Here is a 72,089-nt window from a genome sequence, read left to right on the forward strand (position 1 = left end):
TTTTCCAAGATGTCTGATCTTAATGTTGCAACAAGATTAGGCAGAGATAAGGCAAAAGTTCTTTTTCCCCCTGTCATGGGAAAAATCAAGTGTAGCAAACATTAGAAAACTTCCTAGAAACATTTTGTTTTTAACAGCATGAATAGGCATGAGCATGAATTCCCCCCTGCCCTGGATGAATGTAAGAAAAACAGTGGATATATGTTGAGTGATACAGAGACAACTAAAAGCCATTGAGTACTCATTTCTTAGTGCACTTTTTAAGCATCTGGGCCTTTAAAACCAGCAGAAACATATATTTTCCCTCTTGATGTTTTATTTTGGAATTGGCAAGAGATGAAAACAGTGAAACAGCTGTGGCTCAAGCTAATGAATATTAATTTTCCAATACAATCGCTGGTCCATGCACACACTCATGCTTTTGGTTGCACTGCTCTATGCACTGTTCTAAAATTGCTTGAATAAGACAGTGTCTAAAGCAGTATATGCAGACAGAATGGGAATTATCTCTTGAACCCCAGACTGTAAGACAGAGGACAGAAACACAGCAAGGAAATCAAAGAAAACCTCTCCTTGGGAACCTCTGTTGTGCAGGTACTTGCTAAATACTCACCACACATGGAGGCACTAATGGCACTCCCAGGACAGCAGGGCTGCTCATCAAACACCAGCTCTGCTGCCCCACAGCCCTGCTCTCCTGACACAAAGCAACAGAGCACAACCAAACGTGACAATTCACAAAACTCTGTTTGGGCAGAGAACAGTGTGAGCAAACAGCACTACCCAAAAGGCACTTCTTATCCAAAGGTGTCTGAGGTTACAAACAGTGCAATGGCACCTGGCATTTTGGGAGAATGCACGTGAGGAGGTGTGAGTTCCAGGCCATGTGCTGGGCTTCAAAAATTTGCAGTTAAATTTTGTGGCATTCATATTCTCAGGACAGAGAGACATAATTCTGTCTCTCAGGAGAAGCACAGAGAGAAGAGAAAACAATCTTTCTCTCTGCTCCTTTGTTTTCCCCATGTGGAATGTGGTCTGGAGATTGTTCACCTGCAGTGATGGCTGGGTTGGATTCTGGTGAAGGTTGTTTGGGGTCAGTGACCAATGGGACCCAGCTGTGGCTCGGATCCAGCTGTGTCTCTCTCAGCAGAGAGTCATGGGTTTAGTTAGTTAGGTAAGTAAGAAGTAAGGTTGTAGAATAGGATAGTATATCTTTAAATAGTATCTTAATGTATTATAGTATAGTTTTGATAAAGCTTCCTTCAGCCTTCTGATCTGGAGCCTCAAATCATCATTTCTTCCTGTTGGCGGTCACCTGATTGCCAATAAAGTTTCTCTTTTACACCTACCTACCACCATATAACTACCTCAGATTTAAAAGAATGTATTTACAGGCAGACACTTTGGATAACTAAAAGGAACCTGATTGCAAATGTTGATTTTGACTTAAAGGAAATAAGTATATTAAAAAATATAGTGCCAATTGACATGCATAAATATCACTTATAGCAAAAACAAAATAAATTTAAAAAAGAATGTTCCATGCATCTAACAGTCTTGTAGAAATATTTTTTCATTGCTTATCTTAGTTGTGCAATTTCCCACAACCATTTTAAAATGGGCCAGATCCCTAAAAAGTCTAGTCATTTAGAAGCAATTCCTATTTATTTTTAAGTCAAATCTCTGTAACTGCCCTGTCTTTCAACACTTTAATTAGCGAATCCCAGCTGAGGAGCACGTTTTATTTACATAGGAAATATAATTAATTTAGCTATAAGTCACCATTGTATATGTATGAGGTTTTTATCTTTGCTTGCTTTTATGTGGTCCTCTGTGATAGTCTGTGCACTCACTGAAGGGGTTACATGGAAACCTTTGTGTTTGATGCACTAGTGTGAATAAAATTAGGAACATCTGGTGAAAGAACACCTGACTGAACACATGCAGTAAGAGAGAAATCTTGCCTGAGGAAACTGCTCTGTGAAGAGGGGTTGGCTCCACACTATATCCCTATCAAATAGCATTGATGGAGCCAAACTGTTTTGCAATATTCCTGGTAGTTTTTTAATGGCAGGGTTTTCCTGAATCAAAATATTCTAGTATGGTGAGCCCTCAAACAACTGAATACAGCTGAAATTATGCTGTTGGGTAAAATTTCCACTTTGCTTCTTCTTGCATTTACCCCCGAATACAGAGGATGCCAGTGGTCAAAGAAGCAACGTTGTATTCTGTCCTATAAAAGAGGGAGAAAATCTGGTCTTTCCACCAGTAAGTTCTTGGCATACTTCTCTCTTTTTTTTTTTCCTCCTGGATTTCTTTTTATGTTACCCATTCCCACATTAAGCTGCAATATTTCCCAGATATAAAACTTTCTCAACAGGTCATTGAACTCCATCAGGCTGCTGTTCTACCTCTTTTCCAGTTTATTGATGAAAATATTAACTAATACTGAAGGCATTTAGAGATCATCTGACACCCACTTTCTGGAGCCCGTTTTTCAGATTTTCTTCTGTCAGGAAAAAATATTTCTGCCATGGTAACAGTATCAATAGTTGGAGGTCTTCATTTAGTAGGAATATGCCACAGCATATGTTCAGTTTGATCATCACTGCTTTGACCTTATTATGCTATATCTCATTATTAACTTAAAATGCAGTATCCTTCAGCATATGGTGCACTAGGGCTTGCAGAAGAGAGGGAAAATTCAGGATTATCTCACCTTTATACAGCAGCACATTTGTAATATCTGAAGGCACAGCAAGGAATCATATTCTCTTTCTACAGCAGTGCAATATGGACCTGTCATCAGTGCACAACAATGGGCTTGAATACAGCCATTTCCATTTGGAACCAGCTGCAGGAGTCATGGAAGGGCTGGGAGTTGGTGTGCACTGGTGCAGCTGTTGGGACAGAGGATGGACACCGGGCAGTGCTGAAGGGATAATGCATTTCTTATCTTTAACTAATTTTCTGTCTACTGATGACAATAGGAATAAAGGGGAAAAAAATCCCCTGAAACAAACAAATATCCCCCAACCACCCCTTCCAATCAGCTCTAAAAATAACACATGCAATGAATAGAAGCATTTGTTCATTAACTTCCTTTTCATCTGGTACAATCTTGTCCCTTTGATATTGAAATTTGGATGAATTTATCATTGCTAACATAGTTTTAAAGAACAGAAGAAATAGCAAAAAATATTCTGATGGTTATCCTGATGCAAATACAAAGATGATCACTAAGGTATCACTGATGCCTTTTCACCATTTCATGTTTTAAGAGAAGATCTTCTAGAGCAGAAAGGTAATTCATTTCCAAACTCTATCAGTCCTCACTTTCTTGTCAAATTTCCACAGAGACAATACACTGTGATGCTGGTTTTTATGACATGAATCTCTTCCATTGTAACTATACTGAGAGAAAAAACTTATTTCACACAGGCCATCAATCAGTCTTTAGAGAGCAAAACCTCAGAGTTACTGCTTTGCCAGTTTGGCCTGTAAGTAGTGATTTAAGGAAAAGATGTGGAATAACATTACCAGCTCCCTGGGCCAGCCAAACTTTTGTTCAAAACAAGCAGAAAATATTTCCTATGAAAAAGCATTGAGCAAGGATTCAGCAAAGCTAGTTTTCTCATGTCTGTCAGTTAGCCACACAGTAATCCTTATTTATCTTGTCCATTAACAGGAGCAGTCATTCACACATTTCTATCTGCAACAGCATTACAAGATATAAGTAAACTAAGCCTGACATTTTCCAGAGGATGTGGGAAACAGAAGGTTGTTTACTAGACTTTGGTATCGATAAAGACATATTCCCAATATTCTATTTTACTCTTATGGGATGCTCAACCATCTGTCAAAGCACAAGCTGATGCAACACAAGTGATTAAAAAAAGAAATCCTATTTGCAGCATCAGAAGCTTTAACAATGTTTTGGATCACTGCATTTCCATCACACTGTAAATCCTGTGTTTCTCTAATGAATAAGGCCATTGGCAGGACTGAACTGTACAAATCCATGCAAACAGATGGGGTGCAGCTGAAGGTCCCAAGGAAGCAGACTTTCATAGGCTGTGGTGCTCAGGGACTTCCCTGTGACTGGAGAAAGGCATGTAACCCATTTTTAAGGAAAAGGAGGAAGTTATAGAAAACATCAATCTGTGGGAAAATGATGCAGCAATTCTTCCTCAAAGCCATTTCTAATCACAAGAAGAGAGAAAAGAACAGTGAAGCTGAAGTCCAGCTGGTGGCCAGTTGCTGGTGGGACCTCTCAGAGATTGACACTTCAATACCAGGCCAACATTTCTCAAGTTTTTTTTATTAACACCTTGCATGGTGAGCAAGAGCACACCCAGTTTGCAGATGGTACAGAAATGGGAGTAGTGACTGATATATTGAGGGGTTTTACCTCCTGATTGGTACTTGTGAGACTTCGGCTGGGATATTTTGTCCAGAGCTGAGCTTCTCAGACAGTGACACAATGGAATGAGTGCAGCATAGCCAAGATGACCAAGATGGGGTCTGCAGCACAGATTATGGGTTTGTTTAACCTTAAGAATACATGAGCATAGAAGCACTTGCACCTGGCAGTACTCGTCCCAGTGCTTCAGCTTTCAAAGCGTGTTTTTCTTATTAAACCTGTAGGGTGTTTTCTGGCTCTGAGCTATTTTAGTATCCACAGCAGCATTCTGCCCATCAAGAGAAATGTCACAGAAAGGAGGAAGAGCAGCAGTTACATTCTGAGGGCAAGTACTCACAACAGTAAGAAATGGTCATCTTTATACTAACTGCATAAGAATATACTTCTTACTGAACTAATAATAGAGGCATAACCTCTGAATATGCTATATCTTATAATAAATTAGCAAAATGCTATTCAGTAAATCAAGCATGTTGCATGTCAGTCTTCACAGTTTCCAACAAAAGTGGACATTATCAGGAACACTATTACTTTTTAAGTAGAATTGTGCATAACATTAACATACACAAGATGATGATGATTATAAGTTGGGCAGGCTAAGCTGAATCTCAATTCCTGCTGCTTCTATGCCAATTTCCTTTAGACCTCCTATGCAAGGGCTTTAACAGGAACAACACCACATAATCAGCAAGTGTCCCCTGTGTTATACCCAAAGAGGTCAATGTGCTGGTACTGAAGCACGAAGATGTGGCAAGTGCACATTTCAGCCCTTTCACAGGGGCACAGATGGAACGGGCTCGCTCAGAAGGGACCTCCTGACTGTGCCCAGCATTCCCAACCCCTCTGTGTCCCCAGGCTCTGCAGGGAGCACAGGGACCCCAGCACCCACCCCCTGCCCTCACTGCCTGTCACCAGTTCAAGCTTCTCTCACATTATGAAGATTCTTTATTTCTTTCTAAGAGCACTGCAGATAAAAGCAAAAAGAGCAGGGCTATCAGTGCAAGAGCCTTAAAGGAAGCAGTTCAGAACTAGAGGTGAAACTGTATAACTAGAAGGGACACATCCCTGTAACATACAGGATATTTGCCCACTTCCTCTTATTAGGGACAGAAGCCTAACTAGATAACAAAGACCATTGTATAAAATTAGCTCTTAAGGTATTCTATATTTGAGATTTCTTCTTAAAAATGTACCTTAAAAAAAACCAACTTGGATACTGTCTAAGCTCTAATTTTAAACTTTATATGATCCCAAATTCAGACCACCTCAAAATGTCTTATTACTTAAATTGGGCAGCTGCCATAGTAAGCTTTCCTGTAGATAAAATGGAGAACAGGAAAGATATTTCCCATGTTTAGCAGAAGTTTTTACTCCTCTAAAAATATGTCTTTGCTTCTGAATAATCTCAGAAAATAAATATTCGTAAAATAGAACATATTAATTCTGTAGGAAAATGGAAATCATCCATATCTAACATCTTCATCTGATTTTGGATATTGCAAATCAATTTTTATTTAAAAAGGGAGAAAAAAAGACATTTTGGTCTCATATGATTTTCATCTACATACATTGGTTTCAAATTTGGGAATTGGAAAGAAAGCTCAATACCACACATATTTTTTAACCTGCTATCTGTGGCTCAAAGTACTCTGCCATGATATGCTCACTGGGCACTACACAGACGCATTCATTGTAAATTATGGTTGTATTTTAGGTTTTGGTTAATTTTCCTGTTCTTTTTTATTTTTTTTAATTCAAATGACCACCTTGGAGAAATGAACAGCCTTTATCTTCTGTTGGAAGAGTAGTTCAGTGCAGTCACATACAAACTTGAGGACAATGAAAAGCTTATTCCAATATTTTTGTCCCACCACTTTCAGAAAAGAATAGTTTGCAGTTCCTATTCAGTCTTCCAGACAGAGAATGATTCTTATTGAAATGGCTTTCTCTGGGTTTAAAAATCTTATGTTTTTGTAAGTGTATTTTTGATTTACACTATAACTTTTGCTAATATAAGAAATGAGGAGGCTGATTTTTAATTTCAAGTCTTTAGCTGTATTATCTTAGCTGATCAGTAAGCCTTTGGAAATCTGGATATCTGATTATTCAGTCTGCTCTGTTAAGTGCCTTGTTGCATAATCCTTAGTGGTAATATTGTGTGGTAACTATAACACTACCAAAGCAGATCATATAACTTTGCGAAAACATAATTTTCTAATCACTCTTCACATCACTGTGAAGTCTTAAGATCAAGCCCAGACTGTTAAATATGCAAAACTACAAAAAGAGCACATGACAGGGCAGAGACAGAGAATGAACATCAGGGTGCCCCAGCTCTCTGCCAGGTGCTCCACAAACACCACCCCTGAGCCACCAAGGGCAGCAAGGGCCAGACCCCATTGTCCCTTTCAGGGAGAGCAGCAACAGCACGGGGGGCTCCCTGCTCCTCTGCGCTCTGTGATCCAGGCACAGAGCACAGAAACTGAGGCAACATCCATTACCTCCTCCCATAACAACACAGCAGTTTGCTTTCCACCCCGAGGGTCATAATTCCCAGTTATTGCACACTGAGATTTCTGCTGCAAGTGTTGGAAATATTGCTTGCACATAATGGGGTCTGATACCTTAGTGAGGCTCCTCTGGGACCCCCAACAGTACAGCATGCCCTCCAGAAAATCCCAACAGCTTCCCAGAACTACAGATCCTAACAGCATGCAGGGTTTTATTCTCACCTCCCCTCTGTGTGCCTGAAATCAGTTTGGTGGTGCAGGGGGACCTGGCAGCTCCAACTGAAAGGAGTTATAGAAAACAAGAATCACTGAGGTTGGGAAAAACCTCCAAGATCATCAACCTTCAAACAAATGCCACCATGCCTACTAAGCCATGTTGTCATGTGCCACTGCTACTGGTTTCTTTAAACACTCCCAGGGATGTGGACTCCTGGGCAGCCCATTCCAATTCTTCACTCTCTCACTGAATAAATTTTTCCTAATATCTAAGCTGAACATCCCCTGGTACAAGGTGAGGCCATTTCCTCTTGTCCTGCTTGGTTTCCTGAGAAAAAAGACCAACCTCCAGCTTGCCACAAGCTTTCAGGTAGTTGTAGAGAGGAATAAGGTCTCCCTTGAGCCTTCTTTTCTTGGTACTAAACTGTACCCTCAGCCCTATGCTGCAAGTGACGGAAGATTTACCTGGGGCTTGCTCACACTTGGGGAGGGAGAGCAGAGCTGTTCTCTTGCCAAAGTGCAGTCCCCTCCATGGTGTCACCAGTCCTGGGACACCTGGTCACTTCTGCCCTCAGCTACACTCTGCAGAAGAGCAGGACTGACACTTCTCTTGACTGCCAGTGTGCCTTCAGTCTCCCGGGTATCACCATTTTGCTGGGTTTTGAGCATAGTGGTAATGCCAGCATTACTGCCTGAACTCAAGAGAACTGAAGGGGAAATCCTCTCCTCCATCTTCTAAGGATACACCAGCACTACAGGAGAGAGAAAGATGAGGAGAGAATAGCCCCATGAATTTGATTTCTATTCTGTGTGCAAGATAAGAGCTATGGGAGTTGCAGGGGAGCACAGCAGGGAAGAAAGCAAGCATACCCTGAAATTCAGTTGAAAGACACTGGCACAAAAAAGATAGTATTTATTTTATTGACACTGGAATTTTTCTTTCAGTTTGGGAAATTGCTCTTGCATATTGGAAAGTGAACCTGGTGTGAACATTTTCTTTCTTACCCTCCCAGTACAAGAAGATTTCTTGCATCCCTTCCTTTTTGGAAAACATTTTGAAGCAGGAGTTCTATAGCCATTTCCCAAGAGGCACAGTTCTCTTTTGTTAGAATACATGCTGGGTATTTTTTCCAAGGGTAGTGAATGGAATGTAACCTACAACATCTGCTAATGGCTGGAAACCCACTGTGCCTCTGAATTAGTTTCCTATGACAGACAAGATATGCCTGCCAGGAAAGAGGCTCTTAAAATGGTCCAGCTATTATTTTTTTAATTTACAGAGGTAGCATACACAGTTCTTCTGTTAATTTATTTCTGGAAGGAGGTGAGACAGGAACAGAGAGGATGAAAGCACCGGGAAGGGTGCTCATGACTATTTCAGTATCTACTTTCGCTGTCACACCCTAGCAGGATCTACAAGAATCTGCCTGTACAACAAGACATCTGCTAAAAGGCAGCTCAGTCCCTGGCCTTGGACATTTCTATCTCCTTTGGTGGGCACAGAATACTGAATTTCTCTGCTCAGTCTTCAAGGTTACTCCCAACTTTCAAACCCATTCAATCAGCAAAGTAGAAAAAAATTAAAGTAATTTTGTCCAACAGTTGCTGGGCTTCTAGGAGCCCCCCAGTCTGCTTTGATTTATAGTGCAGGCAGAAGATTGTTTTGCTTTGAAGATTTTTATAGTCCCATTTATATTTTTATGCTGCAAGAATTATATACTAGGGAATTTTTGCAAAAAATCTCCCAGAAAACTTTAATTCTTAACAAAATAGAGCCCATTACATGCACGTTGTACAGTTCATCTTCAAGGAAGGAAGTAGAATTTGATGAGATTTTAAAAAAGCCAAACAAACACCAAAAAACTCCACAGAAACAACATTCTTCCCTGCCCCTCCACAAAAAAATAAGTTCCTAAAGCTTGATACCCACGCCCCATCAACTTCAGTCATAAATAAAACTGAGTGAGGGACAGACACAACCCTTACAGAAAAATTATCTACATTCCAAAAATTTTAGCATAAGGGATCACTAAATGCCCTACACTTTGATATTATGGATTTAAGTCTGATTTCCTAGGAATTTTCTATCTTTAATTTAGAGAAATTCTGAGTCATGTGCTACTTCAAATCTTCCTGATTTTTCAGCTTTATTCCCCCCAGGCTCAATCCTCTCTGGTTGAGATGCTTGTGCCAAGGTGTAGCAATCAGATGTTCTGCAAATACAAAGGGATGAATCCTGTGCTCATTTTTATTCCCAGCTCCCCAGTTTGTACCAACAGAAGTGTGTCTCCAATTTCCAATAGTTCCATTAATTTAGATTTCTATAATAAGCAGAAGATAAGGAATATAAATTAAGTATTTGAAACTATGGGTTCCAAAGTTTGATTTTTTCAGCTGAAGTAAGCATTTCCATGCACAGCTGTTTGGCCTCCAAACATCTTAATTAAAACCTTTTGGGAGGATAATAACATTTGCCATTCAATCAAACATTGGAGAATTTTACAGCTGATACCAAATGTTATATGATAAACTTGGAGCTGAGTTTCAAAGCATCACTGGCAGTAATGACAATTAGAGACAGAGTTGTCTAAAAGTCTCAAGCAATAAGTTTCTCTTGCACTCATTACTGAGGAGGAAATATTTTTAAAAACCAGTGTGGGACTTTTTCTAGTGTCAGTATAAAAGCTAATTCATGTGCAGTCTAGCTGAAATTTAGTGAGACCTGGGCATTAAACTCTGCATGAGCAAATTTATGCACCTGCTATGGTAAACATTTTTTGTTAATTACATTCTGAGATCAATCAAACCCTACTACCTTTAAAACAAACCCAAACCAACCAGACAACACTAACAAATCCCCCTAGCAAACCCAACCAACCAGCAACCAACCCCCAAACCTCCTAAAAACCCCTACCAACCACCCCCACCCACCCCAGAAACAAGAAAAAAAACCCACAAAACCCAAAATAAAGCCATAAATGAGAGGGAAGTTTAAAAAGAAACTCAAGCTGTCTGCTATGCCCAGATAACATAACAATTCAAGGATAAAATCCTCCATTAGGGTGCTTACTTTACAATACACCCTGAAAAAATGAAACAACCTTTTAATCATCTTACAGTTTGCATGACACATATCAAAGCTTTTTAAAACTCAAACAACACCATAAAGTTTAAGAGGTGAACTACTGAAATTAAAACTTTGTTTTCCAAATGTTCTTTGGGAGCCTGCAGGCTCTGGGATATTGGTTATAAAGGGCTGCACTCTCCTCCCAGCACCTCCCAGAGAGGGTCTCACCACCTTCACCCAGCCCCCGTGACAGGGGGAAGTGAAGGATCCCCAAGAAGGACTGACCCCCTGTAAGACAGACCTTAAAAAATAACCTCCTGCTGTTGACAGAAAGATGACTGAATTCCCTGTATGTTTCCTTTCCCTAAATCAAGGCAAAGCTAAAAGCAACATTACAGAGGTTTTTGGATTCTTTGAAATCTCTCTGCACCAGGCTGGTGCTGTAGAACTCTTCTAACACCTGGGGTAGTTTCTCAGTTGTCACCCCACCAGTGAGGGGGTTTATTTGTTTGTTTTGGGGGTTTTCATTTGGGGTTTTTTTTTTGTCCTTTCCATATTTAATTGTTCTGTACTATTATGCTTAGCTGTTTTGTACTCCCTTTTATTTCTGGTGGTAGGTACTTAGTCATCTAACACAAAAGAGAAATTAGCTTTCAATGCAAAGAAGAAAAACTATTTTTGGTTGGTTGGCTTTGTTTTTTGTTTTTTTTTTTTTCTTTAATGATTGCAGATGATTTAAAACCTAGATTAAATTCCTATCTAGTGTAACAGAAAAACAGTTAATGTAAAACTACAGCCGTTAATTATTTCTGTGACTAAATGAATGACTCAATACTTCAAAGTCTTATGAGTAACTTTCCTTTAGCCCAGTTCTTATTGGCAAGAAATAAAGAGAAATAAACAGTTACTGCTTTGGAAAATGAGATCACAAGGAAATTCATTAGATGGACAGAAATCCTGAAGCCCTGGATTCTGCAATTAGATGCAGGACATTGGAGGACTGTGTCTCTGGAAAATCCTGTTACTTTATGAAATAGAGTTTCAATTGACTGCCACAGAATACCAGAATAGCATGGAGGGTCTGCCCTCCATGATGAACAGGCCACATTTGAATCACTATAATTTGCAAAATTTTGTATCCAGTTTAAGTCAAGTAAACAGGTTGTCTTTGAATATTTGCAATAAAGAAGTGTTGGGGAATTTTTAATGAATAGGAAAAATGAAAATGTATGTTCTGCAGTAAGAAGGTTATTTTTCACCTTTTGCATAGTAATTTTTTATTTTTGTAAATGAAAGGTAAAAAGGTGTCCTTTCCTAAAAGAAAAGCAAAACAAAGCACAAACAGCCCTTTATACCTTTTCCTCCTTCTATATAATCCTTCCCAGAGTGAAGCTTCTCAGCCTTACTACTCAGGGTCATGAGTTCAAGGACCACAAGAGAATTTCCATACACTGTAGATATTGAAACCTGTCACGAATCAAAGAGAATCTCAGGCTGGAATGGACCCATAAGGATCATTGGCTCAAAGTCTCTGGTCCCTGCAGGACTACCCAAATCCAAACTGCTAAACCCACTTCCCTGGGGAACAGTGACCAGCCACTCTCTGGGTGAAGAACCTTTTCCTAACATGCATTCTGAGCCTCTCCTGGCACAACCTCTTGCTATTTTCTTGTGTCCTATTATTGGTCACCACAGGAATAGAGCGAGGTCCAGGTAGTGGAAATAATTAACAGTATTTTTTTTTTTTTTTAAGATCTCCTCTTTGCCCATGGTGTAGTCACAGAACTTATTTCAATGCTGAGGAGAGCCTCTGAGTTTCTCAAGGGTGAAAATCTTCCTTCCCCTTTTTAATTTCACATGTTGGAAAGATAAAGGGTGATGTTACTTGCACATTTTAAGGATGCAAGACTGAGGCAAGGAGTGTTAAGTGTTTATTGGCTTTGAAATAATCAATAGCTTGAGCTGCAAAAGATATCTTTGCCAGAAAAAAAAGAGAAAGATGGGCTTTTAATCCTGTTTTTTAGGCAAAGCAGATAGAGCCAGGGTCATCCAGCAAGCAAAAGCTTTGGGGTCTGTCAGCAGCCCTGGTGCAGCAGTGTGCCTGTGCTAAGAGGTCCCTTCTTCAAGGGAGATGCTTTAGCAGGCACAGCACAGTGTTAGTGTGTTCTGAAAATGAGAGTTATAGCCACACACAGAACTGCTTCTAACGATGCCATCTAGCATAAAAAGAAAATCTGCAGAGGAAAGAAAAAGAAAAGAAAAATCTCTATATAATTTTATTATCTTAATCATAGGACTCCCTTTGCTTCCTTTTACAATCCCTACTGCATGCACAATCCATCTTCTACTTTCTGCAAGAGAGATGGCAGATGTTAATATAAAAAAACCCACCCTAAAACCCAAGGCCTCACAGCAAAACAAACTAAGCAAGAAAAAATGCTAGGAGAGGGAAAACCTTGCAAGATTGTTTTGTTGTTTTTGGTTTTTTTGAACAAAGATTAGCTACCTGAAAAATGCAATTAATCTTTCCCTAATTGTTTTGTTTTGACATTCATAGCTGCTCTTTTTTAACTGAAACACAGCATGTATATGTCCTCTATGGAACAACAGGTTGCTTTGCAGGCATTTTCTTAGAAAAACAATACCATCTAGGAAGCTAACATAAAAAAGATTTTTTTTTTATTTTGCACTCTTCCATTTCCCAGACAATTGGAAGGAGATCACAAACACATTAATTGCTGGCTAGGGGAATCAAATATTATTTTTAATTTAAAAGGGAATTATCCTGGACTTTCACAAATCAGCTTCATAAGGAGGTTTAAATTAAAAAAAAAAAGCAAAAAGGAGGCTTCAAACAGCATTTTCTTGAGAAAGAGACTGATGTTGAATTTGAAGAGATTAAATTCAGATGAATATAGGTCCATATGCTAATTATTAAGGTCAGATTAATTATAAAATCCCAAAACAACCAGGTTCTTTATTTGAAAGTCTTGTCCCCTACATTTTCTGATTTAGGTTTTATAAATAAGCTCACCTTCCTAATTCTAGCAAATGAAAAGAGTTTTCTCGGCTGCACTGGAAGAAACTAAGGGATCAGTCAGTGACTGGCAATATCACAGAAACCAACCTTGAAGGGGGCAAAGAAAAAAGGATTAAAAGAAGATTTTGGTCCTTCAGAATCTCATGCATCAAGCCAGAAGGATGCTCTGCTGCCAGGACTCTCAGGCAAAACACAAACCTGCACAAAGAATGCTCCCCTTGAAATCTGATCTAGGGAACCCTACTACTACTTCTGGATTAAGGGGTTCATGTGACTAAAGGTTAATTTCTTCACAGAGGTTAATTTTCCTACTAAAATAATGTTTGAGATAGAGTATTTGTAAAATAAATGTTATTAAATATATGCATAAAATTAAGACATACTGAATTATAGTAAAACAATTAAATTCCATACTTTGCTCACAGTCCTTGAAATCTTGCTTTATTCTAATTAATACAGGGACTTAATTGGAGTCCTATTCATTTAGGACAAACAAGAAACTCCCCTAAATAACAAGAAAGGGGTAAAATAGATTTTTGTTCTTCAAAAGGAAAAGCTGGGCAGTAGAGTGGGTCACTAGAGTACAGCAGGTGAATATATAGTACTTTCAATGCTCAAGGGAATACCCCAGGCAGGAGACCTTGAGAGCAGAATATTTCTACCTGATTTAGATTCCAGAGCAGAGAGTTAAAGCCACTTATCAGCCATCAGGTAAGCTTCTGTCTCTTCAGAAGAGCGCAACCCTCTCTCCCACTATTCTCCAATTACTGGTCATACACAACCTCATGTTTTTTTCCCAAGATTATGATTTACTTAGCCACAAGCTGTTATACTTCCTCCTCTCCTCTATCCATCATATACATTAATTTTAATTACCTCTTTGAGAATTAATTTTTGAGCCTCTGCTTAGTTATGTTCAACTACAAAAGAATACAAACAACTTCCCTCTGTGACAGTACATTTCAGAAGCTGTTAATGAAAGCAGTCAGGTTGACCTTGTGCAGTTCAGTCCCTTCTTGAAATATAAGTTTTCATCTTTATTTTTTCTTGATTTCTGGACATAGTCACAAAACTGTAGAGGTTTCTCTTTCCCCATATAAACTTCTGATAAAATACTGAGTTTTTAAAAAGTTTCTTTCTATAAAAGAGGCATTACAAAAGTCTAGGGGTGCTTTGGAACTTCTGTCACTGAGCATTATTGTGGTTCCAGTTTTATTTTGTCTTCCAGAAACTGGTGTGTTCCCCCTTTCAGTCAGGGATACCCATTGCACATTGGCTTTGCTCTGCAAGCCTAAACTCCTAGTGGAAGAGTGAGTCTAATCAAGTAATCCAGAGTAGCAAAGGAAAGAAATATTCCATAATTTACACAAGTCCTGAACTCTACATTGGGTCACTTCACACGGGAGATCTGGAGTGCCAGAGGGTGTATTTTACAGAGAAAACAAGATAACTAGGAAAATCTCATCTTGTTTCACAAGTAATTTAATTTTAAGATACTCCTAGACTCACTAAAAAAATCCCTTCTTAAAGTACCAGGAAGATTTGATGCTTCCAATAGGGGCCACAATCCAATAAAATTATTGTCTTATTCCCAAACCAGCCATAACAGCTTAAAGATCTGAGCACAGTGATCTGTGCAAGGGTGGGAGGAACATACACACAAACCTTCATGCAGTACTTTAAAGAGGAACTAGTATAGAAAAAACCAAAGAATTTAAACAAGAAATAAATTGGAATACTGAATATAAATAATATTCCACTGTATTGAACTAGTGATCCCACTAGGGGTTGTGGTTTTGCTGCATTGAAGCAGGGCACCATAGCTAACAGTGGTAACTTCGTAATGCTTTGGGAAGAAACTATTGATAGACAATTTAGAATTGCCCTTCTACATTTATTTAGCCACTAAAATATTGTAATTTTTTTTCAGTTTATGGCTATTTAAAAAAATACTTACAGGAGCAAGAAAAAATATATTAGTAGCAGAGATTCACTACAAAATGAAGCATTATATTTAGTCTTTGGATCTTCTTTTGGACCCTTGTTATGAAACACACACACCATCCTCTAATCACACACCAGGGTGGCAAAAATACAAAGCGACAGGAACAGGCTGAAAGAGAATTATTTCTCCAAATAAAAGTAGTGTGAATATATGCAACCATCCTCACTCAGCCTGCAGTGAAATCCTTTTGTGGACCACAAATTGGCTTGTACTAATGTGTGCTTTGAACTGGGACAATAAGTACAATTAGTAACTAACAGATTCCTGCAAATTCCAGGAATTCAGTATTAGTCAGGAAAATGTTGAATAGATTTGGCTTGGTGTTTGTTAACCTGATGTAACAAATGAGTCAAATGCAGAGAAAACATTTCATGAGCTGCAGTTCAGCTTCAGAGGGTGTCATGCCCAGCTGAGCAGCTCGCCCACCTCCTCCTCTCCAAGGCCACAGCTCTCCTTTGCAGCACTTCTGAGGGGAAACCATTTCCCAGACTAAGCCTACAAATTGCTTTCAAGCTGTCTGTCCTCCCTCTGGAGTAATTAACTGCTAATTAATACTTGGTCCATTTATCATCTTGTGTCTTCTTCTTCTTCCAAACAATCTATTTCTTCCAAAAGGCTGTGTCCTGGCACAGGATGGCAAACCCTGCCCCTCAGCCATGCTCCACTTCAGGACCTTAACTAAACTCCACTTCACTACAGCCTTAATGGCTGTAGATGGCCTCAATGTCAGGAGATGTCATTTAATAACAAATACTCTTGAAACTGCAGGAATTTGGATCTACAAATCCAAAAATATGCAGCTCAGGGTAAGGAACAGCCAGCCTCTTCCCAGCATTGCTGCTACAAATTTCAGATTCATCAGCTTGCAGATGGGACCCACAGAGACATCTTTTTAAATAGTTTAACGTAGAATAGAGGGGAATTACTATCAGCGCTCCTTCACAAGTGTAAAAAATAAAATATTAAATTGAACTCTTGACAGAATCTTTTTCTCTGATGTCACAGCAATATTATCAAACAGTAGTTGAAATTATGATACTGAAGAAAAGCCTCTGAAATATGAATAGGGAAAATCCTCCCTGTCCTAAGGTAATGCCATGGGTTAACCCCTGTAGGCAGCTCAGCCTCATGCAGCTGTTCCCTCATTCCCTGCAGTGGGATAGGGAAGAGAACCAGAAGGGTGAAGTGACAAAAATAATAGGTTGAAACAAAGTCAGTTTACAGGTAAAGCAAGAACTTTGTACACAAGCAAAGCAAAACAAGGAATTCCTTCCCCATTTCCTATGAGGGTGCAGTGCTCAGCCATCCTGCAGGAAAGCTGGGCTCCATCCTGCCCAGTGGTGACTTGGGAAATGCCAAACACAGTCACTCCAAATGTTCCCCCTTCAGTCCTTACTGCCCAGGTTTCTTTCTGGCTAAAAATGATCCCACATGGTCTGGGAAGTCCCGTGGGTCACTTGGGGTCAGCTATGTCCCCCTCCCCAGCTGCTTGTGCACCTCCAGCCTCCTCCCCAGTGTGTGGGGTGAGGAGCAGAAAAGGCCTTGGCTCTGGGTAAATGCTGCTCAGATATTACAAAAACATCCCTTTATTATTAAAGTGATTTTCAGCACAAATCCAAAATATATCCCCATACCAGCATTTCTAGCCTGAACTTCTGCAGCAGCAGATGTTAAAGGAAACGAGAAGTACTGCTGTACATTACCAGACAGAAACCCTTTATATCATCCTTACTTTGTCACTCCTCCTCCTTTCTGCACCCTGCCTCTTCCTCACTGTGCAGGTTGAAGACTAAAATGGTGTTCCTTAAAGGCAGAACAGAAAGCTTTTGTCTGGTCTATTATGCTGTACTGTACTTTAATTCAGGCTTTTGAGGCACTGCATGACTGAGAAAGCAGTGTGGGAAAGGCTTTGGAGCCAATGGCTCTGGAGTTATAGTGACAGGGCTGCCAGCAAGGATATCTGTGAATTGATGGCTTCACTCTGGCTGCCCCTAAAGTTAACTAATATTTATTTGAGTGCAGCAAATGAGATACAGCTGTACACAATGCTGACATGCTAGGAAAGCAAATTATTGGGCAATCCAGTTATTAAACTCACTAATCATGTTCATCTGAACCACTTACACATTGAATTTGGAAAGTGCTCCCTAGTCTATCATGTTGCAAGACTGATTCAAGCTACTCCAATTAGTTCCAGAAAGATTTCATATTTTGAAAAAATATTTTCTTAATATATTATACACAAATTAATAATTCTTAATAATATATATTAGTATTAATATATAATATGTATTTCATATAAAATATATAACAAATTAATATAATATTTTCTTCAGTATAGCTGAAATCCCTTCATAGTTTGAACTCTGCCACTCACCACAGGCTTTTCTCTTCAAATAGCTCTTGGAGACCTAGACAAGGCTCCCTAACAGAAGCAGATGTCAGCTTGCAGCTATTAGCAACAAGGGCAGTTTCAAGATGAACATATGTTTGCATATTAAAGATGTTACAGCACACTTTTTATTGGCAGTAAGATTCTGCTTTCTCAAATACCACTGACAGAAGAAACATCTACTGACCCAGTCAGAATCCTATGAACAATATTCCATATGCCAGCAGAATGACATCCAAATTGAGGGAAAATTTACATATTGCCATTAAGGCAAAATTGGTAACAACCAAAGGTTAATGAAATTACACAATCACTTCATTTTGCAGCTTCTCCTTAGAGATAACAAGGTTTTATTTCAGAAGAAAGATAGAAAGAAACATACATGTTTCTCCCTCTGCTTTTCACTGCAAATTTTAGTTAGGAGACATTGAAGAATACTTACATTGATGATGTTTTATACGACATTGTTAGAGAGAACTTGAAGCACTAGTAACAAAATTTATGTCGTTTCTAAATTCTCTTTTTTAAAGTAGAATGATGGGCAAAAAGTGTCATTTGGAGACCTATTTCATTTAGGCTAGCCTCTGCTGAATATTTAGGAGTAAATCTGAATACCTCGAGAAGAGATCTTCATTATTTGTCTGACAGAGCCTAAAGCAAGATCATATCATGCTATGAGCTGGACCATCATAGAGTGAGATAAAAGTGTCTTTGACCAGAGTTTGTTGGCCAAATTTGGGCTATAATCTGGCACATTTTTGGATATTTTAAAAAGGGAAACAGTCTAACTGGTTGCCTACTGGTTGTAATAATGGAACTTCTCTATCACGCCTGGTATTACCCCTAACATCCTCATGCTCTGTAAAGAGTGGGTGAGCCTTCCTTACACAGCACTTAGCTCAAGCTGGTGAGCCAGCTTTGCTGTCCTTTTCCTGAGGCTAGCTGGTGCTCACAGGGACACCAGGCTGTCACGTCACCTTGCTGGCCTTGTTTTTGAACAGAGGTTGTGTAGGTGCTGCTCAATGCATCCTGTGATCCAAGACTCTTGGGGTCTGTGGTGCTGGGATGACCCCAATAATGTAAAAGTCCTCGTTTCCCAGCCCGTGCAGCCAAAGGAGGAGTCTGAATGAGTAGGATCAGCTTCTCAAGGTTGTTTATTTTTCCTTGTCTATGACATTCTTTCTCTGACCTGCTGAGCTCTGTCTAGCAAGGAGGTCATGTCATTCTGCCTGTCACCTCTGGCAGAATTTACATTTTATATCAAGTTACACGTAGTCTGTTTACAATATTGAGCCAATACCTATCATCTATGTTAGACAGTGTGTCTCTACCTCAAACCAATAGAAAAGTGTCACCACCACAGCAAGACATGGAGGGCAAGAAGAAGGAGAAGGTCAGGACATGCCCAAATCCCTTCATCTTGACCCCCTGAACTACATTCTAAAAATCCAAATTTCTACTTTTCCACCCTGTGTTAACTCAACTATCATATTACTCAAACCTTTGTGGCTTTTGATTCGTCATACAGAGTTGGAAGCTTTTTCCACAGACTAAAACCAAAGTCACAGGTGTTTTTGACTTCATGCCAGGGTCTCTGAAACCCCTGCTAGGGTCTGGAGACAGCCAGGGCAGCCAGAGGGATGTGCTGGGCTCCAACACAGTCCAAGTCCCCCTGAGTGCCCCAGCAAGAGGCCAAAGGTGCTGTGCAGCCCCTCCCCTCAGCCCAGGAGTGTAAGGCATCCCCCTGACCTAACCAAGGCATCACCTGTGGTTTCGTTGGCCCCACACTGGGCATCTCCTTGGGGGCTCTATTGACAGGGGAAACCCTCTTGGAGCAGCTTTGTGTTAGGAAAGGGAGATGCACAGGGTTTTATTGGTCTTTAGCTTTTTGTTTTATTGTTATCTTATCAAAACTTCAGCACTCTGTCTGCACCAGACCTTGTATGCAGGAAAACAGCACAAAAACTGCTCACAATCTCGTGTCACAAGGCCTTTTAAGCCTAACCAAAAACTAAGTTGCTTAATTAAGAAGTGACACTTAGTTTCCCTTCTAATGCAATAGCTGACCCCCAAAACTCTTAATGCTGATTTTTCTACCTAATTATAAGATACCACCTAAACCCATGAAGGAGAAGGAAGAAAAAGGAACACAAGACAACACCTTATACCCTCCATCTTGTTCCCATCTACAGAATCCTAAAACCTAAATTTCTCACTGAAGTGACGTACTATACTACTCTCTATAATCTATTTCATACTTTTGTGGTCTCTAATTTATTTTGAGGCTTTGGAAGCCTTCTCCATGAATTAGGGTTAAAGTCAGTGCTTCCCTGGGAGTCAGAACCCCTCAGGGCAGACACAGAAATATTTCCTTAGCACATTCAAGTAGCATCTGCAGAAATTGTTGGTGCCCACTAACTACACAGATAAAACAAAATGCTTTTGGATATATTTCTCTTTTTTTTTTACTCTAAAATTTAAAAAAAAGTTGAATAGTAAATAGCAATACCTATACCACAAAACAAAACGCAAGGACTACTATTTTCATTAGGACTACCTAATATCTGAATCCTCTCCCTTCTGCTAATAAAAGATATTACAACTCACTACATCCAGTGCTAAACTCAATGGCTTTAAGAAGTATTAAAGTCAGCTTTATTATTACTTGCAGTCATTTAAGCTTTAAAAAAATTTAAAAAACCAAATTATTTCAATGGCACCAGAATTTTATAAGGCTATATGCTGCACCACTTGCTAGAAACCGTTCTCCTTCAGTGCTTACAGAAGTCTGATGTGGTCAAGGAAATACTCAGACTGATTAAAAGCAACCTGCTGAAAATGAGCTTCTCACAGATGTCTCCTGCAAATCTGATTGACTTGGATTTGTATGCCAAAATAGAAATTTCTGGCTAGATCCATGTGTAATATTTTTTATTGTCATCCACTTGAAATTTCAGATAGCTATATTTAATATTTTAATAGAAAATAGAGACAGAGCAAAGTTACTAGCCAATGACTGCACATAATATAAGCATTTAAATATTCACCCACTTTTTTCAATCTACAGCAGAAAAAAAGTAAAAAGTAGCATGAACAAAACGGTAAATCCCTAAAAATCTAATCTGAGAAAGGTCAGATTTTTTTTTCCAATTCTGGCCAATATTGAAAAGTGCATCCATTTTTGATATGTTATTAAAGACAGTACTCTACTGCAGGAAAATAGGGATCTCAAAGAGGACTGTTGCACCCTGGGGAGCTGACACTATTTAACAATTGGGAGGCTTCTCAGTCTTTTGCACTTAACCCACCTCATTGTACTAACCTGTACTATATGCCCTTGTAGAGGTACAGCTTCACCTTGATTTCTTTTTAAGACTGGCATTCCTATACCTCAACCTTCAAAAACCATTTTTAGAAACTTCCTCATGAGAAAATCCTTAGGATTTTCAAATTCAAACAAATAGCACCTAAAAGTTTTTTTATTATCCATCAAAACACAATTAAAAAGTTTTGTGATTTTTGACAGGTGCCTTTTTATTTTTGATAGGGTCCCAGTGTTCTGAAGAAGCAGACTTGCAACAAGCTGTAAGAACCATGTTGACAGATGAATATACATTAACAGCTCAGCTAATTGAACTCATTTTCACTAATGGAGTTACAGCAAATAAGGCAGGGGTGTGACACATGTTGCTGATGTCAGGAGCTCACCAGCAATCTGACCACCCTGAAGAACCTGTAACCTCCCTTCTGTGTGAGCTCCTGCATTCTCATCCATCCTGCCCCAGATCAGCAGCACAAAGTCTGCCCCAGAAGAGCAGTTGTGTAAACTCAGCAGAATTGTCAGAGCAAAAGAAGCCTCCCCTGGGGCCCTGTGGCAAGCACATTTCTCTCCCTCTCAGGATTTTTCATAGAGGTTCACAGAGAGAAATGAAAGACAAACCAATTTCTATTTCTGCTCCTTGTTTTTCCTATGTGGAATGTGTTTGGAGAATTGTTTACCTGGAGTGAGTGCTTGGTTGGATTCTGGTGAGGATTGTTTGAGCCTGATGGCCAATCCAACCCACCTGGGGCTGGATTCTCCAGGGAGGGTCACAAGTGGTGAGAGAGTTAGAGAAAGTAGTATGTAGTTTTAGTATCTTCCTTTTTATATAGTATATTAATGTATTTTAGCATAGTTATAATAAAGAAATCGTTCAGCCTCCTGAATTGAGTCAGACATGGCCATTTCTTCCCATTGGGTTCACCTGCATTTACAATAGTGTCCCAGGACACAAACCTCCCTGGAGCATCTCAGGAACCCCTCTTCTCTCAGCCATGCCATAATCATGCTTATGTGGAGGCAGATTCCTACCTCTAGTTTCTTGTCCTGAATTCAGATGGATTTGGTCAGAATTTTTGGGTCTGCCAGCTGCATCCCTGTTGGCTGCTGGCTCTGCTCTGCTGGTCTTGGTGCTGCCCTTGGCTCCTGGCTCATCTTCCTTTGCAGAATCTCTTTTGCTGTTGCCTGACACCTTGTCCATGAAGGAAACATAAATGATTCCTCACTTCCCTAGCCAACAGGATCTCTCATTTCTTTAGAAAGAGTTCATTAAAACCTGAAGAGAAATATACTCCTTTTTTCTAGTTTAAAACTTCCCTCAACATTCTAACAACCCCAGAAACAGGGCAATTGATGAATTAATGTTTTCAAACTGAACTTAGAAGTACAGCAACTTCATTTCACACACAGAAAACTATGATCACAGAATAAATACATCTGATGTTGATGGCAAATAATCCCAGACTTCGTCTCAGAGGCTGGAGATTGTCACTTCGCAGAGCCTCCAGAAGGAGGGACCTCTATCCACTGCTGTGCCATATGGGGCTGGCAGCAGCTTTGCCCATTTCAGTGCATTCTCCACCTGTTCTCAGCCTCTTCTGAGCTGAGATGCACCACCAGGACAGAGGTAAGGGGTTACTAGAGTTTGCAAGTGAAAGAACAACTCTTTTAATTCCAAGCAAAAGATATTTTTGTAGAATTACCTCTAAATGTACTTGAGGTAACATTTTGGTCCTTATTAAAAACAGCCACAGATTTCTGTCACCTTGGATGGAAAGAGAACTTCAACCACAGTAAAATCTATCATAGTTCCTTTAGAACAGATGCTTCAGTAGAAGAAATTTTTAAAACTATGTAATGAGGTCTACTCTCAGTTATATCATCTTCTGGACATTATTGCTCTGAGCAGAGCTCCTCAAATGTAAATAGAGACCATTCTTAAAATGTGATTCTTCGTCAAGGAGTAGCAAAGTATTAAAGCAAATTTGAGTGTTATAAAAGTTATTTAAACCCCAGTATATTTTGCAGAACATTTTCACCCATAATTCAGCATTCAAACCTCATTTTCAATATACATGAATGCAACTGGTGAATTTTTTTTTTAATTCATCATAGCTGCTGGTGTCTGAGGTAGCTCAGTGTTGTGATACTTACATTTGCTGAGCACAGCATGGAACAAATCATGCAGACACAGGTACAATTTGCCTTGTGTTCTGAACAGCTCCACTACATATATGTACTGATTTAAAATAGGATATGATCCCTGTAGAGTTCTTAGGGAGCTCTGCATATTTCTGACTTTTGCTGGCAAGGTATGTGTGTACATAATATTTAAATCTATATATATCCATCTGTTTTTGGGCTCTGGCTCCTTAGCAAGGGCTCCCAAAGTCTGTGGATCACTACCTAATGTGAAATTGTCTTGCACATCAGAACTAAGAGTCTGTTAGATGACAGCCAATGGATTAATGAAAAATCTGCACTGGATGCTCCTCAGATTTCAGAAGGGAATTAAAGAATCTGGAGTATCCCAAGCAGGCTCACTGTATTTAGGAACATATCCAAGTCTCAAAATGGTGAATAAGACTGACTTTTCACTCAAGTGTTGGCCTGGGATTGCAGGAGTACACCATATTTCATTTAAAATAATGAAAATTACTGAACTGCATACCATTTTGATGAAATCTCAACTTCATTAAACTGCTGCTTATGAAGCTGATTTGACCTACTGTGCAGATAAAATTCTAAACCAATGAATATAATCACAATATTGTAGAGAAGACTACAGTTTGCGGTTTGTTTGGGTTTTAAGTTTTCCATTCTCCAAAAAATATTGGACAGTGTTGTTCCACTCCAACAAAACAGTAGAAGACTTATCAAGTGCACAGCCTATTTTGTTAGGACTATTTTAAAAGCAAATTACTCACTATCAGTCACTCCAAATCCATCTAATATCAAGACTTTCTAAAAAAAAATCTGTGAGTAATTTAACAATTGTGTGACATTTTTCAGCTGCTTACTTACCCAGGTGAAAAGATCCAAAACATGTAATCAAAGGCAAGTTATAAAATGCATTCCCATGTGCCTTTTGAGCATAAGATAATTTGAATAACCGAAAGGAAAATGCTTGCCTCATTTATCACTGTTGCTACAGTAGACATGAAGCCATTTAGAAGATTATGTGAGACAAAAACTGTAAACTTCGTGCAATAAAAAAAAATTAATTGAAAAGTCATACATGAGAATGCTTTACCTTGAAAAAGCAGTCTCCTGAGACCTTATTAAGGCTAGAAAACCCAGCTATCTGCATGAAGCCAGTAAGCACATCCTGTTAAAGTGTATCACAATCACACAGCTAAGAGTTACAGCTGAAATTTCATACAACAGCAAAATAAAGAGGTTTGGGTCTTTAAAGGTCCAAGGGACAAATTGAATTATAATTAATTTGGATCATTGTCATAGTATTTTATTCTTTTTCTTGATGGAATGTGTCTTACAGAAATAATGTTCCTAGAATTTCTCTCTCATTTATGTTCCTAAATAATAAAAGAAATTAGTTTTTTAAAGATATTAAAAAAAAGTTTCAGCTCTCCTGGACATTTATCCTCTTCCCAAGTAGTATCTTTACCTTTTGCCCATTCATCACAAAAAAAACCAATATACTAAAACTTGAAATGTGATTAAACAATTGCTGACAGACAGCTTCAACCGTGGAAGTGTGGCTGGCAGCATGTCTTAGATACATTACATTTGTGCAGGAACTTTAGACTTATTTTCTTTTCTCTCTTTTCTCTTTAATATTCACCTGGGAATTGGTAGTCCAAAGTCTAAGGGTGCTCAGGCTCTCAAACAAAGCTGTGGAACCACAATGTGTTTTCCTTACAGAATAGGAGTGGATGGGGCTCAGTGAATGGGAAAGAATATTCATGGTACAATTTGTGTACTCCAGAGCCAGGGCTGATTCTTTCTTCTGAAACATTCAGAGCTCTGCCTGGCTTGAGAAATGGCAGCCAACTTCAAAATGACTTCAAGCAAATGCTTGATCTTTAAAGAACTTTCATTTTTGTTCTTTATCAGGCCTTTTGACCTTGTGGCTACATTGGGTTTAATCTAAGACTTCCTGTATCTCAGGTTAAGAACAATCTCTAGAAGTGGAATTAGGTTCTGAAGTCCCTCCAATCCACAGTCCCTCCAATCTTTTTTTCCCCACAGAAAAGTATTTATGCATAGAATAGCACAAAAAAAAAACCCAAAAAAACACAAAACAAAAAAAAAAAAACCCCAACCAAAAACAAAGCAAAACACCAAAAAACAAAAAGCACCAAGCTCCTAAAAGCAATCACCCCACTTCTCTCAGCTGTGCACATCCAAGTACAAGCAGCTGTCACATTTTCTTTTGTAAGTGTAACTGCATCTCTAGCTGTTTAAATGCTTCTTGGAAATTTGCCCTTAATTGCTATTCCCCTTTTGTTTTCCAAAGTTATTTCTTCTCAACTTTTGTATCACTTGCATCAAATTAAAGTTTCTTGGGACAAAAAGGAAAAAAAAACATATTGCCTCATGAAAGACTTTTTTTCGGTGGGAAATAAAAAGAGAATAACAAATAAACAAGTCCCCGGAGATAATGGCTAAGTTTATTAAAATTAAGAGCTGGACCCTGGAATTGTGTGTGTCTTTCTTGTCATACAGCTCCCTCTGCATACCTGTGTTCAGAACTGCCATAGTTCAGAGGAGGCACTGATGTTCATCTTTGAATGTGGTTATTGTTGGGTCAGTTGTCCCACTTGTAAGTCAGTAGAAAAAAACTATTCAGTGTGAAGAGAGACAAACACCACATTTTGGCTGTTAAAATAGTGGTTTACCTCTACCATGTATTATCAACTTATCTGAAGGAATGGCAACAAAAAAAAGGACAGACTGAAGTGGCAGAAATATCTTGGCCACAAATATTCTACTATGCTTGATGTTTTTTCTAAGCAAAACAAAAACCTACATGGGAGTGGGAACTCCTGTCAGAATGTCCTGCATTAAGTCTATCGACATGAGACATCAGGGGGTTTTTATTAGCAAAATTACTCTTATCTCAAAGATTCACCTTCAGAACAGAGAAGAATATTTTTAGTTCTAATTCTCAGTCAGTGGCTGTCGCTGTCTTATTGTGTCGAGAAGACATTCAGTTTATTCTTCTACTCTTCTGTCTTGCTCCTTGCAAAACTGATAAGCTGTGTAGGAAGCAGAGAAAGAGAAAATGAGGGAAAAAAAGCCTACAACAGAAACCCTCCACAAAAAGCCAAATTCACAAAATCCCCACAAGGTAGGCAACAATTTGGCCTAGACTTAAAATCTTGAGGGGAAGGGAACAGGTCTGCCTTGGTGAAACTCCCTGTGAGATCTTGGTCAAACAAACAAAGCAATTGAATTTCCTATCAAGATTTAATTTAAGCAGAGTCTCTCCAGTTGTTTCATTGGAAGGGAGATAATTCTGCTTGCAAAGGGCAGCCCAATAAAATCTGTGGTTCACACATGAACCTGCTTTCCCAGCTAACAAGGCTCTGCAGCAGTCAGGACTCCTCTTTGCCCCAAACTCATACATAATAGGCAGAACAGAATTTGGTTTCTATTATCCTGCCAGAGCCTTAGGAAATGAAAAAGTTTTTTTTGAAGTGTATTACAACCATTTCAGAGGAACAATAAAAGAAAGGATAAATCTGACTTATCATCAGTTCTGGTGGGGATAGTGCCATTCTCATCTGCAGCACTTGACTCACAGCCTATCACATGCTGTCCATCTCCCGAAGAAGAGGAGCTGATTTTCTTGACAAAGCACTCTTTCATTTCTCTCCACTACCCATGTCCTGAGATCAAAGTGATCAGTCAGGGTAACGGACCATAACCAAAAAATAAGGAGTTCTAAACACAGAAAACAGATTGACAGGCTAATAAATAAAATAACTATATCCTAAACCTCTATCAGCCAGAAGGATATAAAGACCCTTCTTACTTTGGTTTTCCTTGCCCTAAATTATTTAAAAATCTCTCTCAACAGACAAAAAAGTACCAGCATCAACATAACCACAGCAGGAAATCTTTGTGGGGAAACAAAGACAAGGAGATCCCAGACTCTTGCAAGCTCCTTGCTAGTTACTTGCACTGTAACTTTTGCAGTTTTAAATTCCCACAAGTACAATGATATATTTATATCTGTATACTGTTCCTTATGAAGCAGATGCAGAGTGTCTGATGTACCTGGTGCTGTCCCTTCTGTGCCTCAACTGCTCCTTCAGCAGCATAAGAACCACTATGCCTATGACAGGCTCCTTAATGATTGCCTAAACATCATTCAGATGGCAATTCCTTGGGTTTTTTTTTGTTTTTTTTTTTCAATATATCATCCATTTCAGAGTGACTCCTGGTGTGGGAGAGAGTCTGCTTCAATATACAGTTAAACTCTGCACTCCACCTTATAGCATCATTTAATGCTCAACTTGTGTGTCTGTAAATAACACATTATGAGGAGCTCAGAAAGGCAGCCTAGCAACATTAGGAAAAAAAACCAAACAAGCATAATGAAAAGTCTTAAAATTCACTTTCAGAAAAAAAAAAAAGTCTATTTTGGGAAAAGGACAGTAATATTTAAAAAATCAAGATAACACATATTAAAATACATTTCAAAAATTTATTATTAAACTTGCAGCATTTACCAGCAGCTACCACACTGTGGCATCCTATGACAACACAGTATTTGACTGTGTATTCAAAAGAAATTAACATCCAAAAGAACAGAAACACTCCTGATAATCTAATGCAAGATATGTGGATAAATTCTGACATTTTAATAGCCAAAAACCTAAGATGGTAGATTTTACGTCACTCAGAAGGCTGCTTAAATTTTCTTTTACTGAGGAACATTTAATCTGCAACCTTTGCAGTTATCTATAAAATGTTTCAAAGTTGTAAAAAATTAAAAAAAAAAAAAAAACAAAACAAAAAAAAAAAAAAGAAAAAAACAACAGTCCAGGGTATTGACAATAAAAAAATTCCTAGTTAGGAGGAAATGAAAAATTACTATCCATGTAAAGTTCATTTGTACTGAGTTATTCCAGTCTTTCAGTGGTATATTATTCATGCTACTGTCTATAGTTTTATCCTAAAATAATAAGCATTTTGTTTTGTTTTTGTATAAAGAGAGCTTATTTTATAATTAAAGCAGAAATATTACTCCATCTTCTGTGTACAGAAGTCACTATTATTGGCCTAGATACTTTATGGTGGATGTTGAATATTAGAATAAATCGAAAATCTTCCCAAATTATGCAGCACAGCTCCATTAATACATAAAGATTTTATCATGATTAATGGTAGTTTAATGCATACTTAAGGAATGAAAAATAATTTGTCCCACAAAATGGGTTACCACCTTGTCAGTTCAGAAGACTCAGTTTTCCTGTGACCTTCCAATAAATGCAAGTGAGTCAGAGGTTCATTAGCCACATTCCTTGAATCACCTAGAAAAATACAATGGAACTCAAATTTTCAAGTCCATCACTGGTCTATTACAAAACTTTTTGCAATTTCTGGGCTGAATGCAATCATGGAATGAATATATATTGGAACAGGGGACTGATCAGCAAGAACCACCCAGATCAGTCTTCTGGCTTTTCAATCTGATACCAGAACAACAGTTGTTCCAAGTCATTCATTTTGTAGTACATTACCCTTCACAAAGACATAGATATGTACACATCCATTTTTAATGGAATGCTCTTTACTGTAAGCCAGCTGACAAAGTGCTCTATCTGTGATGCTTTCAGAGGAGTTAGGCTGTGTGGAATCCTCTTACACCTCCATACAGCAGGTCTAAAAAAGCCATAACCTAAGTCTTTTGTTACAGCTAAAGGTTTGAAGGCTGGATAATTTGTTCAGGTGGGGGGTATTGTTATCTCAAGAGCTGTAGATGGTTACCACAGACCTACGAATTTGTTATCGCAGCTGGAAGAAAATGACTTTTTGTGAAATGGCTCGTCTGAGCTATCATACCTAATGCAGTGTGGATTCAGACATGGAGGGCTGACTGGGCTGTAGGAGGAGAACAGCTAGATCTGCCACCAAGAGTTTGGAAATGTGACATGACGCATTGTACATGTGCTGCAAAGTGGCACGATGGCAAGTTGGTTGGCCTGGAAAATAGAAGCCTTTTTTCCCTGAGGCCTGCTTGACATCACATCATGAATAGCTATTAAATTGCTTTTAGGTTTATTCAGTGCACTCAGCAGGTATACAACAGAAAGGATAAAAGATTATGTGCCAAATGAGACACAATGATCCTTCTCCCAGTGTGCAAATGATTGCTGAAACTTGCTCTCTGATGAAATGCGAGGTCACTGAAAACTACCCCAGCCAGCTTTGAACATAAAATTAGGTTCAAAACAGTGCCTCTGTAACGATGAGATGCTCTGCCCAGACCAATAAAATACACGTTCCCAGGATCACTTCAGTGCCTTCCATACAGCTGTAGTGATTCACACCTCAGCCTTCAGGGGATGGCAATTTCCTCAGGAATCCTGATTTCAGTACTTCACTTTGATAAGCCAGAGGCAAAACCATACCCAAACACCCCACCCCCAGCCCTCAAAAAAAAAAAAAGAAGTTTGACTATGAGAAAGAACTTTTTGATAAGCACAAAAAGTGCCCCAAAACCCCACTGAGAACTGGGGAAAGTTAACTCAAATATTTGCCTATACCATAAGCTTCTCTGTGATTTTGGGGTTTTTATGCCAACTGGGATAACCAGAGCTATAAAGATGGAGAAACCTGGGAGCAAATCTTGCATTGACAATTTGGACAACTGCTTCAGTATCTTGATCTACACAGATTAATAAAGATCATACAAGCCAAAATCCTTCTTTGTTCTCCATATAGCCAATGAGGTGTCTTGAGGCAGGATATACCCATTGGCCCCTTTGCCTATATATAGAGAAAGAGGCTCCTGGCAAGTGTTTCCCCCTCTGTGAAACGTAAATTTTAAGGAATTTAGAGATTTTAGAGGAGCTAAGATTTTAGAGATAAGCCTTACTAGAGTTGATTAAAATAAATGAGTAGGCTTTGATGAAGTTAAGAGTCAGTAGTTAACTAATAATTGATTGCTTGTCAGCACAATGTTTAGTTAGCTGGGTTTATAATGAAGAATATAGAAAATGACAAATAGCTTTTAGGAACATAAGACAATTGTGGGCCTCCTCTGTTCTGAAACCAATGGAAGACAAGGAATGGGAGGTCTACCAAGAGTTCATTTGTCACATTTGCATTGAAAAGGTAGAAAGGTCAGAACGAGGAAGACTTTATTGACTTCCTCATTTTGGGACCCCTCCCCATGAAAGGGACACCGACCCATTTCAAGGAACAAACTACGCATGCTTAATAGTTTTTGGAGTAATTAGCATACAGAGCAGGGAATGGGATGTACCAAAATGATGAATATGTATTTGTATTTTGGGTATTCAGTACTTGTATGGATAAAAGGGCTCTGTAATCACCTGGAAGCCATGGTGTGGATTTGGGAGCGATCCCACACACAATAAACATACACTTTCTAGATTTATACTGTTAGAGAGTTTTTGTCCGTCACAGTTGGATATCAGTACTAGAGCAATATCCATATTTTTTTAATAAATCACCTTGATTACTGTATTCAATATTCCTCAGTCAGTGAAGGCTGAGTTTTTCAAAGACATTCAGAGATCTATAAAACCTGGGAAGGTTTTTAAAGAAGTCCTCAAAGTGAGGTGTCTTCCCAAACTTGGATCATTTTTCTGTGAGGTGTTCTTTCATCTTCCTTTCCTTCTCTTATTCCTTTAGTTACTTTCTTTATGTTTCAAAAGTTTGTTTCACTTAATAGTTGTATATCCTCTAAATGCAACCCAGAGTCTTTAAATTCAAAAGGAAGAAAAAATAGTCACCCCAAAATTTTACCTTAGAAAAAAACCTCAAAGATCTAAAAAACAAATAAAAAGCTTGAGAGAAGACTTTCTGCAAGGTCACATGGCCCCATTCTCCTACTCATGCCCAGTGAAAACTGCCTTTAAATGGTCTCACTAATTTAAAAAAAAAAAAATCTAAAATACCATAAAGAATAAATGTATTCAGGCAGCAGCAGATGACCCTGAATTCAGACACTTTGCCCCAAACACAAGGCCATTTATTTTTTTTTTTTAACTTGACTGTTGGTTTTGGTTTGTTTTTTGAACAGCAATCATCTTGGTTTATAAGTCTGAATTTTAGTCCATGCATAAAAATATTAAGATAGAGAAACAGGAACTTTACTTCTATGTGCTCCCCATCTATTTATTATATGTTTTTAAAAACCCACAATAGCATGACCACAGATAATATGGTTACACCAGCACTGTCAACATTGAGAAATTCGGAAAAAAAAACCAAGACGAAACAGGTTCAAGATATGATTTCTCTATCAGGAGGAGGGATCTGAAAAGAATCAAAAATGCATTAAGAAGGGTGACATGTTCGGTAAATTGGAGGCAAGGCAATTCCTGTAAATCTTGTTATATTAAATTTAAAGCTATCCAGGATATAGACAACAAAGTGCTCTCACTGGGCTCTTTAGATGGACATCAATTAAGGTTGTGTATTTGTTTTTCCCTGTTGCTCCTAGGATATGTCATGTCTTTCAGCTTTCAAGTTGTTTTTTCCAGTTGGAGAGAGAGAATTAATCAATAATTATATCAAGAAGAAACATTTGTCTTGGTCAGAACTGCACTTCTAAGAGAGTAGTTCTTCAGGTAGCTCCAAAAATTCTCTATTTTGCTGACTTAATCTCACAGGAAGTAAATAGAACTTCACAGGAAGTAAATAAAATTTAGCAAACCTTTAGACAACAGGAAGTCTTTTTTCAATATTCCTAAATTTTAATTTTAGTGAAATTTTTAAGCTAAGCTGTTACTTTAAGAAACTTGGTAGAAAATAAAGGACAATTGTGCCATAAAACAAAGTAACCTCCCAGTGTTTATTGTTAGGGAAAATTAGGTATCCAGAAAAGAACTAAGACTGCCTTGTGGCTGAGGTGCAACAGGCAGGTTCTAAAGCAGTCAGAGTAATGTATTTTCTCCCTGGGTTAAAGTAGCCTATTCCACTGCAGCATGGTGGAGCACGGATGTACCAGATGTGGTTTTGTGTCATTTGTGGCAGCCAAGTGTTAGCACAGCACAGGGACACTGCCCAAGTGTTCATTTGGTTTGAAGGGGTTTAATCCCCTTTGCTAAATCAGATTTGTCAGGATTTGATCACTAATAGACAAAGTGTTAGTATTTGATAAATTCTTAGCACAGTCCAAGTGACACAACAGTGAGAGATCAGGCAAAAGTGCTGAGGCACTTTTATTAGGGGGAAATGGAAATAAGATTAGCCAATGACTCTTGCACTGCCTTCCTAAATCATCCAAGAACAGGCATGATTTTACCTGAATGAGACAGAATTTTGCAGCCTTCCCTCTGTCAGTCCTAGGCAGTAGAAAGTACTCAGTAACATCAGCAGATGTTACTCTAAACAATCTCAGCCTACCTGAAAACAGGCAAGAAAGGCAGGAATGCCACTGGGCTTCCCTGGATCACTCAGGGTGTTTAGGATAAGAGCACAGGATGTTGACAAAATGACAAACTCTGCAAGGTTTTAAACCTTCTGTGTCTTCCCCATTGCAGTGATCTTGCCCTGCTAACCCTGGATCTCACTGGGGGGACACGCAGCATCAGCATCCCATAACCCAGCAGCACCTTACTTATGACTGTCACAGACTGGATGAGCAAAGGCAGAGATTACCAAATGTAGCAGACCACAGAGGACCACTTGAAAACTTAAAAAGATTATTGAGAGAAAAGAAAAGCTTTTTAATTCAATTTAGGAGTATTTTCTTTTGTGCTTTAGTCAAATTATGGCTTCATTCAACTAATCCCATATCTGGGTTTCCAGCTCAGTCACCCAACTCCACTCCATCTAGGAAAGATTTTTTTAATATATTTTTTTTTAAATGCTTACCCTTTATTTCTGACATTGTGGCTATTTTCAATTGTTCTTTGGTTGCCTCCTGCATTACCACATTTCTTAATATATACAACTTAAAAATTTATAAAGGAGTGTAGTAATAGCCACACTCACATTTTCAATTATTTAAAAATGAATTATGATAGTAAAGTGCAACAAATCCAGATTCTATTGCATCATCTTGGGAGAGTCATAGTAAATGTTGCTTCAAAGTCACTGCCTGTAGAGAATACAAGCCTTTTGCTCAGTTCAGGTATCATATAATTTAATGAAGCAAAAAAAAATTACCAAGACTTGGGCTAGTATTATTTAATCACTTTAATATTAAAATATGAATGGAAAGACAAAGAAAAATTAGGAGACATCTCTACGTGAATGTAATTGATTTTGCTATTGACAACAGGAAGCTTTTTTCTCAATATTCCTAAAAGAGAGCAATACTAAAGCCTTAATCTGAAACAATAATAGACAGATGCAGAGTTAAGAAGCCAGCACAGGATTTCATTATGTCCTGGCTCATTTTGGATCTCCTCATACAAATCACTAAACCTGGCAGGAGAAAGAAGTTAAGATAATTCAACAAGAAGACGTGAGCCAAATATTTGCGAGTTCTACTCTTCAAACTAAAGAATAAAATTCTGGAAAATATATTTCCTATTTTACAAAAATAACCCCAAAAAAGACCAAAACAACTAAGTTCATCTTGTGGCTGAGATTCAGTTCTATGGAATATAAAACAAGATAGAGTTTTGTGGTCAAGGCATAATCCTCTGAAGATATTGTTTAGTAATCATACATCTTTAACTGCATTAGTGTTAGCTTGTGCATCTATGGATGCCTGTTGCTACTTAATTTTAAAAGGTTTCTAATCTTGTAATGAAACTGTACTTTTGGCCAGCCACAAAGCAGAATCTGATTTGAGCATTATAATGTAATTAATCATGGATTTTAGTGTCTCATTTGAAATAATTTATTCAGATTTGAAAAATACACTGCATGTCTCTGATTGCATTACATAAAAAGCAAATAAACTATATAATTGAAAATTAACCACATGGATTATTTGTCATAAAAGGGAATTACTTGGAGGTCAGAGATTGGTCTCAAACTGGTTGCAATTTGACTTCTGTTTAGTCACTTGCAGCTGTGCAACCAGACACAACCTCTGTTGCTTGATTTGTATTCACTTAGTGCTGGAAAGGTGATTGGAAAATTTGGGTCCATGGTGCTCAGACTCAAAATAGACATCACATTTGGTGGAAAAATATCAATATTACAGTGCAATCTGTACTTATAAGAGCCTTCATCGAATGTTAAAGGAATATAAAAAAAATGAAAATAAAAAGAGGAACTGTATGGCCTTTGGAGATGCACAGCACAGAACATAATTGTTCTGATTTCCACCCACAGGTTTTGTATTTTCAAATATCATCCAAACCTGAAGGATATCTGGAGCAGTAACATTTTAGTGCATTATTTCTGAAAGCACTCTCCATGTGAAAGCACTCCCCAGTCATCACCCATGTCTGTAATAACACCTGGCAATTAGGACATGAAATAGGCAATTTTCAAATTATGGCCCAGAGTGCTCACAGAAAAACTGGAAATGTGTGTGTGTTACCTGGCTGCTTTGGTACCTGCAGTGTGAGGAGAGCTTCCTGGTGCTCAGCTGATGCTACATCTGAGGAGAGGTGAACAAGCAACCTCGTGGGTGTTTAAAGCACACAATAGAGCTGAATGAGAGTGGTGGAAGAGCAGGACACCAGGCTCTGGATGAAGGAAAGACGTAGCTCAGAGTAAGGAGGAATCTGAGACCACGCTGAGAGTAAGAGCTCACACTTCATGACCTCTGCTGGTGGAGCTTCTGAACTAAAAATGAGAGACAGCTCTTCTGCTTCTCTCCCGTCTTTGTTTACACTGAAAAACAAGAGAAAATCAGAGCCCACGGCAACAGGTCCATGTCCTTCTAATGCAGGTTGTGCCTGAGCAGAGCATGGGGAAGAATCTTCTCTCATGACCCACTAAACAAAATACCTTTTGGCAAATTTTCTCTCCCCTGCTCAGCTGAGGAAGAGAAACACAGTAGTTTGGTGTCCAGCCATGGTCAACCCACAGTCCTTTTTATTGCCCACCTCTTCTGCCTCCTCCTTTAATGGTCTTACTTCCCTGCTTTCCATGACCTCCCAATTTGTCAATCAGCACAAACTTCCCTGACATGTTTTGACCTTTAAAATTCATAGGTAAAATAACATTTTTTAATTCAAAATAATTCACTGTAAAACCTTGCTCTATTTATGAGGAAGGAGCTAGGCTATCCACATCAATATTTTATAATGTGTTCTGCCAAATTAGTCAGAGACAAATTAATTAGTCATGACACTCCACAGAAAAAGCCTCTTTGGTTTCTATGAAACCATTTATCAGGTGTGGTATTATGATGAACAATACATCAAAATGTGGCGCCAGAAGACCAACTGTAGCAAAAGTACTATCCTTTCATTTTCTCTGTTGTTCTACACTGCATAAAGATAATTTCACCCTTAAGAGAACAGCATATTCATGTAGACTCGTGCACTGAAATAATCTTGCCAGATTATTACCTAAAACTAGAACTAAGCAGATTTGATGTATTACTAGTTTGCTTTCAAGTCCCGTCAACTTTTCCACCATTATGTCAGTCAGCACAAAACCACAGAATTTATTGGATATATTCGATTCTAATAGGGAGCTCTCCCTTGCTACCTAGTCTTGGCCCACTGCATCTGCTCTTTGCTTGAATTCATCTTCTGCCTATGAGCTTATAAATTAGTACCCCCTCCAAATATACAGAACAAATCATTGCCTTAGTTTACACCTGTAGTATCTGCACTTTGCTAAATGAAGAAAAATGATGAAAATGCACATACTGCAGCTGTCTTGAATGTCTGTACAACAAAGATAATTCTGTGACTGGCATAATTTTTAAACAACTCTCCTACTGGTTTGTGTGTCTTTGTGTGCTCATTTTCAAGCAATATTAAAGATTTGATGGCATGCCATTTGAAACCTCTGGGAGAATTATTATCACTCAACCTAAGGAAAGGCTTCTAAAGCCATTCAATGCAATTGTGCTGCTCAGCTGATATGGACAATTACATATTTCCTTGTAGACCAAATTCTCTTCCTGGAGCTCAATGAAATGCAAGGCAGAAATAACAGCAATGTGCTTAAGAAAAATATCCATAAAATATGCAAGTCTGAATAATTTATTCCTTTCAAAAATATATATATTCAGTGAAAGGCCTGAAAGGAAGTGTGATGAAGGTAAATTAAATGCATTACCTTCCACTACTCTGTTTTTATTCTATGTGGAAAAGTGGCCATTTTATCAGGATGAAAAAAAAATAATGTGAGAATATGTCTACTAAAGTTCAAAGTCAAACTCCGCTCTAATAATATTTGTATACTCATGAGTTAAAAAAAAAAAAAAAATTTCATCTCTTCTGATCCTTCCTGATGCTGAATGATCTGAGTGAATAGAATACAACAAGTGCTTCTCAGATGTACTTACAGCTTTCTATACTTAGTTATTTTCTATATGACCTTTGACTTTGGTAACAGAGATTCAAATTCTGGTAGGAGATGAGAAGAAATGAGCAGATGATTAAAAACACCAGCACAATCCCAGTTTGCATCTGGAAAGGCCAAGTGAAAACTACTGAGGTCTATAGGCCCTATGTGAAATTTAAGTCATCAGAGAGTGAAGTAGAAGAAAGGTTTAGGACATCTTCAAAATTTCATGTATTTAATTACATTTTTTCCAATATGTATTACAAAAATTAGAGGGAATGACACTGACAGAAAACTGGAGAAGTAGTAGCCCTATGGTTCAGATGACTGTTGATAGGATTCACATAAGTCTACAGAAAGTATGAGTATTTTCAGTCTGCCTGAAAGCAGATTCTATGGCAGCACTTAACATTATATTATTACAAATCATCACAGTAAATTCACAGTCAAGTTATTTTCAAGTTTCTGCAGGAGGAAAGGGGCACCAAGGAACCTTCCCTCCCATAAATAACTGATAAGACATAAAATTGTTTGCTAGGAAACCAGTAATTTTTCACTTAAATGGCTATTCTTTTTAACACAGGGTCTTCACAAAATGACTTTTTATTAACACAGAGGCAGTGTTTGAGAATATGCACACTGGTAGCATTCCTAAAGGATCATCTGGTGTGATTAATCAGCTCTCTCAATGCAGATTTCAGAGTACCCTGGCCAAGGAGGCTGCTGTCATGGAGCCACTGCAATGCACCACTTGGAATGAGCAAAGCTTGACAAGTTCTCTCCACATGAAATACCACCATGAACACAATGTGGGATTGAGCATAGGAATAACTATAAAAATGCCTTGGTTTTGAAAAGAGTGATTTGTTTCAAATTATTTCTAGGGCAATATTTTTGAATCAGCTTTTTGCAGTTGATATTTGAGGCAGCATTTCCTCTATCAAGATAGTGATGGAGAGATTAGAATTAATTTTCTTCATAATTATTACATAGTTATTTACAGACTCGCAGATTAATAAATTCCACACCTCCTTCAGGAATAAAAACACTAAATACATTCCAGAACTCCTTCAGAAATTTACATTTAAAGGAAAGAAATCAAAGCACCACATTCACTCCTATTGATTTCCATCTAGAAAGTATGATCTCAGAAACTTTTCAGGCTCTGGAGACCAGAAGACAGACAATCAGTCAGTTCTCTTCCATCAAACACATCTGAGACTCTTCATGACACTGAGATAATTCAGAATTTCTAAGGCCATTCTCTGCATTCATGCCTTCTAATAAAAAGGAAAACATGCGACGCAGTTCTGGAGCAAATTCTATTAAGTAGTATCCTAGAAGACTTAATCACTACAAGAATTTACAGCTCTCCCTATAAAATCTGTTGTAATTGGGGAGCAAAAGGAAAAAGATTAAAATCTTTATTCCACAATCTCATCTTTGAGATACCTGCATTCATAAAGAAGATACCACAGCCCCCTTCCCCTTAGAAACCTGTGCATGTGTGCCACTGCCAAACACCTCAGGGAGAGGGAGCTCAGCTAGAGGGAAAAAAAAAAAAAAGACAGAAAGTTAAAAATAACTTAAACTCCAGAGACTATAATATCCCTTAAGAGACAGGAAAATTTAACTTGACCTGAAAGCTCATGCTGGAACCTAGTTGGTAGTCTTATTACCACAAAAATCCTCACTTACCTTATGCTTTGACTAGATAATTTTCTGGAAGGATATAAACCAGACAAATCCATTTGTCCTTCAGGCTATTGCAAGAGCAGGTGAGGGGGCTTTGTTCTAATGCATTTAGATAAAATACTGCCACACCAAAGCTGCCATTAATCACCATCCTTCCACACACCTTAAGCATGCTGGAAAGACTACACTGCCTGAACAGCTGGTCTGTCCTCCTTATATGTGCAAACATTTTGCAATTTCATATATTTACAATAAATTTTAACATGAGAAATCAAGAATTGACTATAGTTTCCCATCAATGACTTCATAATTTGAATAAGCAGTATTTTGAAATACTGTCAGAATCATTCTTACAAGATGAACCCTTGGCAAGTCTTCAACATTTGTCAAATGTTAATTTAATTATTTTTGGTTTGTGGGAGTTATTAACATTTTAATATGCTAAAATGTGGCCATTTCAAAATAAGCACAGTAAGTAGTTTACAATTCAAATAGATTTGGTTAATTTCATTTAAGAATGGAAATGAGCCTTTTAGTTCCCCCACAAGTCATAAGCATACTTTTACTTACAAAGTAAGCTAGAAGAATTAGAACATTAAATATTCCTGAGAACAATTAATTTACAATTTTAGCCAGGGGCATTTGTAGTGATCATTTGCAATACAATAAAATGAACAGAAACAAAAAACATTTTTATTCAATTCCAAGTTATCAATTTCCTACCACTAAGATTTCATATTGACATAATACTTGCCTTCTGGCTCTTTTCTGAGTCAATTATATAATCTGCATTTGACAGAAATAAGATTTGACTTAGATATTGAAATTTCATCAACATAAAGATGAAATTATATCTTAGTGAAAACAAAAGCAACTAAGGTTGTTAAGGCAACTTGAGTTTTGCAATGACTCGTCTCTTGTGCTTCTTTCCCTTCCCAGTACACTGATTACCTTCCCAGTGCTTGATTATCTAATGCACTGCTGTAGTTAAGGTCTTTTCTACTATCTCATCTCCCTTTATTACACAGATAATAGAATATATTCCTTACAAATACTTCATTAAGTTTTTCCTATCCAGTTCCACCTTAAGTGCCTTAGTTCGTATTCAGCTGCAAATCAGCGAGAAAATGTTCTTCCAGGTCTCTGTAGAAGAGAAAAATATTTTTTTCAGTACTTTTGCTAGTGTCTTATCAAAAGAAATAATAATAAAAAAAAAACCACCACTGCTTTTTCTTATTAATGATGTTTCTTAAGAGTGACTTCATAGATGAAAAGCTGTCTAGTCATGGAAGAACAGACAACCACAAAACTCGACCACAGAGTCCAAAAATGTGCCAGCATCCAATCAATAGGAAAAGGAACTTGTAGAGAAAAATAGGAGCTATTTTCTTCGGTACTTGCTTTTTCTTCAGCATCATGAAAATTGTCTAAACACATAAGTTTCAGACACAAAGGCACTTTTAAGTCACCAGCACCAATGAAAGAATAAATCAGAAAAGACTCCCCTGGCAGAGACTCTGTCTCACTGGGAGGCCAGAGAGGCCGGCAGCAGCTAAATAGTATTAATGGTTTGAAAATTCCAGCTCAGACTCTTAAGGAGAAAATATTCTTTGGACCACCTATCAATGATACTTAATTGATTGATTAATAATCAAGAAGCATTAGGAACGCCTTTTAATATGAATCATTCTTTATATGGCAGCAATTACAATTAATATAATTGAAAAGATATTAGGAAAAATAACTCTTTTGTGGTACAATCTGCTTCTTAGATATTAAGCAATTGCTTCCCATCAGAAAATTTTTGCCTATTATATGCTTCAGTAATTCAGTCTGCTCTATAGCATTCTCCAACTCTTTGCACTAAGGTACAAAATCCTACCACTCAAAGATCCTAATTTGTTTCCCCAAAATAAGCTACAGACTGCCTTAATTTAAAATGCTTATCAGTTATGTGGCAAATAAGCACAATGAAAACCCAAGAGATTTCCTTTTCTATTTTCTCCTAATTAAAAGAATGTCCAAGACAGGATTTGTAAGTTGTAGTTCCACAAAAGATCACAATACTACTCAAATATCTTTTTTATATTTCTTTTCCCTTCTTGATTTTCAAAGTATCTAAATTGCTGAAACAAAAGACCAAGTTGGGTGCAAAGAATGGAACAAATAAGTGCAATCACAACCTGGCAACAGAAGAAGCAACAAAAGCAAGAATTGGTCACTTACTAACAAAAATAACATTTCAGCACTTGACAAATAAAATTCCATCACTTAAAAAATATCTTTAAGGGTAATAAGGATTACACGAATTCTGAATATTGTCAAAACATGATGGGCTTGCCCTATCTCAAATCTGTATTTTTAGGTGTTTTGATCCCTTCTTTGCCTAAAGTAGATGTGGACCATAACTGGAGAGTCTGAATCAAAAGTAGGACACTAAAAAGAAGTTTAAATAATGCTAAATTGCATACTAAAAGTCACTTTTTTACTACAGATAAGCCATGCATAAGACAGCCTTTTTCACAGCTAATTCATTGCAGAGCAGAAATTTTAAAGTGAGAAAAAAAAAACCCACATAAATTCTAGTAAAATCAGCTTTTTGGATTTTTTTTTTTGTGTCACACATTTAAGATTCTACAAGGCATGTATCCATGAGAAATTACTTTTTTAGCTTTTTAACATATTTCCTCGTGAACACACATTAAACCTAAGAGAAGAAGTAGTTCTGGTGGACTGTTAAAGAGTGCTAAAAAGCGCTTAGGAAATATCAGCAATGTAATACAACTTTAAAAAGCAAGCCTAGAAACTGACTTTACAAGTGTTGTCTTGTATTACCTAACTTATCAATCATCAGATGATGCCTTAAACAGGCAATGTCAAAACACATCAAATAATATCTTCTAAGTCATTTATATTTTACTCACCAGGAGGGAGTACTTTGAAGACTGAGGACTATGAGGATACACACAAATTACTATCTTTAACCTGCAATAAAGTAGGCCTGAGATGGTTTATCTCTTCTGCATAGCCTATTTCCTGGAGACAGGTTTAATGTTTGAAATACAGACTCATTCTAAGAAAACTACATCCAGTGGCAAGAAAAAGCACTATACACAGGTATTGAAAAAAAGAAATAAAAAGGAGTAATGTAGGCCACCTGCTGCACTGCCTTCTGAAATTTAGCAAGGAATAATCTCATTTAAGGAACTTAATTGGAGACCTCTCCCCCGCAAACTCAAGTGAATTACTTTGCTCCCACACTTAACCAATAATTACTAGCACCTGATCTTGCACAGTTGCCTGTCAAATATTCCTTTAAGTCTATTTTAGCAGACATGCAGAAATTAAACCTGAAAGTTCACAGGCTTTAGTTCAGTAAGTTTATTGTCCAATATAAAAACCATATAGTTCTAGATTAATTTTGTAAAATTATATTTCAGGACAGTGAATTTCATCGTGTTATGTCTGAATACAATATTCGAAACTGAACACCTGAATACAGTGCTCAAATAAAAATATTTAAAACCAGGGAAATAGTATTTCATGATTCACTTCTTTCAGGCTGATTTTTCCCATTTCATGGAAAATTCAAAATATAATTTTATGCTTAAACAAACATATGTCAAAAATTTCCATTGTTAATCTTCAAAATTTTAAAAACTGAGGCAAATATAAGTACTTTGAAGCTGAGGATTCCTAAATCCTTTAGACAGCAAAGCATAACAAATAAAGCATATAAGAAAACAATAGTGATAATGATCCCTTTAGATTAGAACCTTCTAGGTCCCTTCTCTACAATTAAATTCTCAGTTCCAATTCAAATACCCTCCTTCCTCTTCCTCTCATCTGTCTTTTAGACTGTAGCAATGTCATCACCTTCAGAAATTCATTTCCTTCAGACATTGTCAATATGGATAAAAATTATGTATCTCTAATTTCTTATCAACATAGAGAAAATAACCCCAAGCATTGTACCAATTTGTTATCTTGGAAGCTTTAAAATAACCATAATGAAAAAAAATATTAAAAGCTAGTATTCTTATATCACAATGCCCTTCACTAGCAAAGGAAGACTATCACTCAGGAAGCTTACATTTCCATTAGATCTAGCCACTGAAAACTGCAACTTTGATTTTAAACTTTAAATTTAATTGAATTTGCTTCTGCAACTGCATGAAGCATATCAGCATTATTTCTTATTTAATTTACTCTGATAATGATTTGAGTCCCTGAGTCCTACATCAGTCCCTGCAAAGCTTGCCTTGGCCAACAAAAGATATCCTTATATATTATATCACTTTGCTCATCACTCTCTCCTAACATGAATTGTGCAATGTTACTGATTTGAAAATGCTACCAGTTAACTGTTTGTCTACCCCTTGCCAATAGGAAGAGAATTTTTCCAGTGAAAACTACCTGAATTTAATTGAATCTTGGACCATTTCCATTCTCCTTTACTGTATTATCCAGCTTCAATTAGGCTTCTACATATTTTCCATCTAAACTTTTTTAACTTCAATATTCAAAGCAGAGATTATAAAGTCTGTGTATTATTTTATGAAATAAAAATCTCCTTGCTAAAACTGATGTTTATTCTGTATGAAGGAAAAGGACATTCCTAAAAGTTTAATTGCATACATAATGGGATACTCAAATTTTTGTATGTTGACCATGCTGCCTGTATTAAGCAACAAAGAGCTCAGAACATCAGAGGATAAAATGGATAAATGGGGCAGAGGCAATCAAACATTTTCTCTGTCTCTTTATGAAGTTGTGGCATATTAATCAGGGGAGTGATGCACAGAAAGATGCTGAGGTGGGCTGCATCCATGTGTCTTTGTAGATGTGGCACTCCAGGTGATCCTGGAGCTCCCCTTCCATTTGTCCCTTTCATTTGTCCAGTGTTATTCACAGTACAAGTCCAACTCTAAGGTTCATGTGCCCATAGCAAGAAGTCTTCAGTCTTAGTAAAAGCTAAGGATATTCAAGAGCCAGATTTTCATGGAATACTGTTGAGACTTCAATACTTTGAAATTTGAAGTAAGAAGGACGTGAGGAGCTCCTCTTTTGTCACATCTTTTTCTATGCAAGAATTTAAGATTCTGTATAAGGTGATCTTCAATGAATATTAGGGGAGTTAAATGATTACATTGAGCACCTCCAGCAGGCCTGGTGCTAAGGTGATAGTGGACAGCCTCATTTCCTTTGGTGTCTATCAGTAGAACATTTTTATGAAGAACCTAACTGCAATGTTTACATGGACATTTTCATCTACTCTGGAACTCTAAAAAGCACATTAAATAAAATGGATTTTAGCTGCCTTATCACCTGATTGTCAGATGCAGATCTGCACAGAAAATTTGATCCACAACAAGAATATTCTTAATTTAATCTATTGTCAGTTTTAATTTAATCTATTGTCAGTATTGTCCAGTTTTCGGAACTGGAATATTGTTCAGCAGTGTAAACACATGCACTTATTTTCATTGCCTGAATTAATCCTGAAAATCTCCATGTCAGGCTTCAATACCTATAAATAGATTTGCTGTAAGGATGATAAACAGTGGTGAAGCTTCATGGTAAAGGCATTACACTGAATGATTATTCCTTAGGTTATGCATCATTGACCTTCCCAGAGCCATTGACAGAAGCCTGCACAGTCTGCATGAGCAACTGTCTGTGGTTTTAAAATGAGCGCACACATGTAAGCAGACACAACACTCTAAAAAGCCCAACAAATTATTGTGAATATGATATGAGTGTTAATGCATTTAACCCAGTAATATTCCACACTGCCCACGTAGATCTCAGTAAGATCAAACATGTCCTACACAAGAGTAAGCCTGAAGAATATTCAAGAATATTCAGTTCAAGGAAAGAACAATTGTATTCCATTAGAAAACATGGCTTCACCCCTTAAGTGAAAGAAAAAGGAGCTAATGGCTTAGCAAGACAACTCCATTCATCTTCACTAACCCTTGAAGGTTCTGGGGCTGGGAAACTGAAGCAAATTATTTCCTGTCCTCTGCCAGTGAACTGCTGCAGCTCACCAAGATCACACAGCATCCCTCCAGTGCTGGCAGGGCTGCAGACCACTGCATCCTCAGAGCTCCAATTAAAAACAACATTTATTTAATATTTAGCCAGAGAACTCCCCATAGCAGATACTAATACAGAGATTAGGAAGCAAACCGTGGAAAAAAATATGTTGTCAAGGAGAGATGATGAAGCAATCCCGTGCAGGAAAAGGCATCAAAGCTGTTCCTGTCTGGATGGGCTAATCTGTCACTGGGGTAATCTGTAACCACTGAGATCTCCTCTTCTTCCAAAGCAAAAATATCATGCCTCCCCCACAAGTACCAGAGCCCCTAACATGTCCTGTCACCACCATTCCTGGAAAGAGGAGGAGAGGACAGGAGATGCAGCCTGCTTGGATATCCTGGTTTTAATGGGGATTTAGCTGTGAGGTCATGGACTTGATGTGCTGTGACTTGGTACGATATAAATAGACTTACAGTTTATGAAACAAAATGGTGAAGTATATAATCACACAGACACACTTAACTATACCCTAAACAAATAAATAAATAAATAAATACCAAACCAAACCAAAAAACCCTATGAGAGAAACCCAAATTCCAAAACACATCTGCATGAAAAGATCATGAGTTTAGAAACTTCCAGGTTTAACGTAAACTGATTTAATAGCTCTGGATTGTACTGGTAAACACAAATCAAATCTTTCATGCTTGTTTAGAGACTGACAGCTGATCTAGTCACAAAGAATAATTCTGAAAGACATTTTTTTTTTTTTAATGCGTAAAAATAATACTTTGAAAAAAATTCATCAAAATTCATACTATGTTTTTTTAATCAACTTAAATAAGACATTCTTGACTTACTTCCAAGCTGAGACTCTGTGATCCATTTTTTTTGCCTGGAGGATTTTTTCAGTCAAGTCACAGGCTCTTAAAAATAAAGTATTATAATGAAAATTCTGTGAAAACCTGAAATATAGCAGCAGGAATATTGCTCTTGAGTGTTAAGAAAAAGTTCATTTAGCTACTTTAAAAGCAGAGTAATAGCCAAACTGCATAGGATGACATCAAGCCTAAAACACAGCCTTATTTTAACAGAAGAGAATAAATTCATCATCCTGGCAGTCAGTAATTTTATAAAAGCTCCTGTTCTCATTATGCCTGTTAGTGTTTTAACTACAGATGAAAAATAGAAACAATTTTAGGCTATTCCTGGCAGGCTGAAGTAGGTCTAAGGGCAGCTAACCAGATGGAAGAGACTTACTTTTAAAACACTATATTTTACCTTCCGTTCCCCCTGGCACTGAAAAGAGAGAGCACTTCTGAAAATTTCAGGCTCTGCTTGTAGAAGCAGAAATATATGTTTAGCTAAAATGATTTTAAATAGGCTGCAGTTGCTGCTGAATTTACTACAGTAAAAACAATTGGAACATGTTTCATGTAGCACAAGAAATGGCTGGGAAAATGGGAATCTTTGAGGAATACGAGTTCAGGTTTGTGCAGGGAGAGCATCCCTGGAGAACCTGCATGGGTTCTGTACTGAAACACGAGGCCAAAGGTCAGGGAGGGGTTATTTGGAACATGAGTAAGTTATTTAAATCCACTGTCAGAAAAGACCCCACTTGTGGAGTAGTGGTGAAATTGCTGTTCTCTTGGGCTGTGGTTTGAATCCTACCTCAGGTACTTGAAAATAAATCTTGTTTTGTGAGCATCCAGTGCATAGCTGCTGTTTTCACTCAGCACATGCTGAGCCATTAATTAATGATGTGCAGTACAGAGTGTGAAACATTCATTCAGCAAAAATCTCTGTCCATTTAACAGGCCACAGTCCACAGGACTCAGCTGACCCTCCCTACTCCATCCGTCTGATAAAATACCTCTGACAATGTTAGCTGGGGTCCAGTTCTAATCACACTGATTCCAGTATAAATTCAGTGACTGTGAGAAAACCAGAATGCTCCCCATCCAAAGAAAGTTCATCACACCACTGCAGATTTGTCAATCACTTTATCTTGAAATAGTCACTAAGACCTCTTTCAGACATTTAGTAATAAAATGCCAATTTTTTCCCATGTTAAAAAGTTTAACCATATTTTGATTTTTTTGGATTTTTTTTTTTTTTTTGTGGATCCTAACATGAGATATAGGGCAAGAAAAAGTGATTTTAGTTTGATTGTTAGGGACCTAATAATAAGTTTCTGAATTTTCCACCAAACTTATGCAAAGTGCAGTGTCTAAAATAAATCTCAGTAAAACCTAAGAGGAAGGAAATATAGCAAAGTTATGATTATCCAATAAATCATAAGTTTATTGCCTGGCATGGTAAAGGATGCAGTTATTAGCATTCTGCAACTGAAGCTTACAGAAATGACATACTTGAGCCCATAGCTTGTTCTCTTTTTGTACTTGCACTGCCTTAGTTTGCAGAAGCTGAGTGAAATCCATGGGGGAAGATTTTCTTTTAGATATCCTGCCCACCACCAGGAGCTGGGCTCTGATAGCTTGCTGATATGACCACTTGCCTGGAAGGCATCTAGGTCTTTTTCATATATATCAAACTGAATAGAAGTTCCTTTGATATCCAAGTCTTTAAGGGATAAAGATCAAACTTACACCTTTAGAGTAAAGAAATAAGTAAAGCTAGATGAGGATTTTAGGAAGAAAAAAACTGAACAAGAAACTGAAATAGGGAGTGAAGATTCTGGAAAAGAAAACTCAGAAACATCCAAACATGCTCAAACCTAAAGGTGTGTTTGACAGAAGTGTCCAGATAAGCAGCAGGAAATTGGTCAGAAACTTTCCTTGTCTTACACAAATGTGGCAAGCACATTTCTCTCTTTCTCAGAATTTCTCATAAAGGTGCACAGAGAGAAATGTGCTTGCCACACACAGATTTATTTTAGGCTAATAGTTATGATAGTTTTCCTACCATACAAGACAGAACCAATGTCTTTGCACAGTTCACAGTTCACTGACTATGACACTCTGCACTTACACAATTTTAGAATTTTGTGACTTTTATCTTATTTTTAGATTATTGCTTTGTATGACACAGTAACTACCAGAGTGCTTTTCTATTTCTGCTACTTATAGCTGTGGAAATGTATCTGCATTTTACTGCATAAAGTGCCCAGCATGAATAAACAGGCCAGTTAAGCAGATATTCTCTATTTCATTGCACAATCTTAGCAATAATATTCCTGGGACTTCTTCATCTATTGCAGGGACTATATCACCTTTTTATACTTATTTTGAACAACGGTCTCGTATATATCTGCATATTTGTATGCCCATGTGGTTCAGTCTGCAGGGCACGTAAGAATGAGGGGTAAATATCAGGGCAGAGGCAATAGTTGAGACTGAAGAGGTGTAAAAGGATTCTAAAAATACAGTTACAACTTGTAGTCCTTCCCACACACCTTCTCATTAAAAAAAAAATATTGGGCATTGTACATTTAGGTTTTACAGCATTCAAGTAATAGTTGTCAGGTCAACTCATCTCAAGGCAACTCAGTTCTCTGGGCAGCACCAAGTTTGACTTCTGCAAAGATAAAAGGAGACAGACTAAGAAATTAATCTAGTAGCTGTACAAGGAAGCCAGGGGAACAGTAATGGAGCCAGGGGGAGATCCTTGAAGATGTGACTGGTAATTGCTGCTGACACCAGATACTCCCAGTAATTACTGACAGTCCTGCTAATTACAGCTGCTGCAGCCCCATACAGACTCATTTGTCCATCAGAGATGATGTGGCCACAGTCAGCTCACTGTCCAGTGCTCTTAGTTGTGCAAAGTACTCAGAGTTTGGGCCATTTGTTTGTCCCATTGCAGTGCAACTTCTACAGCACAAAATCCAGTATGACATAATTGGAATTCGGAATCCCTAAACTGAGGAGCTCTACTGGCTTGTCTAAGGCAGGTAGATGGAATTTTGCTTGTGTTCCAAGAGAATTTTGGCCCCCTTGGTCTTTAATTCCACGAAGGCATGTTGTTGTTGATGTGCCAGCTCAGCAAAGAGTTTAAACACTTCATGAAAAGACATTTAGGCAGATGCACAAAAACCAGAGTGCTGACAAACCTTCTTGAGACTGGCCTATACAAATACTCACTTTTTGTCCAGAACACTGCTTGCATAAAAATTACTGTTTCATGTGTCCCCAGCCACTCATTCTTAGTTTTGCAGCCTTTCAGAGAAGTCATGCATCCTGAGAAGCAATTAGATGCACAAGGGAAAGGGAAGAATCTGACCATAATAATTTTTACCCTATAACCTTGTATCTACAGGTCAAGAGGAGTTTTAGGAATGAAGGAATGATCTTTGCAGCTCCTGAAGGCCACGCAGTGGATGCTTTTCACAGCAGCAGCAGCACAGCCAGAGCAAAGTGAACTCTGCCCATGGAGCTGCTTTGATTCTTGCATGGGCTCCTTGGGAACTTTAGCCCTGAGAATTTGTCATGACTTGATTGCAGGTTTATTAAAGGCAGTGATCAGAGATCAGCACATCACAGTCCGTGGGGTTGCCATCTCCAGGTGCTCAGCCATGTAAGTCACGTCCTCATTGATTAGAGCTTGGCCTCAACAGTTTGTCATCTGACTTCCCATACCCATCTTTTATGGAATCTGTCATTAAGTGACTGCTCATAATCTCATTATAAACTCTATTTCTTCCTAGTGAACTCTTAAAAATTGATGACAAGTCAGAAATTGGCTAGTCCTCCTGGGAAACAGGCAAAATTTCGACCTGAAATAGAGTGAGTGGAATTTAATTTCTTTTTTTAGTGCAATCTGATTGACCTATTACTACATAGAGAATATTAGATAATTATTAATTTTTGACTGGAAAATATCCTCCTGTCTTCAACTATTCCTGTGCATTTTTAAACAAATATTTAAATATTTCATAAGTATACCCAACATCTTTCCATTAATATGAATAAGAATTGAAAACATTTACCTAAAGCTATACAAATCTAGAGTGAATTGATAATATAAAGTACAATACTGTGAAGAAGATGCTGCCCAGGTTTATCAGCTGAACAAGACACAGTACACATGATGCCTGTGTGTATATTAAAAATATACACAGCTTTCAGGCCCTTGTGTGGAGGAACTCTGCAATCAAACCTGTGCAACAAATGTAATACAGGGACATGCACATCCCAAATTGACTTTCTTCATTGAATGGCACATAAAACTTAGAAATACTGTCAACTAAGAATGACCTTTCTTGTTATGTGTTTATTGATTGTTCTTTTTACTACTTAAAGGATGCCTCTGTGGCAGGACTGTGCTACAGAAGATCAATTTTAAGGGTTAACCTTGGCTCTGGCAATTTTTTTACCTATGAAGCAGGATTAAATGCTACTTTGATACTTCAGTGTGATGAATTGATATATGTTTGAAATTTTTTTCATACTCTTAAAAAAATCCAGTGGAATAAAGTGTAAATTATAATGAAATGTATAGAATAGTTTTTTCTAAAGAGCCTTAAACTTCAATTAAAAAAATAAAAAATTCATTTATTTTTATTTTATCCTTTAATTATTCCCATCTTTATAATTTTGGAGATTCTTTTAAATTATCATCCTTATGTATAATGCTATATTCTATAGTTCTACAGCTTTTCTTGGAAAAATGAACTTAAATGTATTTAACAGAAAATTGTGTTCTTATCAAACTTTTTGAGGTTTTTTGCAGTAAAGGTTAATGGAAAATTACAATACAATTTTAAACTTCAAAACATTTAACGGTAAAAAACAATTACCTTTGAAATCTAATCTAAAGGTTACACTAGAAAGAGACATATATTTTTAGTGCTGAAATGTTTCATTAGAATATGAACAGGTTTTTTTTATTCATATGTGCTTCTCAGTTCAACATAAAAGATAATTTCAAATTTAAAAAATGGGCCTTGCCTTTTCAACCATCTAAAAATCAATTATGTTTATACCTTTAAATATCTTGCATTTAAATATACTGAAAATCATATATTTTCAATTTTTTTACTAGTTAACTTTTGTTCTGAAGACAAATTTATCAACTATTATTTCTGGTCATTTAAAATCTGAGATAATATTTTAATGTTATTTATCAGTTGCAGGTTTCATTAAAAAACATCCCAAGAGTTTAGTGCAGTAATGCTGCTTTTAAAACCTATTTATTTGGTATCCAGGAGAAAAATATCTCTCTTGGTAAGACGAATGGCCTGCAAATACATATAAATTAGACCAAGATATATAACAAGGTGACATTTATCAGTAATGCTTTATCCTGCAAATGACTGAGCACGCTGGCCTCAGACCAGCCAAACAAGTAATGGGCTATTCACTGTACAGTGATTAATTCATTCATAAATTCTTTAGGTTGTTAGAGAGAGCTCTAGCAGATAGATTTTATAAGAAGCATGTTAGGAAATGCACAGTGGGCTTACAACTTTGGCCTGAAGTGTGAATAAATACAGGAATGGGACAAAATTCATACATTCATGAATTAATTCATACAGGAAATAGACAATATGTTAGCATGGCTCAGTGAAGTAGCACAGGAACACTGAAGCTGCACATGCAGTGCCTTACCTGAACTCCTCCTGCAGCATCCCCCAGGACATCCTGGGATGTGTTTCACTGGGTAGTGCAGATATATGTGAGATTTAAACACAGAAACTCAGACTTGGTGAAGCTTCAACTAGATAAGCAGCAAGGGAGAGGATAATCAGAACAAACAAGCCAAGAACCATTATTGATTATGTGGATTTAATTAGTAAGGGTTGTATTTCTTTTAAAGAGCCTTTTCCCAACTCAGCACATTGACCTCCACAAAGGAATGTGAAAAAAGCCCATGGCATGGAGCAGATTGTAGCAATAACCCCCTCCACCCACCCCCTCAGTTATCTGTCTGTGACTCTTGGCTGCTTTATAAATCATAAATTCAAAAGCTACAGTTAACTTTGCTACCAAATGCAAGCATAGAGTTAATACATTGCAGTCATAGGGTTTTATTCCTTGAAAAACAATTAAGAGAAAGGGAAATTTAACCCAAAGTATCTTGACAGAATGAGTGCCAAAGTGCCTTTCTAAGTCTGTGTGTGTTTGCACCATCTGCTGTATATAGGTAAGGAGAGTTCAGATATATATTTCTGTGCACTCTCTTTTTTGTTTTGCCAGGTTTGCTGATTTACCTTCTGTTTCTCATTTCCTGCCACCTACAAAGCAGAATGAGTACTGGCTTGGATATGGGGCCCCAATTTCCTTCATAATGTCTGTGCCCATGCTGACCAACTTAAACATCACTGCTCTGTGGAGATGTAATGTTTTATCCTGGAAAACAGAAAATCTTTCAAATGAGACTTCATTATTCCCAGACAAACCTATAGAGCTGACCAGATTATATATATGTATATATATGTGTATATACATGTAGACTAACATATGAAGCTCTGATGTGATACAGATTTAGTCATGAGGAACAGCAAACATTTAAACCACAGGCTTTAACTTTCATCAATATTTTTTTTTCTCATTGCATTCACTATTTCACAAAAGTACTGAAGCCTAACAAAAGCCCTAAAAACATGAATTACTCACAAAAAAAGTTACTTTTGAACTACAGCAAACCAGTGCTTCTTACAACAACCCTACACAGAAAATCACCAGCAACTCAAAATTTTCCAGGGGTTCAGTGCTAAAAATACAGGGAGACTGTCTGTACATCAATCACTTAGAATCGACTCCAAAACTCTGAAATAACTGGACGTTCCTATTCTTTACAAATCAGCGTTAACCCAAGGGGCAGCGCTGTTCAGGACTGGGCTGGGATGGGCTCACGCTGATTTTTCTGTGTTGCTGCTCTGCCCTCTCCTGGGGCAGGCAGATCACTGCTGAGCCAGGCTGGGGACAGACAGACAGACAGGACAGACAGACTGCAGGGCTGCAAACCCACTGCCAACCACTGCATCTTGCTCAATATCGAATAGAAGAATCAACGAGGTAAAAACCAAAACGATTTGTGCACAGGTCTGCTGTTTACTGTCATATTGCAATTAAAACATTTAGAAGAAAATAACATTTTTTTTTTCTCAAATGAAAAAAATAGTAACTAGTACTATGTTATACTATCATGTAGTAATTTCATTTTTTTAAATTACATTACCTATCTTATTTAAAATTTGAACTTCATGAAATAAATGGAAACAAGTTGGTTTGTATTTGTGTGGATTTGTACACAGATTTTTTTATTTTTAAAGCCAAAACTTTCTGCTGGTTATATGGGTTTTTTTTAAATTGCATACTTTTTTTTTTTAACTTATTTTTTTAATATAAGGAGGTATTTCTAGGTAATTTTGGATCAATCACTGACCGTTACCCTCATTACATGTAATAGCTCAAGAAATCTAAAGGTTAGCTGTTTAAAATGAAAACGTTTAAAACAAAGGCCAAAATATATTTTGGGCACCTAAACCCTTTGTTTCTAAAGCTGATCAATTTTTCCATGTTGTTTTGGGGCAAAATAATCCTAAACCACTTGAAATTCCCATCCAACCAGAACTGGAATATTTCCAAAAATAGGGCAGCCACAGCTCTGGCCAACCTGTGTCACTGCGGCCCCACCTGACGGTAAAGAATTTCTTCCCAACATCCAATGTAAACCTGCCATTCCCCCTTGCCCTGTCACTATTTACTCATCTCAAAAATCTCTCTCTGTTGGAACTCAAAATGTCCCTCAGACATTTCTGGATATTCCGGGTCCAGGTCAGAAGCATTTGAGACCCTGGCAGTCAGCTGGGAACAGATTTTGGATTTGAACCATGGAATGATTTACCAACCTTGCAGGAAGAAAAAGAAGTCACAGAAGTTTAGATATTATAGTAGAAGTAGTCACAAAGTAGAGGAAAGAATTTTTTAATGCTGTACAGGGGGGTTTTGGTTTTGCACATGGGGATCAGAGGGTTTAAGATGGAGGGATTTGGGCCTGCCCTGTCCTCCCTCTTTCTTCTTCCTTGCCTCCATGCTCCTGGTGATGTTGGCACTCACAGATTGGTTTAGAGTAGAAAATCACCATTTTATATAGGTAGTAGGTATTGGGGAAAAACTGTAACCATGTAACACATAATGTACCATATAAAAGATAGAAAATCACCATTTAATATAGGTAATAGGCATTGGGGAAAACTGTAACCATGTCACACGTAATGCACCATACAAAAGACAGCAACAGCCCTGGGTGGGAGAGAAGAAGCAGTCGGGGTCAGAGAGGATGTCAGGGTGTGTGTGTGCCTCTGCCTGAGCTGTGAGCAAACCACAGCAGCCCCAGGAGAAAATCTTTTAGATAACTTGCAATAAACTGCCTTGAGACCGAGCAACAGAGACTGCTGAGCCTTTCTTTGGAAGCTCGGGTTGGAGGAGGGATTTTTCCACCACACGGAGCCACCCTGAACTAGGGTGAGCTCCAGCATCTCTCCATCTCTCCTGTGGGCTCCCTTTAGGCACTGAAATGCCTTTTCTTCTCCAGGCTGACCAATTCCAACTCCCTCAGTCTTTCCTTATAGCAGAGATGCTCCAACCCTTTAATCACCTTTAAAGGTGCCCTAATTGGACATTGTCAGTTTAATTGTCAGCATTTCTGAAAACTTTTAACCAATTGGGAAATAAGGTTGGAAGGTCACATAAGTACAGTTTATTTTTTTAAACAGTGACAGCCTTTTTCTGATAACTGCTGTCTGATGGGCCAGCCAGCCTTTTGATCTGCTCTTTGTACAAGTTAAAAAGCATTCCCTTAATAATGCTTGACTGAGTAACTGTCACTTTACAGCAACAAATATATCCATCAGATAAAACATGTACATCTACTTCAGTTACAGGCATACAGAAATAAAAGTTACAAAAAAAAAGCATTTAAGAGAAAACATGCCATTTTCATTCACATGATCTCTGTTATAGACTATACACTCCCCAGGTGAGGCAGATCTCTTGTCTTTGTGAATTTTGATCTGTTTATAAAGTAGAGGCCAAAAACTTAGAGAAAAACTCATCAGCATTTCACCAAGGCTCAGTATAAGTGCTCTTCACAAATTGTTCCTCTGCCATTTAGTTAATGCAGTGACCTGTTGTTCTGAGGATAAATTATTAAGTAATGAAATAGGATGATTGGATTAAGCTAATTACTTGCTTTGAAATGACATTTGTAACAGATTCTTTGGCCTTGCCAGAATGAATTATAAAATCTAAATGGTGAGTTTTTTGCATTTCATTTCACAGCTTTCAAAGCCACATTTTACCTGATAGATGGGATCACTAAAACTGTGATTAAAAAAATAGGTCACATAATATATTAGTGCTGTGAAACAGACTCTGTATCTGGAATCACATACTAATCAATTTAATCTAAGGTACATATTAAGTATAATTACTATGATAGGCCTGATCAGATTATTTAACAGAACTAACATTCTGTGCAGAGGGATACAGAACTTAGGACTGCAGAATTTTATGTAAGAAATCCTACTGCCCAGAAGGCTGCAGTATGGAAAAGTCTTTTTAAACTTCTGTTTGATTTTATTGGTCAAAACAAAGTTCAGAAAGTGAAAGAACATCATCTTCTTCACATTTCCTGCTGAGGACTCTTGGTGAACAGGCTGGAAATTCTCACTGATCATTCCCCTCTTCTCCTCTTTTTACTTTGTTTGCATGAGGAGAACAGATAATGGCTTTCTGGGTAGGAGCAGATAAATCTGTTATGTGTTTCAGATTTAATTCCACAGCAGACTCAATGAAATGAGAAAATATTTCTGTGGTACCTCTTTACCTGTGTTGTAATAATCCACTCTGACTTTATCTTAATCCACTGCTTCTGACAGGAACTCTGACAAGAATAAAGAAGATGGGATCCATAATCAGTGCTCAGCTCTATCACTGCAGCCTCTGGCACAAAAGACAGAGTGGCATCAGGGTCAAGAGGGGCAGAATACCTTGAAATGGTGAGAAAAAGGGGAGGAGAAGAGATCTCAAGTGCAGAGGAAGAGAAAGGAATAAAAAAAATGGAAAGAGCTGAAAAAAAGACCAAGATGTGTCAGGAGCAGCAGATCCTTGCCATGTGTCATGAATGGAATGACTCTTCGCTCATAGGAGAGAAGCAACAATACACTTATCCTAGGGTGAAATTTCAGCCTGTGTGCATCCACCAGGCAGCTAAGGGATACTGCTTCTTAATCTATATAATTTTGTAATTATTTCCTGAAAAATAACTCAGTTCTTATAGAATAACTTGCTCTTTCCTTTGGTGTTAACTGCAAAATTAATGTCACCTCAAACATTTATCTTGTTCTACACTAAGATTTGCACAGCATTTTAGCTCTGATATATATGTTCTGGAAAGACCTCTACAAGAAATCTAGTGTTCTGCTTCTCCTTTAAGATGTTTGGCTATATCCTAATTAATGTGAAAGCAATTGGTCAAATTTGGCAGAGGGGTTTCTGGTATAACAAGGCAAGAGTCAATCTTTAATGAAATTATGATCTAGTAGTGTTAAGCATATAAACTCTGTGAAAATGGATATAAAATAGGATCCTGCAGAGCTCAGTTAGAGAGATAGAAATAGCAAAGCAATGAAATTTGACAGAACTAAATCACAGAAGTTTTTTTGAACTGCTGGAGTGAATTTCACCTAACAGAAAAAGGGCTCTTTTCTGTAAATATTATCTTTGCAATCCAAGTGAAATCTTGAACTGTGAATAAGAAGTGAGCATGTCTTTTTCTCACTGTTCCTAATTATTTTTTATAGCACAGTACCACCTAGAGGTTCTCTTGCCCTCTGTGTTTGTTTCTCTGAGAAGTGGAAAGCAAAACCTTTGGAGCTTTTTGCCACTTCCATGGATAAGACCAGATGTAGCATGAGAAAGGAGAGTGGGAAGGATGGAGTTCCTGCAGAAGAAATAAAGGCTCTCAAAGAGAATAGGAGCCAAATTTTCTTTGTCATTACATTTCTCCAGTACAAAATAAATAGCTACTCAAACTGATGCAAGGGACATCTAAACCAGATTTGAGTTGTAGCCCTTTTTTGTGTGTCTCAGTTTGTGCAACTATTTCCTACCCCTGACCTCATCATGGAGTAGGTGCAGATTCATCCCTCTGAGAGTTATATCCTCCCTCACTCTCATCCTCACAATCATTTTCAACCCAGAAACAAAAAGTATGATCACTTCTACAACAAAATTTCACTTTAATGATACCAGATAGAATTTTCCTTTCTGGATGACTCAGTGTAACTATTGACATCTGCCATACAGAATGCTCAGTCTGAAGATAACCATGCTGTCTTATTCACTGAGAATCTAGTTCTTTTCACAGGTACCAAAAATTAGCAGATTAAAAAAAGAATATTTTGCAGCGTAGTATTCTGTGTTTCATACATACCATATAGCACATTGCCTGATGGTTTAGGATATCTGCAGCCTGTGAATTTCCTGGAAATGACAGAAAAATGTAAATAGGCCTGGAGTGATGCTGTTTAGCAGTCACTGCAGATAATCCAGGAGAAAGGGCCTCAGAGCACTGATGCTCCATTAAAAGGAAGTAGGGCCAGTGTTTCTTCCCTCCTTGCAAGATTTCCACCCATGCCCTTTATTTCCTTCTGTAATAAGAAAGAACATTATTCGTGTTAATAAAAGTTTCAAATGCATCCTTTCAGAGAGAAAAAATATCTCAATTGAATCAAGCATAATTCTTTTACCTTTTTTAAGAGTACAGACCAAGTAAAACACTCAGCAATCCTTGCCATGATTATGTATTTTATGATGGTATATGATGAATGCATTAAAGATAATTTCTAATGTGATGCAAAAATCCTCCCATGAATTTCAAATGAGGAGATATATATCTTTTAAATTGTTTTGTAATAACCAGAAGCCAAATTTTTATTTATTGGTAATTGGTAATTAGTTAACAGGTAGCCAGGAAGATAGAATAATTACTTAACTTGTTACATTTTCCCATTTTTTTTGTTAAAATTCCTTATTTCATTTCAGCAGTCTGTATGTCAGGCTCTTTTCAACACTTTTCAGAGAGAAAATCATGTGCATATAGCAATTTCCATGAACAGGAGACTGCATAAGTAGGTCTTTAATTTAGACAAATAGAGTTCTTGTGATTGCAGATTGCTTCAAGGATGGGATTTTCAAAACCAGTCATTAACTCTCTTCCTCCTCCTACCCAGCCTCATCTGAGGCTTGGCACTCTGCATTTTTCCTATCTGAATAGCTCTTATACTACAACAGAGACATTATTTGTAGGAATTTCACAAAGAATTCTGGATCCTTACCCTCCAAACTGCCAAGGGGTCTTGAGAGAGGTTGATTATCCCACTCATCTATTGTCACTTACAGGATCTTTTCTGTGATTCAATGTTACCTGTTTGACAGTGATGCTGATGTAAAATTTACAGCCCAGATACTGAAAGTCTCATAAATCAATGGTATAATTTATTCAAAGAAAGAAAGAAAGAAAGAAAGAAAGAAAGAAAGAAAGAAAAGAAAAAGAAAGAGGGAAAGAGGGAAAGAGGGAAAGAAAGAGAGAAGGAAGGAAGGAAGGAAGGAAGGAAGGAAGGAAGGAAGGAAGGAAGGAAGGAAGGAAGGAAGGAAGGAAGGAAGGAAGGAAGGAAGGAAGGAAGGAAAGAAAGAAGGAAAGAAGGAAAGAAGGAAAGAAGGAAAGAAAAGAAAGAAAGAAGCCACTCTGATGTTATTTCATCAAGCTTTTAGCTCACAGAAGTTTGGGTCTTCATCAGATTTATAAAAAGTGGGTTTCTACATATATAAGTATTTGTCAGTGTCCACATTTTTGTGCTTAATTTACTCTTTTATATTCATCATAGGAATGGAGAACAAGAATTTTAAATGTCTCAATGAGAAATTTTCGCACATGCAAATCCCTGTTAAACAAGTTGTATTTACTTGTTTTCAACTCTCCTTTATGTTAGAATAAAATGTTGATGGATAATGGCTTGCATAGATTTCATGAGAAGCTGAAGAGATAATTTAATGTTTTCTATTTGTGATGGAGGAAAAGGTTTTAAGAAACCTGGCAGCATCCAAGATGTCTTGCCATTGCTATACTGAAAATCATTACAGTTTTATGTGTTGCTTTGCTTGCTCTTTTTTTTTTTTTTGTTTTGTTTTCAAGTTTTGCTTTTTTGTATGATCAGGCTTAAATTTAAAAATTAAAAAAAAATTAAAAAGCTAAAACCTCATTAACCTAGACAACATGGTTTTTGAGAAGGTAACTTTTAAATCAGTGAAGACTGAGCTGGTGCTGGTCTGCAGCACAGTCACAGTTCCCTCCTTCCACACTCTGGTTTATCTGTAGGGGGCAATACCTAACAAAAAATCCTCGGTCTCTCATTTTCTCCAAGTACTTTCAGAAAAGCCGCAAGGAAAAGACAGATTTAACAAAATCAACTAGAAGTCCAGCACGTGAGTTATAGCCCTTTGTAGTGTATTTTTAGTGTTTAAGCTGAGAATTATCTGCTATAATCTAAAAACCTAAAAGTCAGGCTATCCTGACTTTTCAGACTATTCAGACCTCCCCAGATGAGCATCCTGCTTTTGTACTTTTGGGGACTGCACTGTGTTCTGCCTCACCTAACACAGTGATGCATGGCAGGCACACACACAGAGCCACAGAGCACCAAAAGAAGAAAGGCCAGGGGCACGCTGGAGAGAGCAGGGAATGAGGGGCAAAAATCAGTTCTCACTTTATTTCCCAGTCAGAAATCTCTATCTAAAATGAGCACATTTCCTTCAAAAGAAACAGGCCCTAAGATTAGGCAGCCTGTGTGTAATTGTTGGCTGTGCTAAGTATTCTTCAAGGACTGGCTCACCAGTGTGTGCCTCAGAAAAGGAAACCTTGTGAATGAGAGGATAAAGATGACAAAGAGGAAATTGCTTTAGGATAAGATGTCAGAAAAATGCTTGCACCTCACCTTGGCTTTGTCAGAGCTGGTGAAACTAATGGAATTTGCTGAAGAGCGTTCAAATGAAGTAATAGTAGCAGGCATCATGTTGAATAAGAACAAAATGGAAACATAATCAGGAAGGGTAGAGCAGGGAAATCTTCACTTTCCCCACAAAGATTTTGTTGAGTATTCTGCTATTCAAATATAATATCAGAGACCTTAAGAAACTTAATACTTGTGTTCCTAATATAGGTATTCTGACAGATAACTATCATCTGAATCATTAGCATATTTAGACCAGAAATATAGAAGAAACCTCCATGATAATATACCCGAGAGAGTTCAGTGCTACTGCCTGGCTCAGTAAAAGAGCTGTAAAATCTCTTTGATAAGGCTTTGAAGCAGTCAGAGCTTTGCAGTGGATCTGTCCAGACCTTCTCCTCTCAGTGCAGACAGAGGAATACCCCAGAGACCAGAAAGCTTTTGCATTAAAAAGAAAACACCAGCAGGTTTATTCAAATATATAACCAAATAATTAACTTCTTAATCAGACAACAGATGATTACTGAGGAAGAGAGAACATAAATTAAAAAATGGTTATATAAAACTGTTCTTCTGCCTAAAATCTGTGCAATGCAGATGCTTCAGCCAGCTCAGTGACTGCAGCTCTGAGTGGCAGCAAACTGGCTCGGCCCTTTGGCCATCCCTGGCACCCCTCCTGGGCTGCTCTGTCCTCCCTCCTCCTGCCTTGGCTGAGGCTCTGCCCCTGCATTTCCCAACTGCCAATATTATTCCTAAGCACAGAACTCACTACAGAGCTCTTCTGCTCCTTGCAGTCCTGTCCAGTGCTCCCTTTGAGCAGCAGGATTGCCAGTAATCAACTTTTTTTTGTTTGTTTTAATTAGCGACAGCAGTATGGAGACATTTTTGTATTGCAATATCATTTAAATAGCAATTTAAAACAGATTTCCTGCCAGAAAGCCATGCTACTGCCTTCTTTGCTATGACCCAAGCAGAATCCCATGAAGTGAATCTTCCTTGATCTTTCTTTAAGTCTCACTGCACATAGCCAAGAGGATTTTGTCTTTAATGCTCATGCATGGCATGAAACATGAATATTAATAGGCAAGAACAGGAAATTAAATTTAGATACAAGATTTTTCTTATTGCTTTTGATTGTTTCAAGTGAAAATACAAAATGCAAATATGAAGCTACTACAAACAATAACCAATAAAAGATAAAAGTCTATTAGTAGATCGTGGTAGCAAAAAAGATATCAACAGCATAAATTGAAGCTTTAGAAGTAACTTCAATTCCCATTCAAGCACATTCATGTCCTCTAGCAGAAAAAAAACCAAACAAACAAATGTAACTAAATTTGCAGATTGAAGTACTTATGCATTGGTGTCAAGAATATATTTAGAATGCAGTGTTCCTTAGAGGCTACTTTTTGTGTCATATGGCATCAGATCCCAGTGTGTTAGAGGGGAAGCAACATTTCTCTGTGGGATTTCTGATGCTCCTCGGTGGTTTGTTAACATAATTTCTTGGTCTTCCTTAAATTCAGTCCTTAGTAGTTGTTCTATCAGGGATTCTTTGTCACCATTAATGTCTGCATACATGTTGCTTCCAATGTCTTTTTTAATTCACATTCCTGTTTGAATAAGATGTGATCATTAAATTCTACGTAATCAAAAAACATCAAGTAATCAGAAGGCAAATATATTCAATGCTCCGTAAAGTTATTTTCTTGAAGAAAAAGAGACATTCCATAAATGCTTATCTTCTTTAAGAAACAGTTATGATATGTTTTGAGCTACTACTCAAGTATATTTTGAATTACAAATGAGTGGATGCTCTTAGAAGGATCCTGGAAGTCTTTAACCAATTTAATTGCACCTTGCAACAAAAAAAAACACATTGTTATTTGAAGTAAGACTAGTACTTAAAGGGTAACACTGGGCACTGGGACATTTCTTGATGTGTTGCAGATGTTTTGTTCAGCTTTGTTCACCTTGGCTTTCCAGTATATGATAAATCTGTGACCTGTGCAGGTGTCTGGAGAAGAAAACCCCTGGACAGTTGTACTTGGGTACTTCAGCAGTAAGGCCCACACAAGCATCTAACAGATTTATACTTCAACAACAGGCTGGCTGTATTCAGAGACAACATATTCCTGACATCCCATCAGGTTTGGATCACTGCGTCCTGGGGGCTCTTAGGCGTGGAAGCCCCGACGAGGACGCAGTGGTAATAATAATAAGGCTTGCACCACGGCAGGTTGACTCTCAAGCTCTGCTTTATTCACTGAGGGTGGGTGTCAGGGAGGATCCGTGACCCGACCGCACAGCAAGGGAGCAGGCTCAGAGAGCCCCGAACAGGGGGCGGAGTAGAGCTTATATTAGGGAGCAAGTAGGAGGGACAGGGTACAAAGGGTCCAATAGGAATAGGGCTAGGAGGAGGAGTTGGGATGAGATAATGGGGATACAACGAATGGGAATGAGGGAAGGGGGTGGTAACTGGGGAAGAACCAATTGTAAACACAGAACTTAAGAACATTCTAGAACTGAGGGCAAGTACAAAAGTGATTGACATAAAGGTGGGCATAACGGAAGGTTACATAACATGAGGGGAGTGGTAGGTTTGATGGGCAGCTCGGAGGCGGGGATCTATACAACAGCCTCCTCCCAAGGCATGTTCGGGGGGGCTTTCCCCAAGTCCCCTACCACATCTCCCCCTTCTTTATTAATTAAATAAACATTCCCTAAAGTCTTAATTAACATCCTCTTAAAAATCGCTAGGGCAATGAAAATAATAAGAACAATAACTAAAATCCATAAGAGTCCTCTGAGGATAGAGGCTGCCCATCCCGGGACGCCCCATTGAGAAAGTAACTTGGTGGCAGGGTCCACAGCCGAGGTTTCAGTTTGTAGATGTTGGACTTGTGTCTGGATACGCTGGATGCTGGCTTGGATGGATTTGCTTCTCGATGTTAGATTGAAGCAGCACAGTCCTTCAAAGTCCTCGCAGCTGTGGCCATGGGCTAGCAGCAGGAAATCTATCGCCGCCCGATTTTGGAGGGTGGCTTGCCTGGTGGTCTGTTCGTCCGCCAGGAGATCGGAGAGGGCGGCGGACGATGCGTTGGCATGCTTCGCTATCCAGCACTCCAGGTGAGAAAGCTCACCGAGGGCTTTAGCAACCGCATACCATGGGAGAAAGATGGAAGCGGCAACCCTCTTTGTTTTTCCCCAATTATAAATTTTGTCATCGCAATTTTGGTCGAATTGGTCATAGGATCTTTTTTGTCTGGCCAATTGTCTCTCTTTCTTCCAATCCATAATTTGGGTCTTGTTTGGAGTGAGGGTAGTAAGCTTGCCAAGGCTACATGGTCCTCCCTGGAGCCGAGATGGGATGCCTGACCATACTCTATCCCCACAGACAAGAAACATCCCCCGGGGCAACGACTTGGGACGAATGGAGGAGACCGAAATAATTGGACTTGTATAGTTACACCAGTTGGCCGAATTATATTTTTTGTTCAGTGGTGTAACGTCTTTTCTATATGTGTTTTTGGCCAAGTCAATTCCATGCCAATTCTGACTTGGCCTCTTAAAATAAAACTTTACACAATAGGTGGCAGGGGAGGACCCCAACAGATCCAATTCTTGGGGCTCCTCTTTTGAATTTGGTAGTATTTTCGTCCATGCATCCCAAGTGTCGACCGGGTTAGGTCTCCTGCCCGTGGTTCGGAGCAGGTCAGAGTTGGAAACTGGCCAATCATCGGCTACCAGAGGGACCCCCACCAGGCATGTGGACAACGGGTTGTCCACATTGCCCATGGCCAAGCAAAAGTTCTCTTGCTGGAGGGACTTTGCCAGCGTTACCCAGACATTCTCCTTCGGCTGTGGCACAATCCAGCCGTCCGCCGCCTGCAGCCACATGATGGTAAGGAGCGTGAGGCTTGCGGCCAGCCGGATACGTCGGGGCGTCCACTCTCGTAGGTCGTTGGTGGATGTTGTTTGGGCAGCCATCTCTAGCGAACTAAAGTGCAAAGAGAGAAAGATTCAGGAAAAATATGGTTTTCTTCCCCAACTCCCCTAACTCCCCCTTTTTATCTTTAAGTAAAAAATTGACTTAAGTGGGATGGGAGCGACGGGTAAGGTAAGTGGGTAAAGGGAAGGGAACAGGAGGGGATGGGGTTTGGGGGCTGTCATTAATCGGTGGGGGAAGGTAACGTCTGGTGAGTAGTGTCCTGAATACGATGTTGGGTGTCCGTTGTGATGTCTTTCTTTTCCGTCGGCGCCAAGCGACTGCTGAATCCGGTGACGAAGAGGCAGGCGTTGTCGTAGGTCTTGTGGGAGGATCGACGGTGGTGTTATCTTCTAGAAAGGGCTTGATGTATTTCCCCGGGACCCATTTCGGACCTTGGCCTGTTGAAACACAAGCGTACCCTCTCCCCCAAGTGATGAGTGGGTACGGGCCGCCGATCTGCTTTGTTTCGGGGTCCCGGATGAGCACTGGAGGCCGCTCTTTTAAGTGTGCCCGCGTGTTGTTAAAAAAGTGCCTGAGCACGGGAGGGTCTGGCTCTTTCTCAGAGCAATTGAGGAAATTCAATACGTAAAGTGCCTTGCAGACCCTTTCCACGGGGGTCATCACCAGAGCGGCATCATGTTGCTGCTCTATGAGTTTTTTCAGTTCTTTGTGGGACCTCTCCACAATTGCCTGTCCCGTTGGATTATGAGGGATGCCGGTGGTGTGGGCAATCCCCCATTGCTGTAAAAATTGGTTGAACCGGGCTGATGTAAAGCCTGGTCCATTGTCTGTCTTGATGGCCTTGGGCACCCCAAGGGTGGAAAAGGCCATGAAGAGATGTTTAATAACATCTCTTGTCTTCTCTCCAGTGTGGAGAGAGGCGAAGATGGCGCCTGAAAAAGTGTCAACGGACACATGCATGTATTTAAGTCGTCCAAAAGGCTGGTAGTGGGTGACATCTGTCTGCCACAGCTCCAATGCTCCCAGGCCTCGGGGGTTGACCCCAGTAGGTAACGGTGGTAAAGCAAAGGCCTGGCAGCTTGGGCATGTGGCGACGATGGATTTTGCCTGAGACAAAGATAGTTTGAATTGGCGAGTGAGCGCGGGCGCATTTTGGTGGAAAAATGCGTGGCTCAACTTCGCTTGTGCAAAAGTGTCAGGCAGGTTCGTGGAAAGTGCCGGTGCATTGAAGTGTGCAGGCATCGCGAGTTGGTCCGCTCTCCGGTTGCCCTCGGCAACTGGGCCAGGCAGGTCTGTGTGAGCTCGGACATGCATTATGTGGAACAGTTGCTCCCGGTGGGAGATAAGCCAAATAAGATCCGAGAGCAGCTGAAATAATTTCTCGTTTTTGACTTCTTTGAGCAAGGCATGTTCAGCCCGCTCTGCTATCCCGGCGACATAAGCCGAATCTGTCACCAAATTAAATGGTTGTTGAAATTTTTTGAATGCTCTCACGACCGCAGCAAGTTCTGCGATCTGGGGGGAACCCTCAACTATCTGGATGTCAGACTCCCACTTCTGACTATGCGGGTCCTTCCAAGTGATCACTGACTTGTGGGATCTTCCCGACCCGTCAGTGAACACCGTGAGAGCACCTTTAATTGGTGTTTTACTTTTGAATGATTTTGGAGCCAGATATAAAGTGTCCCTGAACAACTTATGTTTAGGGTAATGGATCGAAATTTGGCCAGGATAGCTATCAATTGAAATTTGCAAATTTTCATTTGTTTGGAGTAAAGATTCCAATTGTTCCAAATTTAATGGTAAATAAATGCACGCCGGGTCACACCCTGCTAGGGTCCGGAGACGATGCCGTGCCTTAATGATGAGTTTTGCCATTAGCTCTGCGGGAGTAGAGATCGTTTTGGAGGGCTGGTGCGGAAGGAACAACCACTCGATGATAAGGAGTGGGTCCTTTCGCTCTGCATCCCACTGAAACAGCAACCCATGGAAGTTGGGACACTTACCCAGGATGGCAAGGTCCAGGGGAAGCGACCGATCGACCCGATGAGCCTGGCGGGACCTGATGGCATCCTCGACTCTCTCCAGGGCTCCTTTGGCGGCAGGTGTCAGCTCGCGCGGAGAAGCCAGGTCACCGTCTCCTCGCAGGAGGTCGAAGAGGGGCGCCAGCTCCTCCGTGGTGAGTCCCAGGAGAGGTCGGATCCACGTGATGGTGCCGCATATCTGTTGCAGGTCCCGCAGTGTCTTTGGCTGGTCCTTGATGGTGACGGACTGGGGTACGATGGTCCTTCCCGTGATCACGAATCCGAGGTACTTCCATGGGGCCGTCAGCTGAATTTTCTCCTCTGCGATCTCGAATCCCGCAGATCTAATGGCTTTCATAGTCTTTGATAAAACAGCTTTTAAATATGAAGATGTCTCCGCACAGACGAGCACGTCATCCATGTAGTGAAGGATGACGGCCTCTGGGAACAGTTTTCGAACAGGGGATAGGACCTGCGCCACAAACGTCTGGCACAACACCGGAGAGTTTTTCATTCCCTGGGGCAAAGTGGTCCATTGATAACGTTTGTAAGGCTCCGCCCGATTGATGGAGGGGACGGAGAAGGCGAACCTGGGAGCATCTCTGGGATACAGTGGGATGTTAAAAAAGCAGTCCTTGATATCGATGACTGCGAGCTGCCAATCCCGGGGAAGCATGGAAGGGGAGGGAAGGCCAGGTTGGAGTGGGCCCATATCCTCGATGACATCGTTGACCCTGCGTAGGTCTTGGAGCAGGCGCCACCTGTCTTTGCCGGGTTTTTTAATCACAAAGACAGGTGTGTTCCAGGGACTGGTGGAGGGTATTAAATGTCCCTGGCGCACCTGCTCTTCCACCAGGTTATTGAGCGCAATCAATTTTTCCTCCGGAAGGGGCCACTGGTCCACCCACACCGGGTCATCTGTTTTCCAATTCAACGGTGGGGAGGTGCGCTCCGCAGTGGCCCACACTAAAAATCCCACGCAGGGCAAGGAATGTCAAGGCGGGCACCCCACTGGGACAAAACATCCCTTCCCAACAACATGATGTTCGATGAGACAACAAAGGGTCTCACCGTGGCTATCTGTCCCTCCGGGCCCTCCACGCTTACCAGATGTCGACTCCGCAGAGAATTGACAGCTCCTCCCACTCCAGAGATTGTGCCGCAAGGGGACACCAACTCCCAGTCGCGGGGCCACTTTGCCTTGGGAACTATGGTGACATCAGCTCCGGTGTCGGCCATCAGCCTGAGCGAGATAGACTTCCCCTGTTGAGAAATAACAGTGTCTATCAAAGGTCTCTCGCGACACACGTTTGTAGTGAGGAAGACATATTTGTCCCCCCCACTATTGTCCTGATCAAGGTCCTCGGCTGCACTGTCCAGAATGTACATGAGGGCGAGAGGAGCTCCCTTGTCGAGTGTGTACGGTGGGCTACGACACACGACGGAGACCGTCACCTCGAACCCCGGTGGAAAGCATACCACTTCCGGATAGATGTCGAGTTCCAGAGGTGTGTGCCTGCTGTTGCCCACTATGAGAACCGTGGTGTCATGGCCGGAGTAAGGGGGCTCCAGGAACCCCGCGGAGACGCGAACCAGGTCCTCATCTGTGAAGGTGACGTTCGCAGAGCTAAAGAGGACCCGGCGGCGGCCAGCATCTAAGTTGTTTGTCCTTCGGAAGAGGCGGAGTCCATCCTCTGGGCTCCGCCAATCCGTCGAAACTGGCCGCTGGGCCACTGGTCCTCCCGGATGGTAGGGAGGCCAGGGCGCTGTGAGGGGCCACTTGGTATCCTCGCGCGGCCCCTCCTCGCGCTCCGCGACCCGTTTCCCGCCGGTGGATAGGGCGGGGTCGGGGGGTTCCTTGGAGGTGGTCTTGGGGAAGGCGCATGCTGATAGTAAAAGCGGTCGGGGGGCCAGTGGGGACAGTTAGCTTGAATGTGCCCCATCTGACCGCACCCGAAACACCGCATGGTGTTCATGGTGAGCATTGCCTCCCCCACTCCCTTACTCACGGCCAGGGCGACAGTTGTCTCGGTTGATGTTGCCTTGGCACATGCTTCCACCATTCGAGCGATGGTCGGCTCGGGGTCCTGGGGCAACGTGCGAAGAATCTTCTTCGTCTCCTCGGCCGCGTTGGTGAAGGCCATTTTTCTGAGGAGCTCCTCTCGCGCAGCCGGATTGTCTATTTGGCGGTCAATCGCCTCCCGCAGCCGGTCGACGAATTTGATGAATGTCTCGTCCGGTTTTTGCAAGACATTGGAAAAACTTTGGAGGGGTTTCCCCCCATCTGGTATCTTTTGGAGAGCGGTCCGAGCGGCCTCTTTGATGTCATTAAGGAGGTCCAGCGGCAGCAAAATCTGGTCCTCAGGCCGGCTCAGATCGCCCTCTCCCGCCAATGCCTCAAGTCCTTCCTCTCCCTCTCCTAACGTGGCTGCCAAATTATATTTTTTGAGGAGAGGCTTTAGCAGTTTTTTCCATTGGACCTCCCATAGCAGCAGTTCGGTGGGTGTAAATAGTGATTTTGCTATGTATCGGAGGTCATGAGGTACTAGCGTGTGTCCGGAAAATGTTAAGTCCAGCACGTTCTTAAAGAAAGGTGAATTCCTCCCATAGTCTTTTGCTGCCTTACGCAGCTCTTTCACTTCCACATAAGGCAGCTGTTCCCACCTTGGCCTTCCCCCCCTACCCCGCGTCACAGGTGCCGCGAAGAGTTCTAGGTCTTTTGCGAACTCTACGTCCCCCTCCTCAATCGCTTTTTCCCTGATCAGGGCCCACCCTTTCCCCGGCCGATGTGCGGGCCGGGGGCTGTCGCTGTCCTCATCCTCCGAGGAGGATGAGGCAGGACGGGCTAGGGCCCTGAGCCTCTCCCTGACCGAGGGGCTCCGGTGATGAGAAGCCCGGCAGGCCAAGATGGCCTGCTTCCGGTCAGGCCGACTTCCGGTTCCGGTGGCGTGGGAACCGGAAGTGGCTGGAGAGGGGGAGGCGTGTCCGGGCCCACCCACCGAGGCGTGGCCCTCCCCCCCGGGGGTCCCACCCACTGGGGCGTGGTCACTGAGTGGGCAGGTCCCTCCCACCGGGGGTGTGGTCTCAGGGGCCGGAGGGGTGGATCCCGACGCCGGGGCAATCGACGCCGGAGGAGGAGGGGGGGAACCCGATGCAGGGGCGGCACCCGACGAACGAGGTGGTGGAGGTGGGGGTGGCCGGGTGATGGCGGGAACGGGGTCTTTCAGGAGGCCATTTTCTGTCACGTCCAGTGGCGGCTCGGCCATGCGGCCGGCGCCATTTTGTTCATCTTGTCCCTTATGGGGACAAGATTTTTCTAATGAACAAAGGGGTTTTGAACCGGGAGAACTGGGGAGCGGGACACGGGATTCGGAATGGCCCATGCTGGGATGGCCAGTCCCAGCATGAGAGAGGGACAGGGTGGATTGGGGAACAGCAGGGAGTCGGCAGCAGCCCTGTGCCTCAGTGCGGCAGGGTCTGTCGCCCAATCCACCCTTAGGGGAAGCGGGGGTAGGAACGGGGGAATCGGAATGAGGGGTAGGAGAACTGGGGCCCAAACATTCCCGTTTTTTACTAAATAAAGTAAAAATGGAATGAAAAAGAGGAAAAAAATGTCCCACCCGAAAGTTCCCCTTCACTTGTAAATCATACAACAACCTCCCAACTTTTCCCCAGAACTGAACGGAATTAAAATCCTCCCTGCGCGTGTCAGGGAGGTGATCGAAAAGAAAGTTAACGAAAGATTTCAATTGCCCCTTCTTAAAAGAAACATTCCCCAAAACAAGGGAAGCCTTAACTTGGGCATAAAAATCCTGCCGAATTGGGGAAAGACGGTTTCCCATTTCCCCAACTAATAAAAGCCCCAGGAAGCTAACGAGAAAGTAAAAGAAAAGAGGCTGGGTCGGTGCCCACAGAGGGGGGGCAAAATACTCACACAACCAGGGACCTCAGCCGAAAAGAAAGGTGCCTCGCTGGGTGGTGCAGGCGCTGCGGATCTCAGCGGCTTGGGCGCTCCCCTGGAGCGGCGATTTCCAAGTCGATGAGGTGTCCGCAGCCCACAGGACGAGCGCTCTCCTAGAACGGAGGTCGAACGCCAGTGGACCAGCTTCCGAACGGCGCTTTGAATCCGACGACGAGCGGGTCACAGATCCGGTCTCGTCGTGGAGACGCTCCCGTTTGACACCCAGGTGGCGTCAACGTGTTCGGGCGCCAGTTGCGTCCTGGGGGCTCTTAGGCGTGGAAGCCCCGACGAGGACGCAGTGGTAATAATAATAAGGCTTGCACCACGGCAGGTTGACTCTCAAGCTCTGCTTTATTCACTGAGGGTGGGTGTCAGGGAGGATCCGTGACCCGACCGCACAGCAAGGGAGCAGGCTCAGAGAGCCCCGAACAGGGGGCGGAGTAGAGCTTATATTAGGGAGCAAGTAGGAGGGACAGGGTACAAAGGGTCCAATAGGAATAGGGCTAGGAGGAGGAGTTGGGATGAGATAATGGGGATACAACGAATGGGAATGAGGGAAGGGGGTGGTAACTGGGGAAGAACCAATTGTAAACACAGAACTTAAGAACATTCTAGAACTGAGGGCAAGTACAAAAGTGATTGACATAAAGGTGGGCATAACGGAAGGTTACATAACATGAGGGGAGTGGTAGGTTTGATGGGCAGCTCGGAGGCGGGGATCTATACAACAGCCTCCTCCCAAGGCATGTTCGGGGGGGCTTTCCCCAAGTCCCCTACCACAGATCACACTTAAAATTGATTTTAAGTGTAAGTGCTTTTAAGTGCAAATTAGAAATTATTAAGAGCAACTGTTTTTCAGCACTCCCAAAACAGCAAAAGTAGATTTTCCTTATATTTAATTTGGAAAATAATTCATGTAAATTATAAAAAGCTTTGGTGATTGCTGAAAGGTCTCATATTTTCCTCAAATTGCTTTCAACCTGTTATTGATAAACAAGTTTTTGAGGAATACATTATTTTTAAACTCTTTAGAAAAAGAAGATTATAAGCCTTAGATGAAGTGGCAGGCAGTTTCTTAATCACTACACAAGAAACTTGTTAAGCACCTGTGTGACAGCCAGTGGATCTATTTGGGTCACTATCACTAATGAAATGCACTTGCCTCCAGAAAGCAGAACTGCAGCTGTTTTGCCATATCTGTAACAAAATCAGAAGAGTTTAGCATAAAATCTCAACTAATACCCTGTGAAGTTTAAACAAGAAGAGAAGAGCATGAAAATTTGGAAGATAGAATATGATGGCCTAGAAATTCAGCTCTCCTTCTTTAAAAGGGACATAAATTCTTGAAGTATCTCACCTGAGGAAAGGCTTTCAGGCCAGCAGAATGGCCACTGGAATCCTGCTGCATTATTGATTCATTACAGATCAAGAAGGATAGAGGCACATACTGGAATCACCAAAGCTGCTTCCCAGGGAAGAGATCAAAGCACATTTTTGGTGCTATTTTGGACAGATTACATTTCCTAGAGATGAAATAATGCCTTTTTGTTGCTGTGTAGCCTGTGTGACTTTTAGTGCAGCTGTTCCATCATGACTCTATTAGCCTGCCACAAGCTCTCCCATCACGAAGCCTCCCACTTCATGCACAGCTGCTCCCACCTCCCATTTAGGTTGAGAGCCAAGTTGCTAAATTTAGAATTATGGTGTACCTGGGAGCTAGCAAGTTTTCAGCCTTGATGGAAGAGCAGGAGTGCAGTGAGGTCAAGGCAAACAGCACACTCTGCAGTGGCCTGCCATGATCAGTCAAACCATGAGCTGCACAGTTGCTGCTTGCAATTTCCCCTCTTGACTGCCATCCCATGAGGCATCTGTGGGCACTTTTAATATTGCTCAAGTTTTATGAAATCAAAGGGATTACATTGTGTTTAGATCAACTGTGATCTTGCACTTCTCAGGGCAAAAAGAATGCATTGTCAGAAGCAGAGAGAAGTACAGTCCTAGAGGTTTAACCTAGAGGTGATGGGATCCTTAAGAACAATTGTGCTTTTGAAGAACATAAGATCTTGAAATGTGATTGCAATAGAATATGAAGACACACAAAGCACTGACACACCAGAGAGCTGCAGCTGGCAAAGAACTGCTCTCTGCAAGTGCTGTGAGAGGGAGGCTGTAAAATCACAGCTGTGGCTTTCCAAAGCACCCGAGACCAGGTGCATCAGGGTTACCATGCCTTTAGGACAGATTACACCTTCCAGCTCTCAGATCCTGCTAAGCAGCAAACCCAGTGAAAAGTAAGGAACAGAGACCTTATCATTCATAGAAATTAAATGCTACCACTGGCTTCCCTCTCTTTTGTACAGCTACCTCTCACAGATGAAAGCTCACATCCTCTCTTCCACTCCTCTAACTTCAAGAACTGATTTTGAGCTCCTGCTTCAGCAACATGCACTGAAATGTTACCCTGAAGACAGCTCAGGAGACTCAGACCCTGTTGCTCATCTTTCCTGTCAGAACAGGGGTTGCCTGGTTTAACCACTTTTTTCTATTCCTAATTTATAAAACATTATCAGCAAAGTAGCCCAGAGCCTGCCCAAATCTCCCCATTCCACTGCTTTTTATTGCATTAAATGAGAATGTATTGCTCTTTTTATGTTGTTTTTGTAGTTTTGTTTTAACATGTGCAGCAGGTGTGAAATGTTCATTGTGTTTTGATTGAGGATGAAGGTTAATTGGAACCCAGTGATGATGCACCTTCACTGCCATCCCCAGCAGCACAGCAAGAACAGCACTGCTGTGACTTTGATCCATCCTGGGCAATGCTGACCTGCCACTACACACTGCTTAAACAGGGCTTAAAAAGTCTCCT

At 39.8% G+C, this 72,089-nt stretch overlaps 1 long non-coding RNA gene across 1 annotated transcript; it reads right to left on the reverse strand.

The window, feature by feature from the left end:
- Positions 1-11,306: 11,306 nt before the first annotated feature.
- Positions 11,307-41,766, reverse strand: LOC146763289 (uncharacterized). The gene is made up of 3 exons (XR_014952532.1): positions 41,192-41,766; positions 28,390-28,477; positions 11,307-26,194 (listed from the first exon to the last, which is right to left on the reverse strand). It is a non-coding gene; the product is annotated as an uncharacterized LOC146763289 (long non-coding RNA).
- Positions 41,767-72,089: the final 30,323 nt, after the last annotated feature.

Source organism: Lonchura striata, chromosome 4A, assembly GCF_050655825.1.
Source record: "Lonchura striata isolate lonStrDom1 chromosome 4A, ASM5065582v1, whole genome shotgun sequence".
Taxonomy (NCBI): Eukaryota; Metazoa; Chordata; class Aves; order Passeriformes; family Estrildidae; genus Lonchura; species Lonchura striata.